Source organism: Trachemys scripta, chromosome 3, assembly GCF_013100865.1.
Source record: "Trachemys scripta elegans isolate TJP31775 chromosome 3, CAS_Tse_1.0, whole genome shotgun sequence".
Lineage (NCBI taxonomy): Eukaryota > Metazoa > Chordata > Testudines > Emydidae > Trachemys > Trachemys scripta.
In genome coordinates this window covers 92,090,116-92,160,891 of record NC_048300.1, presented here as the reverse complement: position 1 = coordinate 92,160,891, position 70,776 = coordinate 92,090,116, and the positions used below count along the sequence as shown (strand labels likewise).

At 41.5% G+C, this 70,776-nt stretch overlaps 2 protein-coding genes across 3 annotated transcripts; both read left to right on the top strand.

The window, feature by feature from the left end:
* The first annotated feature begins 11,675 nt into the window (after window positions 1-11,675).
* MYCT1 (MYC target 1) lies at window positions 11,676-36,909 on the top strand. The gene is made up of 2 exons (XM_034765381.1): window positions 11,676-11,865; window positions 34,616-36,909. Exons 1-2 carry the CDS (start codon window positions 11,691-11,693, stop codon window positions 35,146-35,148), a joined length of 708 nt encoding a protein of 235 aa, XP_034621272.1. The 5' UTR covers window positions 11,676-11,690; the 3' UTR covers window positions 35,149-36,909.
* Window positions 36,910-57,967: 21,058 nt separating this feature from the next.
* VIP (vasoactive intestinal peptide) lies at window positions 57,968-67,129 on the top strand. 2 transcript variants are annotated; one of them, XM_034765379.1, is made up of 7 exons: window positions 57,968-58,444; window positions 59,735-59,851; window positions 61,937-62,080; window positions 62,465-62,569; window positions 63,956-64,087; window positions 64,561-64,675; window positions 66,259-67,129. In XM_034765379.1, exons 1-7 carry the CDS (start codon window positions 58,188-58,190, stop codon window positions 66,265-66,267), a joined length of 879 nt encoding a protein of 292 aa, XP_034621270.1. In that variant the 5' UTR covers window positions 57,968-58,187; the 3' UTR covers window positions 66,268-67,129. The 2 variants fall into 2 exon arrangements, with proteins under 2 accessions (XP_034621270.1, XP_034621271.1); XM_034765380.1 differs by having other exon boundaries at window positions 57,985-58,444; window positions 61,940-62,080.
* The last annotated feature ends 3,647 nt before the right edge of the window (window positions 67,130-70,776 follow it).

The window sequence follows — 70,776 nt, the reverse complement described above, 5'->3', positions numbered from 1 at the left end:
CCTGGCGGGCCGGGCCAGTTTTATTTACCTGCTGACGCGGCAGGTTCAGCCGATCGCGGCCCCCACTGACCGCGGTTCGCCGTCCCGGGCCAATGGGGGTGGCGAGAAGCCGCGGCCAGCACATCGCTCGCCCGCGCCGCTTCTCGCCGCCCCCATTGGCCTGGGACGGCGAACCGCGGCCAGTGGGGACCGCGATCAGCCGAACCTGCCGCGTCAGCAGGTAAATAAAACTGGCCGGGCCCGCCAGGCTGCTTACCCTGGCGAGCTGCGTGCCGAACGTTGCCGACCCCTGCTCTAGACAACGCCTCCCAATGTGAAATGTCTGACAATTGTCTCTATCTAGATCAAACACAGGAATGACAGTATTGTTTAGCCATACTAAGTAAAATGCCCATAAATATCACCAAGCAGGGGCAGGATATGGAGCTGCACAGAATTTGGCAGCTGTGAAGATGTGGGCATGTGTCTAAAGATGCTAGGGTGAGAGGGGTTGGGGTACTGATCGGTTATGCTAGGAGGGACTTGGGTGCTTAGGTCAGTGGGTGCTGGAGGAGGTCGGAGGTAGCAGGGAGGACAGGGGCATGGCAGGGCATGCCTGGGGATAGCTGATGCTATTGGCAGTGGCCCTGGAGGGGTATGTAGGTAGGTCCTAGGGTGAGGGTGCTAAGGTTTGGTGGGTGCTGGGATGTCTGGGTTTACTGGGGTAGATAGGACAGGGCTGTCTGGGAGGAGAGCTGGGGTGTTTCTTGGGGGCTGGCAGCTGGGGAATTGGTGGCTGTGGTCTCTCAGGAGGGCAAAGGCCTGGGATATGCTTGTGGTCTCTTTCAGCAGCAGGAGTCTGACTGCCTACCTCCCAACATTTAAAGTGGTAAAAGGGGGATGGGTCCTGTCCCTGGGGTGGGAAGCCCAGGGGAGTTGCAGCACTGCTTGGTTTGGCCTGACTCTTTGATGGTGGGGCAGCCAGCCAAATCTGAGTGAGTGACATTGAAATCTTGTACTGCAGGGACCAGGTCACAGTGCCCAGAGCAGGGAGTTGAGCCCAGCCAGCCCTATGGGACAGGAGCCACTTCAACTGGGACAGAGGGCTTCGGGGGTGGGGGATGGGACAAAGCAGGACAGTCTCATGAAACCCAGGAGTAGTGGGAGGTCTGTCACTCAGGGGGTGGAGGAGAGTGGTAGTCTGGGTCTGGCTGAGAGAGGGAGTTGAGGACTAGCATGGAGCTCCTTCATCTTCTGTCACCACCCGCTGAGCAAACACCTGCTGCTGTTCTTTCCCTGCTTAGATCCAGCAGTGGGAGCAGCCAGAGGGAAGCGAGACATGGGGCTACTCCTGGGAGAATTCTGCTCCACTGTGCAATGCAGAATTTTGCAGAAATTAATGTTGTGCGTGCGGAATTTCTCCCGCTCCCCCGCCACCACAGAAATGGACTCCAGTGCTGCTAGCCACCACTAGGGCTACTGGACTCAGCAAAGCCCAGCTTGCACATAGAAGACACTGCTGGGAGAGTGAGCTAGAGGGTTCCTGGCAGCTGCAGTTCCCAGCATGCCCTAAGGGAAGGAGAGGGCAACACGCAGGAAACTCTATGCAAACCTGGGACTGAGCATCAGGCTGTTTCTCCCTCTGGATCCCTGGGCTTCGGGGGTGGGGAGGGAGATGGGTGTCTGGGCAAGAGGGGGCCATGGTTGGGCTCTGGAGGGGCGGGGTTATGGGGGTCTGGCCCCCTGGCTGCACTCTGGGGAGGGGGCAGAGAAACAGGAACTGGGTTGTCATAGGGGTTTCTTTAACTCTCTAATCCTAGGGGGACTTTTGTGTTTGTATGTATTGTTGCAAACATAATTGCTGACAGGTATTTTGAAATAAATTACCAAAATAATTGAAACTGGTGTGATTATGTAGTGTCATTTTGACAAATAAAATTTGCAGAATTTGGGAGAATTTTAAAATATTGTGCACATAATTTTTAATTTTTTGGTGCAGAATGTCCCCAGGAGTAATGGGGCCTGGCTTCAGGCAGCTGGGCCCCACAGCAGCCTCTAGAAGGCCTATAGGTGGAACTGCAGCTGAATGCATGACATACAGGCTAAGCTGTGGGCAGGAATGACAGGGCTGGCAACTGAGACTGTCGCATAAGATGTGTAACACTGGAAAGCCCTGCCTTGTAAACCTAGAATGCTCCTTCAGGAGGATGGGGAGGTAGAAGGGGGAGTGTTTGATAAGGGACTTTAAAAAAATAAAATAAAACAAATCCATAATATGATTTCCCCAGCACAACCAAGAAGGAAGTTACTTAGATGGCACAGAAGAAAAACAAAAATTCCTAAACTGCTTTTGTTAGTTGTTTGTACATTGCCTGGTACCATGGGGCCATAAGTCTTAGGGCAACTGCAATAGAAATAATAGAAAATAAGCTATACCTGGACATTATAATCCTGATGCAGCAAGGTACTAAGACACATGTCAAACTAAGCACATTGAAAGCAGGGGGGTTAACCGTATGCCTAATTTTAAGTATATGATTAAGTACCTTGCTGACTCAAACCTTCAGTGCATGGGGTCCAGACCTATATTCCTCACACTCTGTGCAAAACTTTGCAAGGATGCAAGTTCAGGCCCTTAAAATATTCTTGGTTATCATATCATACCCTTCTGTATTATATCATTTCCCATCAGATCACTGATAATATAGAACAGTGATACATACAGCAACAGAAATAAATTGTTTATCATTTATATTCCAGAATGGCTTGATTTAAGATAAAAATAGATATTCTGCAATTAGTGAGTGGTCAAAAAAAAAACCAAAAAAATACCCAAACCCTACGTAAATCAGTAAATGTGAGGCCCAAGAAAATTAAGCATTCAATGATCGCTGAAAGGCATTTCCTTCAATTGTTGGTCTTACCTCCACTCTTACCCTTTCCTCCGTGATTTCCTTTTGTTCTAAATTTCAGAAAGGCTTTATTTTTCCAGTAAACAATGTCTTCATAGTGTTAGTAAACCAATTTATCTCCTCTGATGTAAAAAGCCATCATGATCAAAAGTTTACCATTGTTTCCCTTAGCATTGTGTGCTTATAAATGGTCTGGCTCAGAAAACAGACTTTTACTATTGTAAGTCATTCAGGTAGTAAGATGAAAGAGGGATTTTCAGCCTAGATCGGCACCTAAAGAAAAGCAGTCCTGAAAAATTAAACAACTTTAACGCCTACATGAGACCCATTAATAAAAACCAAACCAGGGTATACTGCAGGTGTTGTGGCAGATCATCTCATGTGGGACGGTTTTGTGTCTCCACAAGCCAAATCCACCAGCTGGGGGGTTAATTGGACCCAGTATCTGACATTAGACTGGGAGCAAACCCATGTTAAATCAGTCTGAAAAAAGTGTTTGGAGGTAACTTATTAGTATTGGAAACAGTAATACTAGAAGCAGCAACAGCATGGTTTTGCTCATGGAATCCTCCCATTAGATCTCTGGGACAGATTTCAGATACACAGCAGCAATAAATATTAACATCACTACAGAAGTATTTATCTTTCCATTAGTATATGGAATTTTATCCAAAGCCCATTGATGTCTACGGAAGTCTTTTTATTAACTTTAGTGCCTCTTGAATTGGGCCCTTACATAATATGTGTACTGCATCCACAGCTGGGAAGCATTTCTGAAAAATGCAATGTCAAATTTGGTCCCAAAGAGGTTTTTTTATGCATCGCCCCATACATTCAGATTCTGCTCTCAGCACAGGTTAAAAAAAAAAATGAAGACTATATATTCCAGGCCATGGTAGAATATGGACAATAGATAGCAGGATCCACCTGTTCAACAACAAACCAGTTATGGAGCTATGTGTGATGATGATGATGTCCTTTGCGACCGAAGATGACACTGACAACAATTTTAAGTCTTGTGAGTATGGTTGTGGCTAAAACGGCTGATGTGAGCGGCAGTCCTTTCCACATGAAGAAGTGCATAGGTAGCTTGGAGCTGGGGAAGGGATTACAATCTGTGTCTCCTGAGTTCGCCACTGTTTGACATATCCTCTGTGCCTCAAGATCCATAGGGCAGTTAATCTGGGTAACCGCATCGTGGACTACTGCTTGCCAGAGTGATCTGTCTGTTGCTGATGACTCCCAGATGTCAGCCTCAATGTTGCACTGTTTCAAGTTGTGCTTTAGTGTCTCTTTGAAGTGTTTCTTCTGGCCTTATATGTGGTTGCCCACTTTCAGTTCACTGTACAGCAACTGCTTTGGCATTCTGGTGTCGTCCATCCTCAACACATGACCAGCCCAGCCTAACTATGATGCATTAAGTATGGCTTCAATCTCTGCGGAGTGACTATGTTCCAGAACCTCATTCCTGGTAACTTTATCCTGTCATACGATGTGACTATAGCACACTGATGTCATATATGGAACTTATCTAGCAGCTTTGTGATGCCTGTAGCAAGTCCAGGTCTCACACCCATACAAGTTGAGTAGCACAACCACTTTATAGACTTAACTTGGTTTGATGCGTAATACCATGTTGCTGCCAGACTGTGCCTGATAGTATCAACAAAGTTCATATTGGCAGACTATAGACCAGGAGCTGATAAGTCATAACAATACACTACCAAGAGAGCAGAAACCTGTAACAGCATTCAGCTGTGTGTTACTAAAGTTGACGTTTGGTTTTGTGTAGGTGTAGTGAGGCGGTGTGGCTCCTCGCCACCCTGAAGAGGGACGAGCCCTTCCGGACACCAGAGTGGGTGGAACTAGGGAGCTCTAAGCCCGCCCCTCAGAGGGTCAGGCGGCATCCTGGAAGTACAAAGGCTCAACCTCAGAACTCACTGGAGAGACAGCCGCTGGGGAGGCCAGATGCCTCCGGCCTGGCCCACGGCTGGGAAGCCCCTGTGGCCCTAGGTGCACTCAAGGGCTGGCCTGACCTGCCCCTCGCCCGCTACCTGGAGGAGTTGCCGGGCCTGCCCCGAGCCAGCTACCCAGAGGAGTTGCCAGATCTGCCTCTCACCAACTACCCTGAGGAACCCAGGGTGCTGGACCCTACAGAGACACCACCATGACCCAGGTACCACCAGAGGGGGAGTCTGGAAGTAGCACAGGGGCAGCCGACCCTAGTCTGTCTGCGACACTGCCAGAGCCTATGTCAGTGTGTTATTATTAGCCAAGATGGTCAGGGATGCAACCCCATCCTCAAAGTGTCCCTAAACCTTCAACCACCAGAAGCTGGGACTGGAGGACATGTGATAGATCACTTGAAATTGCCCTGTTCTGTTCATTTCTTCTGAAGAATGTGGCTCTGGCCACTATCAGCAAAAGGATACAGGGCTAGATGAACCATTGGTTTGACTCAATATGGTCATTCTTATGTTCACACATCAACTATTAGGCAAGTCCATGTGTAAACAACATTGCTCAGCAATATGTTTGTGGTTATGTAAGATGTCATATCCTTTAAAAACTGTTTGGCGACTTAGGACACATGTAATTCTGCTCTGATATATGTCATGTAGTTTAATAGGTAAAGTAGACTCCTTGTCTTTCAAAAAAAATTCATCTCTCTAGGTTAAGCAGCAGAAGCATCATACAACATGAATAAATTTAGGCAGATCTATGAAAGTTATTTTTCACTGTCCTTTGAAATTTCAGGCCTCCTTGCGGGTGAGCAAAATTGGTATGATTTTCTTTCATTGTTTTTAAAAAGAACAGAGGGTGTGTAAGAACCCAATAGCTCAAAAATGGCTTTGCCAAGATATAGTAGCTGGATGCACAATTTATGTCCCTCCTATATGTTGGTTTTAAAATGCTCATAGACTTTAAGGCCAGAAGGGACCATCATGATCAACTAATCTGACCTCCACACATTGCAGGCCAAGAACATTGCCCAACCACTCCTGTAATAGACCCATAACCTCTGGCTGAGTTACTGAAGTCCGCAAATCATGATGGCTACAGCAATGTTATTTTCTATTGAATGATTTTTCCACAAGGGAACATAATTTTTCCTTCTGTGTCGTAGGCTATGGTGGTGGGGAGTTATGCAGTATGGTAATACAAACAAATAGTTAATAAAAGGTTCAGCGAATTCATATGTACACACAGCAACATCAGATGGAAAGAGCTAATGGCCTCTCCCCACCAGTTTCTACATGTGGTTGTTAAAGCAGGCAACTGTAAGAGAAAGACATCAATCATACGGGCATGTAAGACGGCCAGATACAGATCAATGCAATATAAATGAAATACCAGAGAGAAGCTCAAGCTGAGTAATTAGTATCATACTGGAGTTGGCAGGTAGACCAGTGAACCTTCTTTCCCCCCTCTCTGTGTCTCATTCTTCAGCCCCACACTGAAGTCAGTGGGCTGCAGAGATTTGTTTTTCTAGAGAACAAGAACATCACTCTGCAGTTCTGGGCTGGCAGGAAGAGAGGGGACTCATCTTCTCTGCCTCCTCTCCTCATCCTCAGCTAAATTCCACATGGTTATCACATTCAGTGATATTCAAGATTCCAAGGTCTTGTGCTGAATGTTGGACCTAAAAAACCTTGAAAAAGTGCCTCTTTAAATTAGGCATATTCACATCCAGCAATGCTGCATTGTCCCATCACTAGTGTAGTGCTACAGAAATAGTCAAGAAGTTGCTTTCCTTCTAAGCTACACACACACAGAGAGAATTTTTCTGGTAAGTATGATGAAAAGCAGTTAAGTCTTTGCCTTTACTGGAAACCAAGAACCCTCTTCCCCTCTTGACATGCTGATGCCGTCTCTAAAAGCCATATTCTTTTAGCACTCCACTGAGCGGGAGGCAGGCTCAAAGAAGCAACATGCTAGAGACATCATTTTGAAGATAGGTTAAGTAGGCAATTTAATATTCTCAGTGAAGCTTACGCTCCACAGCAACTAAACTGCAAAATCCTGCATTGAGTCTATGGCTTTGTTCATGCACAAATGAATCATTATTGAGTGTAACTTTCAGCGATAATTTCTTTGTCATTTACCATATTATGACTATCCCTTTAAATAGATAGCCCACTATGAGATGGGAGCATTTTTCCATCGCTAGTTAAGGAAAAACAATTATTCCTCAGTTGTTCTTCATGCCTCTGGACAGCTGTAAATGAACCAAGGACAAATCTGAGATGGCTGAAAAGTGAAACAATTAAAGGAAATCCCAGTCTAAATCAGAGCCTTCAGATGGAAAGAGTAGAATAAATTACTGCACATACTCAAACTGTAGTGTGTCTCACTCTTTCCTTTCAGTGAGCTTTATAGGCTCTTGAATGGCAAACAAAGGATTTCAACTTCTCTCAAAAGAGTTCAACATAAATACATACAGTGCATTAAACCCTGAAAGGTGCTAATAAAATGGGGCCTAGTTTTCAAAAAACAATTAATATCTCAGGGCAGATGTACATTGCTAACTTATAAATGGAGATAATGTCAATTTCTGCTTCTAATTACTCTGGTGTGAATCAGAGTAACTCCTCTGACTTTGCTGACAATGTGTAAGCACAAAATTTAGTTCCCTTTTATTGAGGGGTGGATGATTTAATTCATTTCAGTGGAGTTATGTCCACATCTACCAGCAATGAATTTGACAACTTGTTGTCCACTTATCCACCATCTCGTGTCTGCCTGAAGTCAGTGGGCCAGATTTAACCCATCCTTACTCAAGGTTAGTAGTATTTTAGTACTCTGCAAATGGTATTATTGTAAACAAGACTAAGGTAGTTCTCAATATGAGAGAGTATGGCAGAATTTGCCCATTGAAGGAATGCAGCAACATTTCTAAAAACCTATAATCAGGACATTTAAAACTTTCACCACTGTCATATTTTTAGTAGTGTTTAACATATAGAGATAAAATAGGAATTGCCATACTGGTCAAATTACTGGTCTAAATAGTCTGGTATTCTATATGACTGTGGCCAATACATGATGCTTCAGAGGAAGGTGAAAGAACTCCAATGATGAAATAACCTGCCCATAGAGAAACTTTCTTCCTAGCCATCATCTGTTAGTGCTTAATTTACATCATGAAGCATGAAGGTTTATATTCTACAGTGGATGTTTGCATTATCCATATAGATGTCCAGTTCTTTCTGAATTTTGCTAAGCTCTATTTCTGAATGATACTTAGTAATAATAATTCCCATAGACTAATTACCCATTGTGTAAAAAAGATTTACTTCTATGATTTTAAAATGTGCTACATTACAATCTCATTGAATATCCTTTTGCTCTTATATTATGAAAGGGTAAGGCAGAACAGTGACCATATGACTCTCTATACCATTCACTAGTATATCTTTATCATGTGCCCTCTTATTTGTCTCCTCTCTAAAATAAACAGTCCTAATCTCTTCAAAGAAATGGATTTCATACTTCTAATCTGTTTCATCACCCATCTCTGTTACCTTTCTATTTATTAATAATTGGAAACTGGATAATGACTATAGTAGATTCATTCATTTTGGCAACATGGTGTAAGAGGCATCACTATAATGTTATTTCAACTAGATCTGCAGAACATTTCCAAAACCAGCAAATTTTCTTATGTTCTTTATATTGACCTTGATTGCCCTTCTGTTTACTCATCTCTGTATGTTTAACATCTCTGAAAAACAGGCCTCTTTTGATTAGGAGCCTAGAAATGGATGTAGGCACCAGGTTTGAAAGTTCTGGCCACTGTATTTTATGATCTCTTTTCAACATACTCCAAAAGGGATGATTTAGATCTTAGACTTGTTTAGGAGAGAGAAGACTTCTTCCCTATTAATGATTTTCAAAATAATTCATACTTCTGAAAGTCATGCCTGTTTCACTTAGGTGTCTAATACTTGGCCCCAGGTTTGAAAATTTTAGTCATTGTGTTTTCACTAGCAAGTCATGTTTCTTTCTTTAATACATTTTAGCTTGGTGTAACATCAGAGTTTAGAATCAGTAATATTGGTCCAGAACCAAATCCTCAGATCTAAATATGCCTGAACTTTAGGGGTTTGGAATTCAAAGCCAGACATGGATGATGTAACTGATCCCATTGTCTATGAAAGTCTGAACTACACCCCACAAAAACTCTGGAAGAGAAAAGAGGTTTGAAATCTGCACCAGAATTTTATAGATCAGGCTTATCACTAATTTGCAGGTGCATTTAAGAAGTAAGAGCTTTTGCGCTAGGATCTGCAATGTTTTCACAAGAATACATGGTCATCTGTATTCTACTGTTCCTTCTACATTTTCACTGAAATATAGCATATAACAATGTACATACCATTAAGTCTTTTGGTTATATTTTTGGGGCATAAAGGGTATATTATTATTACTATTTATTAGGGCTGTCAAGTGACTGAAAAAATTAATCACGATTAATCGCACTGTTAAACAATAATAGAATACCATTTATTTAAATATTTTTGGATGTTTTCTACATTTTCAAATATATTTATTTCAATTAAAACACAGAATAGAAAGTGTACAGTGTTCACTTCATATTTATTTTTGATTACAAGTACTTCTACTGTAAAAAACCCCAAAAGAAATAGTATTTTTTACATTCACCTAATACAAGTATTATAGTTCAATCTCTTTATAATGAAAGTTGGACTTACAAATGTAGAATTATGTACAAAAAACTTTCATTCAAAAATAAAACTAAGTAAAATTTTAGAGCCTGCAAATCCACTCAGTCCTACTTCTTGTTCACCCAATTGCTCAGACAAACAAGTTTGTTTACATTTGCAGGAGATAATGCTGTCCGCTTCTTGTTTACAATGTCACCTGAAAGTAGGGTGATCAGATAGCAAGTGCAAAAAATCGGGACAGGGGGTCGGGAGGTAATAGGTGCCTATATAAGAAAAAGCCTCCAAAATCAGGACTGTCCCTATAAAATTGGGACATCTGGTCACCCTACCTGAAAGTGATAGGCATTTGCATGGCACTGTTGTAGCCAGCGTCGCAAGATATTTACGTGCCAGATGCGCTAAAAATTCATATGTCCCTTCATGTTCAATCAGATTTCCAGGGGACATGCGTCCATGCTGATGACGGGTTCTGCTCGATAACAATCCAAAGCAGCGTGGACCAATGCATGTTCATTTTCATTACCTGAGTCAGATGCCACCATCAGAAGGTTGATTTTCTTTTTTGGTGGTTCGGGTTCTGTAGTTTCTGCATCGGAATGTTGCTCTTTTAAGACTTTGAAAGCATGCTTTGCATCTCATCCCTCTCAGATTTTGGAAGGCACTTCAGATTCTTAAACCTGGCATCGACTGGTGTAGCTATCTTTAGAAATCTCACATCGGTACCGTCTTTGCGTTTTGTGAAATCTGCAGTGAAACTGTTCTTAAAATGAACATGTGCTGGGTCATCATCCAAGGCTGCTATAACATGGCAGAATGTGGGTAAAACAGAGTAGGAGACATACTATTCTCCCCTCAGGAGTTCAGTCACAACTTTAATTAATGAATGCATTTTTTTTAACGAGTGTCATCAGCATGGAAGCATGTCCTCTGGAATGGTGGCTGAAGGGGCATATGAATGTTTAGCATATCTGACACATAGCATATCTGGCCAGCTACAAAAGTGCCATACAAATGCCTGTTCTCACTTTCTGTTGATATTGTAAATAAGAAGAGGGCAGCAGTATCTCCTATAAATGTAAACAAACTTCTTTGTCTTAGCAATTGGCTGAACAAGAAGTAGGACTGAGTGGACTTGTAGGTGCTGAAGTTTTATTTTTGAATGAAGGTTTTTTGTACATAATTCTATATTTGTAAGCTAAACTTTCATTATAGAGATTGTACTTGAATTAGATGAATTGAAAAATACTATTTCTTTTGTTTATCATTTTTACAGTGCAAATATTTGTAATAAAAAATAATATACAGTTTGATTTCAATTACAACACAAAATATATATGAAAATGTAGAAAAACATCCAAAGTATTTAATACATTTCAGTTGGTATTCTATTGTGTAACAGTGCAATTAAAACTGATTAATTGCGATTAATTTTTTCAATCACGATCATTTTTTGATTGTGTGAGTTAACTGTGATTAATCACCAGCCCTACTATTTATTACTTCTTTTGCAGTGGTAGGTACAAACTCCAAGCAGGGATTAGGGCCTCACAGAACTAGGCAGCATTCAAAACACAAAAATAGATTGTTTTCTGGAACATGGGCTCTTTCCTCCCCGCATACATCCTTAGATTAACAGAGGAACTGTGAAATATAGTAATTAAAAAAATATATTCATATGAGTGGTCAGACTATCAGGCCTAAGCTTTTGTGCTAGTTGAGGAATAATGGAGGGTAACAAATAAAAACATACTCTCATGAGACTCTTAAAGAAAGGATATTTAATAAGACACCAATCCTGCCTTCCTGGTATATCCAAAATTCCCCACTGAAGCCAATAGGTGTTTTGGAATGCTTAAAGCAGGCAGGATGAGGGGAATTGCTGTGGGGCAGAGGAAGGAACCCTCATCTCTCTCAGATGACTTTGGATGCAGTGGCAAGCTTCAGAAAAGGAGGAGATTTGGTATTGTTTTAAGTCAATTCACTCCTTAGCTGAGGAAATGACGAGAAGGAAATTGTCCCGTCTCAGGAACCATGTGGCACTCCAAGATAAGCCAAACAGTTGCTAATTTGAGTCTAAAAGCAGGAAATGTGATACTTTTTATTTCCTTCTATGCAAGCAAAACAATGTGACTGGCTGCGTGAACGCATTTCTTCTCCTGCTGAATCGCAGACATATCAAAATCTAGTGCTTCATCGTGGACATACCAGTTTCGCATTTATTATTTTGGTTGTTATGGATAAAAACAGTACTCATTCGGATAGTTCATGGCCGCCAAACTTTTGGGGTAAGATTTTTTTTTTTTAACTAGAGTATTATTAGTAGGAATTAGAACACCAATTACTTTGTAAAATGTCATGTTATCTCTGGGGCAGATTTCTAGAATTATTACCACTGAAACAATTAATGGATTACTTATTTTTGTGGTGCAAATATTTTCCAAATGCTCCTTAATGAAGTGTCAGGATAGTTTCTTAATGAATACAAACAGTTGAGATCTAGCAAGTGGGTTTTTGGGCCAGCTCTCACCCATGGTTTGATCCAAAGTCCATTATTGAAGTCAATGAGAGTTTGTCAATTGATTTCAATGGTTTGTTAAGCACCTAATCTCAGTAATTTAATGAAACTGCTCACATACGGAAAGCAAGCAGGATTTGGCCCATTTTCAGATGAAAGGGATGTAGCAAAAACTTAAGGAAGTGCAATCTTTGGAATAATCGGTTTGTCTTTCCAACCTGTGAAAGGTTTTGAATAAGCTGAGAGCCTCACAAAATCAACTCATCTTCACTGCCTCTCAGAATCTGACCTGTTCTTTGTCCATTAACTCTAATGTGCTATCGTTAAAAACTGGGAAGGGTTCCTTAACCAAAATATATTGGGTATGAGACAGGGGTATTAGTAATACCAAAATTGAGTAGGTAGATTCACAAAAAAAAAAAAAAAAAAAAAAAAAACCCAGCAGCAACCATGGAGATCTCTTCACTCCAAAAAGTCCTAAAACTCGCCCTGCTTTGCATTACATAAGTCACATATTGTATATTTGCCTATTTTATTTTTACCATCCCTTGTGATCTTTTCAGGAGATCTTGCAATATGTAAATCTACAAAATAATATACATTAAAAACAACAGAGGCCTCCTTTATTATGAGGATGCATTGGGAGTAAAGTGGGAGATAAGCTTATGGGACACTTTTGAGGGAGTTCCTATGTGTCACGTTGTGTGAATAACAGACCTTTGAGTGCCAGTCTCTGATTCCTGTATTGATAACGTGCATTTCATAGGATGTGCTCTCCTTGTTTGGGTACTGTCCTCTGGTATCTGAAGCAAAGATGACTGCCAATTTTAAGAGTGAAACTGCATATTTTTGTAAAGTAGCTATTTCAGAACAGGAGTGAAAGAGTGCTTTCATATAGCCAATACTTTGAGAATCCTTGAGTAGGAGGCACTACCTACTGCAAACCCCAGATTTTATTCCATTCTGAGCCAAGTATCCAGAGGGCTATATTTTCTCTCTAATGGAAAAATCCATCAGAAGGACAAAGTTGCATGAGACATTGTGATTCACAATCCAGAGTTTCTAACTCAACAGGTTCTGTGGTTTTCCAGCCAGAGGAGTCTGTGGACAAGGTCCTTCATCTGCACTGAGGACTGGGCATCTGCTCTACCCCTTGGGACTAGGGCTGGCACTATGGCCCCTTAGTAGTTGTATTGCCATTACTTTTCTGCTCACTTTTGGTGCCTCCCAGGGCTTGCCAAACCCCTAATTCTTCCATGCTCATGGCTGACTGTACAGAGGAGCACCTGCACAAGTTGCTATAAAGCTGAGAGAGTCAGCATTAACTTCCATAAAAAAATTCTTGTGTTGGTGCCAAGGAATTGATATTGCACAGCACCACAAATCCCTCCACTTGGTGGCACCCACACAGTAGATCAACTTCTCAGTGAACCATCCAGTGTTCCCGTGGAAGGATTTCCATGATTACAGAGAGAAGATAGAGATGCCTCTGGCTCAATGCTTCTCTCCCAAATAGTTTTGGGACATAGCAGTGGGATTGGCACTTCTTTCTTTCCCACCATATCATGTGGGAATGGGTGGAATAGGAAAGGAGATCAAATGGCACTGATTTTCAGGAGATGTCATCAGTTAAAATGAGGATATAGCATAGCTGCTTTCAACAAAGTCTGACTTTAAGAATACATTTTACACTCTTTTTAAAGAAGCATATAGTATTGTGAGCACTAACAAATTACTTAGACCAAATCCTGCAGTAGTTTACACACAGTCTTAAATTTACTCTTGAGAGTCATCCAGTTGGTTTCAATGGGATAATAAATGTATAGACTTAAGTGTGTGTGTAATTGTTTGCTGATCAGGGACTTACTAGAGGTGGACAAAATTAAATACTGTAAAAACTGTTAGAACAATTCACCATCATTATTAATCTATTGTCCAGTAGCTGGTATCATACTCTGGAAATTATCTACAGGAATCCTGTTTTCTGGAACTCTTGAAGTTTCCACTGTTAACTTGAGACTATAGCTCTTTTAGAAGTGATTTTAAGAATTTTAAAACAATGAACAAAAGTCAAGTCTCCACTGTGAGACTTACTGTTTGTTTATATTTGAGTACACATTATTCTTTCCCAAACCAGTCCATGCCACAGTATATTATTAAAGGCCCACATGTAATGGGGATCACTCGCCACAAGGGTGCCTCCTCCTGGCTATTCAGGGAATTAGCTCCATCTTGATCTGATGCCCCTTTCTGTCATTTGCTCTCACTGCAGCTCTTTTTGCTCTCTGGGACTCTCTCTTCATGACTTGGCCCTCCAGGCAGATCACTATCAGTGTTTCCCCTTTAAGGTATTAAAGTCCCACTAGATCAGCTAGCTTCATGCCGCTCCAGACAGTTTTCCAATCCAAGGCTAGGTCCTAGGCCTCTTCTCAGTGGCTGCAAGGGAAACTCAGGCCAACCCCGTACTCCGGGTTCCAGTCCAGGGACCCTATGTCTAGCAATTATGGTCTGCTTGCTCCCAGGACTCCTTTCTACCTCTCTGCTCTATTTCCCCCCCCCAGTTTTCCAGCCTAAACACTCTTCTTCCAGGAAGCAAGTGTACTATTTAACTGTATAGCCCCAAACATCCTCCCTTCTCCCAGGAACTAACTACAGACTAGTTCCCCTACAGACCCCTTCTGGTCTCAGCTTGCTGGCTTTGTACAGGCCCAGCCTATATCTGCTCAGCTGAGCTTCATCTTCTGCTAGGGTTTGCCTGTCCAGCCTAATTCTTCCCCAGGTGCAGCCTCTTAGCTTAATTAGCCAGTTCCCTTCTCCCCTTCAGGTGAGGTGAGGAGTGAGCACCCCATCACACCAGCTAAGCAAATGTGTAGATATATATGATAGGAGCAGCATATATGCACAGCTTGGTTTGAGTCATGTTATGTGAATTGTGTTAGTGGTCTCAGCCCACTTCCTATTAGACGGCTGTCCACATCATAAAAAAACACCTTGAGAAATGACTCCCCAAACCCAACATACAGCACAACTACATGAATAAACTGTAAACAGAATAATTTTGTGGGAATAAAAATCATGAGGTTTTTCTATTAGGTATAGAAAAATTTATTTTAACCTCCTTTCCCAGTGTACACTTCCATGAGTTTTGTAATAGATGTCATGGCCTTGTGACTAAACTTCTGTTTAATAGGGAAACCATAGCAAACATGTGATACCTTCTCTTTCTGTCACCTAGAGGTACTTAGCAAGGTTGCTGTAGCCTCTGGCAGCTCTGCTCCTTGCCTAGCCAATTAAAGCGATCTCAAGAGGTGCTTCCTGGTTGCAAGGAGGAATTTTTTTTTCCACTTGGAAAGCAAGCATATGCCTGTCTCAGACAACTTGGCTGGACTAATCTGGCAAGGAAGAAACTTCCCCCTGTAGCCACTTACCTCTTTTTGGATCCCATCTGTTTATGGAATCATAGAATCCTAGGGTTAGAAGGGACCGAAAGGGTCATGTAGTCTACCCCCTGCCAAGATGTTTTGTTGCCAATATACTTTCTCTGGGGGGAAATGGGCATTAGATGTGAAGATGCAGTAGTACCAGTTTGTGTAAACGAGGATCAGACTGCCGTCTCATCAGAATGGTGGCTACGGGCTCATAGATCTCACTGAAATACTACTGATGGAGAGAAATGCTGGCATGAAATGTTGTAGGATAATCTAATGTATTTGTGCATTTCTTGTGTACTCACTAAATATGGCATCTTGGGAACAGGGTCTGGGGCATCTTCCTCCAGAATTCTTTTAGAAACTCACTCTGAAAGTGAATAGTTGTGTGTCTCCCATTCCCCACTTTCTGAGTGAGTCTCCCACTCTTCCTACTGTGTCTATCACTTCTCTTTTCATTGTCACTTCCTTTTAGGCACACTTTCACTTCCCCCAGGCTCCTTCTACACTCTTTGCACTCCTTCATTTTATCCTTAGCAGTACAGCATAACAGTTCCAACAACTGCTGTGACAGTCTATATCCCTATGTCCACCCTTTTTACAAGACTATGATGGATTTTGTACAAAGTATGCCTTGTGAAGTATCATTTGAAAACTCATAATATGCGGATCATTTCTGTCCTAGTAAAATATGCGTGGCAACATATTATGTAAAGTTATAAGATTCTACTGTATGGCTTGACTAAGACAGGCTCCAAGTTTAGAAAAGCAGGCATAAACCAGTTCCTCAGAGACAAAAGGCAAATTGATGCCTCAGCCAGGTGTCAACAAAATCAAATGGACTATCACCTGGTAAGCAGCCATTCTTTGGCAGGAAGAAGGGTGTGAGCAATAATTTTACATCTTGGCAATGGAACAGATGGAGGTTCCTGTGCAAACAGACTGGCTGTCGCCTGAACCCCAGCTGGAGATGATTCACAAAGAACAGAATCGTTATAAAAAAGGGGAGCAAACTCCCCTGATTACCTCTTTCCCCTCCTCTCTACTCATGGCACCAACAATATTTGAAAGACAAAAGAAGCCTTATAGAGCTTGGGGAAGGGTTCTGGCTGAAAGGATTCCAGACAGACTGCTGTAAAGAGCCTTTGCTTTTAATTCACTTTAGCTTGTTCACTTAGCTATTAATTGTATTTTACCTTTAATTTTCTTAAAACCAAATTCTGACTTTTATGCATCATTACTTGTAATTTCTTAAAATCTTTCTGTAGTTATCTAAGTCAGTTTCATTGTTTTATCTAAGTCAGTGTGTTTGGATTGAAGTGTTTGGGAAACTCCACTTGAGTTAACAAGGTTTGTGCATATCATTTTCTATTAATGAAATGATGGACTTTATATGAACTTGTATTGTCCAGGAGGGTGCTGGGCAGTAAAAGACGCACATTTCTGGGGGAAAGTCTGGGACTGGGAATTTGCTGGTGTTGCTCTGCAGTATAATTCAAGGGTGGCAGGCTGGCTGGCTGAAGCACTCTTGCAGTATAGCTGGGGGTAATTTACCTGGTGGAGGCTGTGTATGAGCAGGCCAGGAGTGGTTGCTCTCACAGCGAAGCATTGTAAGTGGCACCCCAGGTTGGATAATTGAGGGCACACAGCTGTCCAACAGTCCAGATTGTACCCTGGAGAATGTCACAGCTGCCTGACTATCTTGCTATAGTTACGGACATTGAGAGCCAGAACCTTGAGTCCATGTGTGGTGCACATGGGGTGGGAGGGCAATGGTGGCTTTAACACATCATTTTCTTACCTAGTCCCAGGGCTGTTCTGTGCTGGGCCAGATCCCTGGCACAACCTAAGGGGCCATTGTTCTGGCAGCCAATGATCACTAGGGTGTATGATGGGCCAGACACAATTTCTGTGCCAGCAGATAGGAGGTGGGAGGACAAGGCACAAAAGCTCCACACCACCTGAAGTTCTGTTATGCAGGGGCACTCCCCAAGAGGCCAGCTAAGCCAGCTTTAGGGCAGCTTTGCATAGCTGGAGTGGAACAAAGCAGCTGGAACACACCCCACAATCAGGGCCTCAGCCTCCATGTGCTGCGTCACCCTTAGTAGCCTTGTTTCCTGAAACAATATTACTGGTTTTCTTTTTTAATCATTCCATGCTGTAACGGCTGTTTTTTAAACCGTGTTTTACTCAGTGGGGATGAGCCAAACCTGTCTCTGGGCAGGATGGCTTAATACCTCAATTGTAACTTTCCCTGCAATCGTTTTCTTTCTGTCACTTTTCTAGGACCCTTATGATGTGGAAAACCCAAAGATTAAAAGATGCCAACCCTCTGAAACATATCACCCCACTTACCACAGAGGGGCAACTTAACTCTAAGCACCATCTTTTCCCCCTGCAGTTGTGACCTCCTTCTGCAGAATCTTTGGGCTGGATTAAGACTGACCCCAGCCTAGATTTACAACTGATGTGGGGAAAGAGTGTAAGGAGCCTCTTCTGGCCTTGCACCTCCTGGGCAAGCATGAGACAATTGCAGTCTTTACAAACTCTTGTAGGTGGTAGCAATCCCATGGGACCAGAGTGGGGAGAAGAAGGGCTGTAGCCTTGCGGCAGAACTATCCAGCAATGCTGTATCATCCCAAAGTACAATCCCTTCCAGAGCTCTCCCTGGGGCAGTAGGGCTCTCCACCACTCCCATCATGAACTAGTAGCTAGGAGCCATGATGGAGCCTTTTGTATGCAACTAAAGATATTGTGATGGCACAAAATGCACATATGCAGTAATTCTGATGCCTGGGTAAGCAGGTTATCAATATATAGTACAGTATGTGCAATGTGGATGAATTGATGTTGCTCTCTTTGTCTTAAAATTATTTATTTTAATTGTTTTGCCATCTTTACCCCTAACTGTGGTTTTTTTTTAAATTAATTACCATATATAAAATATAGATTAACTCAGTAAAGTGTTTATGTAAATATCAAGCCAAATTTAGCAACAGGCTGTGGAGGAGTAAAGAGGGCAAAGCAAAGAGTAGTACTTTTAAGCAACATGGGGGGGGGAAGGGAAGGGAGGGTAGAGATTTAGTGAGCTGGTAATATCCCTAAATTCTTCCCAGAACAATGTGTCAGCATCTCCCATAAACTGCCAATTGGAGCATATAAACCCCCACACTGACCACACCCTCCCAACTGGCAGACCCTGCCCTTCTGGAGCTATGGATCACAAGCACGTGAGTTAGCCAGCCCCCCAGTTCTATCAAACAACAGATGGCTAAAAGTGTACCTTGTCTAGCTGCTATGTAGCTGTGCTTGGAGAGGGTGAAGAGGAGACACTCCTTCCCCAGCAGGGAACCTGTGCAATATAGGGCAGGATTTTACTCACTGATTGAATACTCTGAAATGTATTCAGATTCCTGGGTTAAGGAGCCCATTTTAGGGTGAAGTGTTAATTTTTTTCATACCCAATGAGAGATTAGAAGTGCTGTCTTCTCTTGGGAACAACCAGAACTTGGTTCTGTTTGGCTGCAGCAGGTAGAGACTTTCTATGGAAATAATTACACTGTCAGACAGTGTTTCATTAATAGCCATGGGTAGCATTTGGGGCACTGATAGCTGCGGCAATTCAGAGTGCTGTAGAACGAAGATGAAGAATGATCCCGTGGTTAGAACCTAGCCTGAGACTTGGGAGACTTCCTCTGGCACAGTCCTCCTGTGTGACCTTGGGCAAGTGACTTAGTCTCCCTGTGCCTCAGGTCTCTTTCTGTAAAATAGGGATAGTAGCAGTGCCCTACCACACAGGGGTGTTGTGTGGATAGATACATTACAGACTCTGAGATGATCAAATACTATGGTAATTGGTGATACCTACAACAGAACACAGAATCTGACAGACAAAGAGGCAGACTGATGTGTTTTTTGTGTAATCCCCTGGAAATTTACAAAAATTGTATAGTTGTTTAACAGTAAATCTATTTTAGGGACAGAAAGGAAACCTATTATCACCAAAACTGAAACACTTAAACAGCATTATGAAAGAAATGAAGTATCAGAGGGGTAGCCGTGTTAGTCTGAATCTGTAAAAAGCAACAGAGGGTCCTGTGTCACCTTTGAGACTAGAATCCTAGAGCATGATTAGATAACTCCTTTTTTTTTCTCCACCTTACGAGCAATCTCAGATACAATGTGCCTCCAAGACCTTCCTCCAATTCCACAGTGAGATGTTACACCGTGACATGAATTTGATAGTGATAAAATTTCTCCTTTGACTTATCAAAAGATTTCATTTGTATGAGTAATTCTGTTTTTCTTATTACTGGAGCATAGTGACAATGTGTTTACATGGTGCATTTGTGGCAATTGGGATGACTCCAATTGCAAACTCTGTTTTGATTGTAAGCCCTTTGGGTTAGGAAGTGTGCATACAGTACCAGCACAATGGGGCCGCCTTTGGGCCTCTCGGCACTACTGCAATATAAATGAATATAGTAATTGTAATCAATATAAACCTTGTCTAATGGAGACTGAAAGCACTGGAAAGGCTATTTTTTCTGAGGAGGGATCTAGAATGTGTGTATTACCAATGGTCTCAGTGTCACATTTGCTAGATGGCTTCTGGGGCAAGATGCATCTCTCTGGATGAAATGCCAATTTCCTGCTTTCTTTATTGGAGCTGATATAATTCAATGCAAACCCATCAAGTATTTAGGCCCTGATCCTCAGGTACAGCTCAGTGCACAGTATAGCTATTCACCATTGCACTCCCCTCAGTGCACAGTATAGCTATTCACCATTGCACTCCCCAAGTGCTGGGCTGGCTGGCTGCTGATCTGATCAGGCATAAGCTAACAGCCTGAGGGCTGCCTAATAATTCCGATAATGACCTCAAGGGGATGTTATGGCATCCCCTCATACACTGGCTACCTCTCTTACACTGGCTGAAGTGAGACGGGTTGGTGTTTTAGCTATTATACCAGCTCTACACCACTTGAGGGTCTTCCTTTTCCCATCTACATTGACTTTAGGGTGATCTGTACTGGTGGTATGGTGAGGTCAGTCTATCAGGATTGCACCAAAACATAGAAAGCAATCCAAATCACACAGATGGCAATACAACATTCAAAGACTTCAATCCTCAGTGCACCAAGAGAACTTCCAAACACACCTCAGTGAAAAACTGGCCATATGCACACCTGGAAATGACAACACAAGTGTTGAGGACTGGGAAGCCCTAAAACAGACCATCCATGTGGTTTGCGAGGAATCCATTGGCCTTGCTACCTGCCACCAACAGGACTGGTTTGACAACAACAACATTGATATTATAGCCCCTTTGGACCAGAAGAGAGAAGCTTTCTGCGACTGGCAAAACCAACCACTATCCAGTCAGAAGCAGAGCTCTTTCCATCAGCTCAAAGCTGAAGTTCAAAGGAGGATCTGAAAAATCAAAAACAAATGGTGGGAGGACAAAGCAAAAGAAATCCAAACATTCGCTGACAGACATGATATGTGGAGCTTTTTTTGTGAGACAAAGACCATGTACGGACCTAGCTCATGTTGCCTCACACCTCTGAGATCTGAAGATGTAGAACCCTTCTTAAAGATAACAAATCCATCAAAGAGCACTGGAAGGAACACTACCAAAAGCTTCTAAATCAAGAATCGACTGTGACTGACAACACCATGGACTCCATCCCTCAGCACCGAATCTGGGAAACTCTTGCTAACCCGCCAACACCAGAGGAGGTCTGCAAAGCAATTAAACAAATGAAGAAGAATAAAGCACCAGGTCCTGATGGCATACCAGCTGAAAGTGGGGGGAGAAGCACTGACTAACAAGCTTCACTTGCTGCTTCTCAAAATCTGGCGCACTGAAGAAATCCCTTCCGACTTACATAATGCTAACATGGTCACCATTTTCAAAAAGGGGGACAGGGCCAACTGTGGCAACAATTGAGGCATTGCCCTCTCTCCATTGCTGGGAAGATTGTTGCTAGAATCTGATTGAATCGCCTGCTCCCTCTTGCAGAGGAAGTACTTCCAGAGTCCCATCTTCAGACCATCACGAGGCACCACGGACATGATTTTTGCAGCCAGCTAGGGTGACCAGATGTCCCAATTTTATAGGGATAGTCCTGATTTTTGGGTCTTTTTCTTATATAGGCTTCTATTACCCCCCACCTCCTGTCCCGATTTTTCACACTTGCTGTCTGGTCACCCTACAGCCAGCAGATCCAGGAAAAATGTCAAGAACAACAACAGGAGCTGTATATGGCCTTTATCGATCTGACCAAAGCCTTCAACTCTGTCAACCATGAGGCTCTGTGGAAAATCATGTCAAAGTTTGTCTGTCCAAGCAAATTTATCATTATTGTAAGACTCCTCCATGACCAGATGACTGCCTCCATCCTGTGCAGTGGCTCTACCTCTGAGTCCTTTGTCATCCGAACTGGCGTAAAACAAGGTTGTGTACTGGCACCCATCCTTTTCTCCATTTTCTTAGCAGCTATGTAAACACTAACCCAAGACCGTCTACCACAGGGGATTGGCATCCAATATCGGACTGATGGAAACCTCTTCAACTTTTCTCATCTCTGTGCCAGAACTAAAGTAATATCAGCAACAATAACAGAACTCCAGTACGCACATGATTGTGCTGTAGTTGCGCACTCAAAGTAGGATCTTCAAACAGCCCTTAATTGCTTCTCTGAAGCTTACAAAAGCCTAGGGCTAACTCTGAACATCGGCAAAACAAAAATTCTCCATGAGCCAGTCCCCAGTCAATCACCAGACCCAGCAAGGAAGATCTACATTGACAAAGAAGAACTGGAAAATGTAGAATACTTTGCCTATCTTGGCAGCCATCTCTCACAGAGGGAAGACATAGATGTCGAGATTCAGTACAGAATTAGCTGTGCCAGCCTTGCCTTTGGCAGACTGTCTTGCCAGGTATTCATCAATCACAACATCAGAACACATAATAAACTGTTAGTTTACAAAGCGGTGGTAATCCAAACTCTCCTCTATTAGTGTGAGACTTGGGTGATCTACAGAAAACACCTGAGAAACCTGGAACGCCAGCACCAGCACTTTCTTCAGAAGATCCTAAACATAAAGTGGGAGGATCATCGCGCTAATGTCAGTGTCCTCACAAAGGCCAACATCTTGGTTAGGCTTGACAAAGCCCTGGCTGGGATGATTTAGTTGGGGATTGGTCCTGCTTTGAGCAGGGGGTTGGACTAGATGACCTCCTGAGGTCCCTTCCAACCCTGATATTCTACGATTCTATGATCTTCAGTGTTGAGGCCCTGATTATCCAGCACCAGCTGAGGTGGAGCGGGCACTGTGTGCGCATGCCTGATGTACGCTTACCACAACAACTGCTGTATGCCCAACTCAGCAAAGGAAAAAGGAAACGAGGAGGTCAAAAGAAACACTTTAAAGACACCCTCAAGATAAATATCAAGAGATGTGACATCGACACCACACACTGGGGGACAATAGCTAGGGTGACCAGATGTCCCAATTTTATAGAGACAGTCCCGATTTTTTGGGTCCTTTTCTTATATAGGCTCCTATTACCCCCCACCTCCATCCCGATTTTTCACATTTGCTGTCTGGTCACCCTAACAGTAGCCCAGGATAGGGATAACTGGAGAAGACTTGTCAGAGAGGGAACATCCACTTTTGAGGAAAATCGCCTTGTTCTGGTCGCAGGAAAATGCCAGAAAAGAAAGGAAAGATAACAGTCATGCAGCAATCGCGGCCCAACCTTGTCTTTCAACCATAGGCGCCGACTCCATGGATGCTCTGGGGCTCAAGCACCCACACAAAAAATATAATGGGTGCTCAGCGCCCAACAGTCAGAACTTGAGTGTGGAATGTGATGATTTCTGAGCTGCTAACAACTTCTGCCCTTGGGGCAGGGAGTTTGTTTATAAACAGAGACAGGGTGATTAAGATAACAAAAGGCTTGTCATTAAATTAAATTAAGGATCTTTAGATGATCCTGAAAGCATTCCCAGGCACTCCAGTTAAAAGATAGGAAACGAAGGGTAGGAATAAATGGTCCATGTTCAGAATGGAGAGAAGTAAATAGAGGTTTTCCCCTGAGGGGCTTGTACGGGTCTGGGCCCAGTGCTTTTCAACATATTCATAACAGGGTAAACAGTGAGGTGTCAAAGTTTGCAGATGATACAAAACTACTCAAGATAGTTAAGTCCAAAACAGGCTGTAAAGAATTACAAAGGGATCTCACAAAACTGGGTGACTTGGCAACAAAATGGCAGAAATTCAATGTTAAATGCAAAATAATACACATGGCAAAATATAATCCCAACTATACATACAAAGCGATGGTGCCTAAATTAGCTGTTACCCATCAATAAAGAGATCCTGGAGTCATTTGCAGTACTCTGGAAGCACTATGTTTCCAGAGTATTGCAAATTCATAAGAATCCTTCTCACTGTGCCTGTATCATCCTGAATTGTGGAATGCTCATTGTCCTGCTTCAGAAGACTTAAAAATTATCTCCAGTCATCAGTTGGATAGACACAACTGAATAATGTAGCGGTCCTTAACGTGCATCAAAATAATACCAGGGAACCTAGATGTAAATAAGATTGCTGACAGTGTCATCCAGAAAGCTACAGTGAGACATAATGTTTTTAACTGGGATGTTAGTAGCTTGTAGGTGATTGCAATGATCTTAATACACTGTAATTCATGATAATGTAATTTTGTAGTTCATAACAATTGAATCATTATTAAAGTAGTAAAGATACCAATGATAAACACATTCAATAACTAGAATATGAAAGAAGTGTATAAATATGCTGAAAATAGTCTCCCCGAAAACTGGCAGAATGCCTCCCCACCCACCCAAACACACACCTCTTCCAAAGCAACCACTGGCAAAAACAAAGGTAAGCACCTATGCTTCTAACACCACCCACAATGTCTGCCAGCAAGCCTCTTCAGTCACCAAAGGACCCATGAAAAATAAAACCTGTGAAGGAGATCATCCTCGACCTCGAGGGATCGCCGCCACCGCCAACAGGTGGTATGACAGAGTGGCTACAGGACAGGCTGGGCCAGGGGCCTTAGCTTTAAATCAGAGGGGATTAGGGCAATGACCATATTATAATGGAGTACAAGTGACACAAGGTATAGCACTGTTATAATTGCCCCACATTAAACTATTTGAGACACTGCTTTCATTTCAAACATTTGTTCTTGTTTAGGCTGACACTACCAGATGTAAATAAAAGGCAGTTGGAGAATGGAAATAGTACTCAGTCAGAGCTTGATCTGTGAAGGGATTTAGGTGCCTAACTGCCAGATTACTGCCCACATCCAAAATTTAGACCCTCATAAACCCTGCTCAGCTGCTGCCTAACCCTGTAGGTTCGTAAATTCCCTAGTAACCTACGTTTCTGCCTATAAAGTCCCATAGATGCCTACATTTCTGCCAGTGGGATGCACAAAGCCAACTAAGTTCTGTCACTACTGAGCGCTTAAGCCCTGGTGAGATCCTCAAACTAGGCATTCCCTTGCCAATCTCACCTATGGGGCTAATCCAGTAGGCATGCTCAGAGGCTGCCTAAAAGCAGGCTTATCAGATTGGGCTTTACACAAAATACACAAAAGCTGCCAGTGAGCATGCTTCTTCCTCTTTATAACCCAGGATGTGGGAGATGTGAGTTCAAGTCCCCACTTTGTGTGATTCAGTGCAGGGACTTGAACTTACGTTTCCCAGTTGAGTGCCCTACCTATTAGGATATTGGGCATTCAGGGGTGAGCCTTTTGTTGAAGCTGTTTCACTTTGTAGGAAATATTTAACTGTTCTTTGGAGCAGGGACTGGAATGAGTCTATAGCCCTAACCACTGGGCTATAGTCAGGGATGAAAGTAACTTAAAAAACTTACCAGTACACCGGACTCCTGAGCAGGGGGGTGGGGCCTTAACCGGAAGGGGCATGGACTCAACCAGAAGGGGTGGGGCCTTTAGAGCCCCGGGCCCTTTAAATTGAGATTTAAACAGCCCCAGGCTCCCGCTGCAGTAGTGGCAGCTGGGAGCCCTGGGCCCTTTAAATCACTGCTGGAGCTACCAGCTGCAGAGGCGGCTTGGAGCCCCGGCACTTGGGGGCCATTTAAAGGGCCCGGGGCTCCACCTGCCGCTAACATAGAGGAGCCTCTGGCCCTTTAAATTGCTGCCTGAGCCCTGCTGCCAGAACCCCAGGGGTCCCGGCCACCTCCACTACCCATGGGCTCTGTCGGAAATTTAAAGAGACCAGGGCTCCAGTCGCTGCTCCAAATCAGGTAGAGTGGGGACTTGAACCTAGGTCAGACACATCAGAGGCGAGGGCCCTGACCAGCAAGGTATAGGTGGGGCAACAGCAGCTCACCTCCTCCAACTTTTTTGCAAGAAAGGACTGACTTAGCTTAGGTACTTAGCTCCAGGCATGGGTTCATAGCTGTGAATTCCAAGTAAAGATAGGTGCCTCCCTCTGGCCTCGACTTCCTGTCCCCTTGGCATTTCCAACTGTCCAGATTAGATGCCTCCCAATTTATCACAGTAGCTTTTGTGAATCCCTTGCTTAGCCACCTAACTGTTCCTATGCATTATATATAGGGAGCAAGGATGCCTAACTCAGGGCTGAGGGTTCCTCTGGTGGCAAGGGGCCTACAGTTAGGCATTGCAGTGCTGAACCTTAGTCTCCTTTGGTCATCTATTCCTATGATAGTCGTGATGATGGCAGCTATATGTAGTGCCATTCCTTTGGCAAACCAACAGCCGTGATTCTCATCGCTCTGTAATTCCTGAGAATTCCTAATTCTCCCCCGCCACAAATCTATTAGAAATATTCATGTACCTGAAGAAGAAAAGACAGGATTTATTTGTATGATGTATTTAAAAAGAGAGCCATTGTTCATCTTCCCAGCCACTTTTCCAGCATGTCAAGTCTCTGTACTCACCAGTAATATTTGAGAATGAGGGATTTGTAAGCAGTTTGTCAGTCAAATTTCTTATGTCTTTGGCAGCATTGCTGCAGGATGTCTCTCTGGCTGCTGCTTTTGTTGTCTTTCTATGTTACTAAGGAGCACCTGAAGCAACTTGGTATTCACCCATGCACTGTGCCTGCCAATTTTGCAACCCACCCAACAACTGCAGGAAGCTGAAACTTCCTCCCAATTTGATCATGAGTATGAGTAGAGGTCATAATTTGAAAGGAGGCACCATTTCCTTGGGAGGGACAGTGGTGTGTCAGCTATGTTATTGTGTTTTGTTTTCTAGCTAGCCCCTTTATTACTGTATGTCAAATATTGACTATTATCCTTTATATAAACTTCAGTAAATATAAAACTAAAACACTCATGCACCCTCTTCCAATGAGTCTTATTTAGACCAGTTTTAGACTGGTGTAACTGCACTGATGTCACTATCAGGGGACTGCTGAGGATGGAGATTTGGCAGAGAAGACACCAAATGTATCCTTGGTATAATTCAGATGAAGTCATTGATGAATTTTGGGATCCACACAGGCAAGCAGATAAAACAAATCACAAGCTACATAGGTGCAGACCCACCGGAGAGAGAAACTGTGTGCATTGTACTGGGAATTTAGTTTTCCTTTGCCATTCTTCTGCTAAACCTGAAGTAAACATTACAGTGGCTGTAGCCTGTAATGGTAAGGGGGCATGATCTTATGCTTGTGTGCTGTCCCTGCAGGCTATGTATGTTGCCTTCTGCTAACTACTACCTTCCTGATCCTTTTGCTCATACAATCCCTGCTTTCTCAGGGCTCAACCATTCCACTGGAGGAACACAGACCAAGCGTAGTGGTAAGGGGGAGAAAGGCCAAGAAAATGTTGCTTAATAGTATTACTTGGTTAAGTTAATCAAATATATTTTACACTATATTTGCCAAAAAAAATGTGTGCAACAGTTACTATGCTGCTTAGCTGAGGGCTGCTGTTTATTCCCACAGCTGATAGCTCCCCAAAGTGTCATGGATTTTTCTCATTTGAGAAAATATTCCAAACCCTGGAAGTAGTTTTAGGAGGAGGTCAAGGGTATTTCTTCTGCCAAGGACTCAGTCAGTGTTTGAATGTGTCTGCACCAGTAGCAACCCAAGGAAACAAGCTTTCTTTGTGCTCTCTCTTCTCTGGAGGATAAGCTACATGCAGGTGAATTCTAGATTTAGGGATCACACATGTCAAAATCTAGCAGGACCCAGTATCCGATCTGACCAGCATGTCATGGGGCCAAGCTCTGTTCTTCAGCTAGTCTTGTTACTGAGCCCTCATTTTAAAGCCTTTTGAAGAATAATACTTTGTTGTTACCAAGTGGCTTCCATCCGATTACCTCGGGGTACTTTAACATTAAAGTGCATGAAACAAAGTATTCTTCCTACGTTCATAAATGTAGCTTCAGTCTTCCTGTGAGCTATGTATTATTATTACAAGTGTTATTGTCCTCATTTTCCAGATGAGTAAGCTGCAGCATGGAGAGGCAGGGTGACTTGCCCACAATCACAAAAGAAATATGTGTAAGAGCACTAAATAGAACTAAGATACCCAGGTCACAGTCTTGTGCTTTACAAGACTATCCTTACACACATAACCCAATCTTATGGCCCGTAACTGGGGGTGGAGGGAGGAAGTGAAAGAAGTTCAGCATCATACGGAACAAGGTTTAGTACTGACTCATATTTTCCTCACTCTTTATAGCAGAATTTTAACTTACTGCATGAGTCTAATTTAAACTGTTGACTATAGAGATTCTGGTAGCCATATTATAGCTAAGGTTGCAACCAGTGCTCCATTATAAGATCCACAATCAGCCCTTTATTGACTCTTCAAAAACAAACAACCACCTTTACCATTTCTAAATGCAAAAAGCTAACTCTTACGGTGCAGCAGACTTTCTTCTGAAAATCTGAGAAGATGCTTTGCCAATTACTACTGGATGAGAACTTAGCATTGTATTCTAAGTTCTCATCCACCTATCCAGGGGAGGGATAGCTCAGTGGTTTGAGCATTCGCCTGCTAAACCCTGGGTTGTGAGTTTAATCCTTAAGGGTGCCATGTAGGGATCTGGCAAAATCAAAATTGGTCCTGCTAGTAAAGGCAGGGGGCTGCACTTGATGACCTTTCAAGGTCCCTTCCAGTTCTAGGAGATGGGATATCTCCATTAATTTATTTTTTTATTTATTTTCTTTTATTCTCAAAATGGCATTCACAAAAAAAGAAGATGCAATTTTTAATTTCCCTGCTACACTAAATTTAACATTAGTGGATATTATGGTGATGAGAATGTTATAAGAATCTATATAGATTAGACTCGGGTTCCCTCCATGTTACCAGCCTGAAGTCAATATTCAACAAAATGCACTAACTGCTAAAAAAATGAGACAATCTCCAAGTGAAAACAAGAAATACAGAGAGAGGAAAGAATTGGGGGAAATGGGACAATCTGAACAAGTAATGGAGAATATAAGTTGATTCATTAAGGAAACACATGGGATATTTTTGAACTGATGATGCAGAAGTTAAATCCATCAGCAGAATTCTCTCCACTGACCTTGGCAGCATTTCAGATTTCTACTTAATGAGGGACTGTTTTTGAGAAATTTTTCTAATGCTTTAGGTTTCAGCAGGATGTCCTTCAGCATCAGGCAGCCAACAAAAATATTATAGAATTGCATGTGTTAATATTGAGGACCTTTTAAAAGTATCACATACTCTCAAGTCCTTACATCAAGCTGAAGATCTGTATCTTTGATCCAATACTGTACATTTTCTTTATTGTACTGTGCTGCTAACTACCATGTATCCCATTAAAGAAATCCCTCTTCATTTGTGGAATCTCCATTTTAACCACAATGTTAAATATCAAAATTGTAAACGATTTTACTGTCAGGTTTTATAGGATATTCTTATTAGCTAAGTAATTACTACAATAAAAGGTTATGCAATATTGCACTGTGGAATTATGTTCACTGTATCAGTACATTCAATTGGTTTAAGTTCTTTAAAAGTGCATGCTACTCCAACTGTTTGTACGAGATAGACAGTAATGCTGTGCTAGAGGCTCGTGCGCTGCATGTGTGAGCAGATGAAAAACGTATGTTGCTATTTCAGTAGCGTTTAGGAAAATAGGCTGAAGCCCTGAAGTAACAGTTTCTACAACTGCCTTCACACAGGATTTTTTAGAAGAGCCAGTTACTGCTTTGCTTAGTTCTTTACATGACTGTGCTGATGTCAGGAAATTAAACACGTTCAGGTCTTGATCTTAGATGTTTCCTTTTGGTCATTAGAATTACTCTGTCTTTATTACCCCTTTCAATGCTGGTCACTAGGGAAATCAAGTGAGCTTGACTTGGTTTTTATGATTTTCATATGACATCTTAAACTTTTCTTTTCAGCTTTTTATCAACGACAAAGGCTGGTAATGTAGACATAAAGCAAGTTTACTGCTCCAACCCTAAGATAGATAGAGTTTAGTGCAAACATTCACAAATCCCTTGTAAACAGTACTTCACAAAGTTTGTTTGAACATTCCCCTTCAGGTGAGTGTTCCAAACTCTGAGCAGGATACTAACCCAAGAGTCTACACCAGAGAGGTCAGAATCCTCCTGAGTTTCTGGTAGTTACCAAATAGAGCATTGGTCATGGTGCTCTCCATCTCCTGAATGTTTGCTGCGTGTACTTCTAGCACAACAACATCTAAACTTTTATCTTTTGCTCTATTTTCATCAGTGTAGATTGCCAGCAGAGGGCAATCTTGTTACTAGGTAGATGGCTTGGTTATGAAATTTAAACCTCTGTACTTTCTGTTCATGAGCATTGTTCTCCTGATGGCAAACATAATAACAACACCTCAGGGATTCATGATTTTCCTATTATTGACTCAGTTTGGCTAATGATTTATTTCCAGAAGCTTCTAGAAACTCTTCAGGTAGAAGAGTGTTAGATAGCTGCCTACTTAACCCACCACCATCAGGCCTGCTGTTTTCCCAATGTCCCAATTACCTGAATCAGTCTGTGCTGCAGACAATCACTTCTGTTCTTTTCACCATCACCACACTGTGACCTTTCCCAACATTTGCCATGACAAAGATCATAGCTGGTTCATTCTGCCAACCCACTGATTCACCCAGCCTACTGAATCAGGAATTTGTTACAAACAATCAGAGGGTTGTTTGGACGTGGCAATTAGTGATAAAGATCAGGGAATAGAATAATTCTAAACACTTGTCAGTTGTAGGGATGTTGTTTTGGCAAACTACACACAACAATAATGCTGTATGCCACATGGGTTGGCTTATTGATCTGAGCCTCAAGTACCTTGCTGGGCTTTTTAGAAGCAATGTCCAAACCCTAGCAGGTTCAACTCCTTATCTCATAAGTGCTAGGAAAATGTATTTAGTTTGTTTGCTTGTGATCTTGCATGAATCAGATTGCAGAATGAACTATGGCTGACAACTTGAGAAGAGATTGCTTTATAATAGCAGAATAATCACAACACTCAGTTTCTCTATTCCAATTATTTAAGAGTTTGCTGATTGGATGCAGGTGCAATTCATCTTTTGTCCACTAGTCAGTGTTCTACATTACATTTCAATCACCTGCTCAAATATGGCTTTCCATATCACAGATTATTTCATTAGCATTAAGGCAAAATTGTGATGAAGAAGACCATTTGGCTGGCTTGCAGTCTGGAAGTCTGCATGCCTGAGATGGAAAATACCTGATCGAGCATTGTTTCCAGCTTCAAAACACTGTATTTTGTGGATTGGGCAGTAGGGAAAAAATGAGTCTCCAAATAGCATGCATGCTTTGGGTTGAATCAAGTTTTGTCTCATCAGCATGTGCTGATCTACTGTCCCAGCACAAGGGAAGAAATGCTATCAAGAACATGAGAGGGAGAGCAGTTAAAAAGGGAAGGGACAAAAATAATCCTTCTTCATTGTACAACAGACACTTTCTGATGTATCCTCCTTCAACCCAACCAAAGTCAAGCAGCTTGAATATGACATGTTCTGTGCATGAATCTGCTAGAATCCCCAGACAGTAGAATTTGCTTGTCTGATACATAGCACTTCATTTATTTGTTTTATGTTCTATTCAGCTGCTGTGAGATTTCAGTGGGAGAGGGAATCACTCCCAATTATTGTGGAGAAATAGAGGCTTGCCCTAGCATGAATAAATCCTTCTCTACAGGAGGCTGTGCACTTGAATTCAGAGCAAGGACTCTCCTGCCTGACGCTAAGTTAATATTCCCAAACAAAAACCTTTGTTAAATTTCAGATAAGGTTACTAAATTATTCTCCTTTTTAACAAAACAGTAATAAAAGGATGTGGTGGCCCAAAATCTTAGGGCTGGTCTACACTGGGGGGGAGAGGGGGATCGATCCAAGAGAATAGCGTAGCTGAAGTCGAAGTATCTTGGATCGAATTACCTGGGGTCCGCACGGCGTGGGATCGACAGCGACGGCTCCCCCGTCGACTGCGCTACTGCCGCTCGCTCTGGTGGAGTACCGGAGTCGATGGTGAGCGCTTTCGGGGATTGATATATCGCGTCTTAACGAGACGCGATATATCGATCCCGGATAAATCAATTGCTACCCGCCGATATGGCAGGTAGTGAAGACGTACCCTTAGAGTAGATTGCAGTATCTGGGACTGATCCAAACGCCATTGAAATCAGTAGGGATCTTTCAACTGACTTCAATGGTCTTTAATTAGGTGCTTTAGTCATAGTCCACAGTAAGGAGTTGTCTCATCCCAGGGCGAGTTCTGGATGTTTCACGTGCCAGGTAATAATGTGCGTGGACTCCAAGTTTGAAAAAGCTAATCTGTCTCTTTATTCACAGGTGCTGGAACATAGGGTGTGTGTGGGTGGGGGTTAGGGGAGAGGGGGCTGGCTGGCTTGAAGAGGCTTTCATTATATACAGGGTTAAGTCGGTTATTTTTGTCAAGGTCCAGATTTCTTGATCAAGGTATAGTTAAGGTCCAGACTCCAGAGAAAATAATAAAATTATAATAATGCTAATAAATACATAAAAATATTATGGGACCCATTCAAAAACATCTGGCGGACCAGATTTGGCCCACAATCTGCCTATTGACTACCCTGGATTTACAGTTTGGTTCAATGGCTCTCAGCACGCTCACTATACAAAGTGTTCTAGCACCCCATCTTTATTAAAGCTACTGTTTACAAAGGTGCTGCAACTTCAGCTAGTATTTGCAGCATGTGCACACTGACTGATTAATTTGTTCCTTTCCAAACGCTTTCCTCCTGCAGCCCATTCTCCAACTTCCAAGTTCCCTGCAGGTTGCTACACTGAGAAGCATCTTGCACACCTGCTACTACATCTTTTTGTAGGGCACTACTTATCCCCCCATTTAGAGGGTCAGTTCAACTTGCTAGTGGAGTGGGGTTAGTCGTGGGTGGAGCTCTACTGTGCCACCCTTGGCAGAGCAGTGTTCTACCTGGGAGTATAGGGAAGGAGCAAATCCCATAGTCCTCTGAGCCCAGGGAATGGAATTCTGCCTTGGACCTTGAATGAGACATAAAGCAGAGGGTGGGGGTTGAGAGGCGGCTCCCTAGGGATAATCTCTAGCCCTTAATTGGAGAAAAGTTTGGAAATTCACTGTCAAGGCTACCCATGTATGTCAATCACCAATAACTTAGAGTTACTTTTAAAATTTACTATTTGAAACTAAAGCCTTTCAAATGAAACCTTTGTTCACCCTCTTGGTGTGGTACATGTTATGTTTATGGCATGCACATAGAAAGGTTAGATAAAAACATATTTTTGAAAGGTTGCACTGTAAAGCTATTTTATTTCTTAAAATCTAGAGCCTTATCAACACAAGAACCAAAAACACAGCGAGACAAAACAAACTGTTCCCTAAACAGAGAAGCACAACTCACCCCATCTTAATGTAAGCTGTCTGTCTGTTGCAATCTGACTGCTACTAGGCCCAGATTGCTCACGGAGCCCCCTACCATGCATGGAGAACCAGGAAAACCCACTGAGCATTTAAAAAGTGACAAAGAGTCCTGTGGCGCCTTATAGACTAACAGACGTATTGGAGCATAAGCTTTCGTGGGTGAATACCCACTTCGTCAGACACATGTGGTGGAAATTTCCAGAGGCAGGTATAAATATGCAGGCAAGAATCAGTCTAGAGATAACAAGGTTAGTTCAATCAGGGAGAATGAGGCCCTCTTCAAGCAGTTGAGGTGTGAACACCAAGGGAGGAGAAACTGCTTTTGTAGTTGGCTAGCCATTCACAGTCTTTGTTTAATCCTGAGCTGATGGTGTCAAATTTGCAGATGAACTGAAGCTCAGCAGTTTCTCTTTGAAGTCTGGTCCTGAAGTTTTTTTGCTGCAGGATGGCTACCTTTAAATCTGCTATTGTGTGTCCAGGGAGGTTGAAGTGTTCTCCTACAGGTTTTTGTATATTGCCATTCCTAATATCTAATAAAAAAACCTGATCACGTGGGGAAGAAAATTATCTTAGCTAGAATCCTTTTCCAGAGCCTCTCAATGCTGATTATTAGAGTGCAGGCAAGTGTAAGAGGGCTAGGAATTTATGCTTTGTGCAATGACAGCTGGACATATGTATGTCCCCAAAACTGGGGGTCAGGAGGAGGAAAACGTCCATTAGCTTTTTGTGTTTCAGTGGCCACCTCTGACCAAAGTCATCCCAGTGCTTTTCCGGTAGAGCTGTACATCTGGTCTGCATCTGATTGTAATAGGTATTAACAGCCTCCTGCAAGGTCATGAGTACCTTCCACTTCCAGTCTTCTCTCGCTCTTATTGATATCAAACAGGAATTACTGATTGGAGTCACACTGTTAAACGCTAGTGTAAGTGAGATCAGCATCCAACCCTGTATTTCTGTTGCAGCGTAATTACAAGTTGCATGTGCCCTCTATAATGTCACTAAATGAATATCTTTAATCCTTATTGTTTGGGCACGTTTTAAGAAGCCTGCCATATCAAATTCATTTTCTAGACTGAATAGTCTGTATGGTAAATAAAGCAACCTTGCTGTTTATTTTCTGTGTTTTAGGTCAGATGATAATAGCCTTCTCAGTGTCCATGGTGATTGGATTGGTGATTGGAGGGATAATCTGGGCTTTGTTTACTTGCCTGTCCCGTCGCAGAGCCAGTGCACACATTTCACAGTGGAGCTCGTCAATCTCTAGCCGCCGTTCCAGACCTTCTTCTCAGGGCCATGCTGCCAACAGGACTGGATTCTACCGTAACAACAGCTGCGAACGCCGTAGCAATCTCAGCCTGGCCAGCCTCACCTTCCAGCGGCAAGCCTCCCTGGAGCAAGCCAACTCCTTCCCAAGAAAGTCAAGTTTCCGAGCCTCCACTTTCCACCCCTTTTTGCAATGCCCTCCGCTCCCTGTGGAAACTAACAGTCAGCTGGTTACTCTGTCTCCCACCAGCACCACCACTACCCTTGTGGGGAACACCACCAACAGCTTAACTCGTCCTGAATTCCACTGGTCCAACAACAGCCTCCGCATCTGTCATTCAACACAAACACCTCCTCCTGCCTATGAGACCATCATTAAAGCTTTTCCAGACTCTTGAACTGGAGTCTTCCTTTATTTCTTTAAATGGAGGACTCTCTGTCGTCTGACGCAGATTTTCTGTATGCTCTGAAGGCCTCTGGGAAGCTCCCTGGTGCTGCGGCATGCCGCAGGCAAACAGAAGGGACATGCGCAGATGACATTGATTTGCTAGGGCAAGGTGTGGTATCCTGCAGCCACAAGGACCTTGCACCCCCCAACTTAACTGGTCTGCAGTGTAATTCTGTATTTATATTATACCTTTAATTTGTAATCGTTGTAAGGCTTTTAGTTTAGAAGAAAGAAACTTCTGCAGTCTACAAAACTGGCAACTTAAATGAAGAAACAAGCCACATTAGGAACCATTTGTTGATAATCGCTTATTAATTTCCTGCAAAGTTCACTCATTCATTGTGTTTGTTAGACATCCTGGTTTTGTACACTTGCCTGTGAGTCTTACATTTTCATTAGATACTTTCCTTCATCTCTTACATCCTGGGCTGCTTCTATGCCTCCTGAACCACAGGGTTCCGTATAGCTCAGGAATCCCTTGGCAGAAGTAGAGTTTAAAGTGATTTTAGTATCACAGTCTTGTGGCAGGTACTAGGGCCCCTGTTTTGACAATTGTAGGGGGCCAAATGACCACTGGCCAGTCCTGTTTACAACAAATTCCCACAAATATGGCAAAAAAGATGGAGTATCCCAAAATATGTGCAATGGGAGAAATTTCTAACCAACTGAAAAAAGAATAACTCTATAAAAGGACTTCATCCTGCAACCTAACAGGGATCACATTTTATTACCCTATAAGGTTACAAGGATACTGGTCTTGGTCCCCAAGATAAACAACATGAATGGCAACTGTTTTTTATTTGTGCTTCCTGTTTCTCTATGGGAATACTCATTTCCTTTCTTTAAATTGTTTCTCTATTTGTATCAGTGGTTCATCCTTCCTGGTGTGTAATACAGTGAAATCCTGCATTTTGCTAAAAGAAAATTTCTTAGATGTCTAGGGTGAAATCCTGGCGTGACCAAATTCAATGTCACAACTCCCATTGACTCCAGAATTTCAACCCTTCAGGCTATAATTATGAAACTGCTTTAGAGTATGAAGATGCTTAGGACAGATTAATGCCCATTTTTGACTATCAGACCTGTAGAGCTATTATAACATACTGGCCCACTGGCTCAGAGATGACTGATTGCACTCACATGTGAGAAGTCCAGGCTTGGAAGCAACGGAGATAGCACAGACACATGGAGCCTGATCCAACTCCGATTGACTGCAATGGGAGCTGGATCATTTCTAAGGTGGAGCATTTGAACACAGAGAAGGGCATTTCAGTTTAGAAAGTACCACCTGCTGTGCAGGACTGGATTAACGCTCCTGTGGGCTATTAGATTTTGTGGGGCCCCTGTATAGAAGTCTTTTTCCTGGAAAGGAGTTTGGTGAAGGAGGGGGCTTGGTCAGCGGATTGGGGTGCCAGAGGAGGTGTGGGGTCTGAGAGGGAGTTTGGGTACAGGAGGGGGATTCTGATCTGGGGCGAGGGGATGGGGTGGAGGAGGAGGTGCGAAGTACAGGTTCCAGCCGGAAGGCGTTTGCCACAGGCAGCTCCCGGCCGGCGGTGCAGCAGGGCTCAGGCTGCCTGCCATAGCCCCACACCACTCCCGGAAGGGGCTGGCTGCTAGCATGTCTCTGCGCACCCGTTAGGGGGAAGGGGCAGCGGGTCTCCATACACTGCCTGTGCCCACAAGCACCGCCCCGTAGCTCCCATTGTCTGGGAACCAGCCAGTGGACAGTGCTGGGGGCAGGGGCAGTGCATGGAGCCGCCTCCCCCCAACCCCAGGGGCCACAGAGACATGCCAGCAGCCAGCCGCTTCCGGGAGTGGCGTGGGGGTATGACAGGCAGCAGCCTGCCTGAGCGCCCCTTTTAGTGGCCCGGAGATTGCTTCCTGTGATTTATTTTTGCGGATCCCCCTCGAGCCAGGGCCTTGGGCTGCACCCCCTAGAGCCCCTGCCTTAATCTGGCCCTGCTGCTGTGCAACACTATCATTCCTGGCTTATTAAGAACTCTTTGGCTCTTACGGAGGGTTAGGGGAAGAGGTATTAGTTACAGTGGGCCTGATCCGTAGAAGGCCTGATCCTGTGCATCTACTGAGGACCTGCAATCACAGTTAATGGGGGTAGTTAATGGGAGCAGCTCTCAGGAACAGACAAAGAGGATAACACCTTAAACTTCCTCCATGGTCAGCGGCAGCTGAGGGAATGCATTGCATTGCATTGCAGTGCTCAGCACCTCTCATGAACCATAAGTTCAGAGTAACCATAATTGCTCTTATCGCTGCAGTCTCTAACCCTGCTATTTTCTCTTTGCAACCATTACTACTAATGCTAAACAACCTGTCCAGCTCTCTAACTTTAAAGGCAAACTCATTTGAATGTATCAGACTGATTGGCTTTTGTTCTTTTTATGAGCAATTTTTTTCATTTTAAGAAGTTAAACTTGATTGCTAGAGATGCACTTTGTCCATACAGATTGCATACAGCATTTTATTGCAGAAAGTATGGTTTATAGTAAACTAAGAACACTACTATGTCTGAAAATGCTATCTGACACCAGTGATGCCAGGATATGGCCCTAAAATAGTGAATACAGATGTGTTGTTTACCCTTTCCCATAATACAGCAATCAGAACTCACCCAATGAAATTAATAGGCAACAGGTTTAATGAAACAAGAGGAAGTCCTTTTTCACACAATGTTCAGTTAACTTGTGGAACTCATTGCTATGGATGTTGTGAAGCCAAAAGTATTACTGGGTTCAGAAAAGAATTACCTTAATTCATGGTCAACTGGTCCATCAATTGCTATTTGCCAAGATGGTCACGGATGCAACACCATGCTTAGGGCCACCCTAAATGTTTGACTGCCAGAAACTAGGAGGGGAAGACAGGGGTGGATTGCTCTAAAGTCCCCTGTTCTGTCCATACTCCCTGAAGCTCTGATACTACTGGATACTGTTGGAGTCAAAATACTGGGCCAGATGGACCGTTGATCTGATCCAGTATGGCTGCTCTTATGTTCCTATGTAAAATGATACTCTTTTATGAGAGGAGGCGTCTATTATTGTATTAGATCTCTTATTGTTTTTATTTAGATTTTCAGTAGGCTTCACTGTACTCTAAAGGCTTACACAGTTCTAAGCTCTGTCTTGCAGACAACGTCATCTGTTGCAACATGCCCATGAAAAATTGCATCTAATCCTGCCCTCCTTGCCCATTGACTTTAGAGGTCTACTTGAATGAGAACAACAAGGAGGATTTGGTCCATAGTGTGTAACCAAGGTGTTGGAAACGATCATTCCTTCACAGACAAATTATTTTAAAATAACTGAATATGTACTTATGGGTTATAAATGCAGGATTTGCAATAGAGCTTTACATGATATATTATTCCTTGTATTACACTATATTTAGTAAGTAATATAGGAAGAAAAGCTATAATGTACTGTATTTTTTTCTCTCTTGAAAACTGCATTGGACACAAAAACTGTTTTACATTCCCTGGATTAGGGAAGTTAAAAATATGAAATATTTTGTGCATAACCAATTTGGAGGTGAGTTGCTTAACTAACAGCTTAAACAATAATGGATATGAATATTTTGTAAGCATTGTGGAGACTTTGAAATGTGAAATAAAGGTAGAAATTATAATCTGTACTGCATGATTTTCCTTAAACTACATTTTACATGTGAAAGAACTAATTTATATGTAAAACCCTTGCTGTAGAAAGCAGACAAAGAGCTGGAAAATTATATAAATAATGTCTAGTCCAGCATTTATTCTATGATAATAAGATCTAATGGCTAGAAGCTGATACTAGAAAAATTCTAATAGGAAACAAGGCTCAAATGTTTAACAGTGAGAGTATTTAACAACTGGAACCACAGGATGTGGTAGATTCTCTGTCACCTTAAGTCTTTAAATCAGGATTGGATATCTTTCTAAGAAATATGCTCAAAGGGGTTCAAACTGGCAGGGTTTTGAGCAGTATGTCCTTGATCCAGGAAAGTGGGTAAGCATACAGTTAAGCACGAGTAGTCTCTATCAAGTCAATGTTTAATGAGGTGTTTTATGATTTAAAAAAATGCATTATATTTGTTTAGCAGGTGAAATTATTAGTGCTTTTCACCTTCTGTCATGCTGCAGGAAGGCTTTTTGAGGGGGTCATTCTTTTCAGAGATATTGTACTGACCTTATACAACAGCATTTTCCACAGGGAGATCTCAATGCACCCTCAAATAATGAATTAATAAGCCTCATAACAATTCTGGACAGTAGGTACTCATTACTTACACCAAGTGAAGCACAGAGAGATTAAGAGACTTGCCCACAGTCACACAAGAAGTCATTGGCAGAGCTATGACCAGAAGAACTCAGCTATCTTGACCACCCAGTCCTGCACTTTTTGAGCTCTAAACAATGTTTCCTCTTCTCTTCTTAAAATGAAACATTGTCCATACCTTAAATCACACACATAAGCTATTGCCCATGTTTCACGCAGAGAACAGATTAATGCCATTCCAAGGTATTAACACAAGTGGTTTCCACTATATTCCTTGACTTTTCTTTACTGAAGAATTTCTGATTGCTTATTCAGACATCTACTGGATTATAATACTACTTCTCTGAACATGGCATGTCTTTGCCAAATCAAATTTTTAAAGTTCACTTACAATTTATCATGAAGTTTTTTAGTCATCTTGACATCTCATCTTAAGTGTAAACTGAAAACTACATTTACTGGAAATGTCCACTCAGAAACGAAATGACAGATGCCAGATCCCTGACCTATAGGTACTTTATAAAATTAGACCATGTCTGTGATGCACTGCAGCTTCTGGGGAAAAGAAAGAAAACACTAATAGGAAATGTACCTCTACCATGCCCAAAACAGATTAAAGAAAAGAGTGTTGATGTACTTTACAGACAGCAGGACCATAAATCAACTTTGTCCAACCTTTTCAAATGTAGGTGCCTAATATTAGGCACCCAAATCTTTTTTTTTTTTTTGGCACCTTGACAAAAGTGACCTGATTTGCAGAGGGGCTGACTTCCGTGCCTATTTACCTTTTTAAAAAATGGTGATAAGGACAAAATCCTAATTACATGTGGGCTACAATTCGGTGTAATAACAACATAGACTTGTATTTCTGTAGCACTTTTCATCCAGCAGGATGATTAAACCTCAGGACTGGAAGGGGCTGCCAGCAGCTTTTCTTGAACCTCAGAGAGCAACAGGAGGGGGAAAGTTTTCCACAGCACACTGAGAATCATTCCCCCATCCCATCCTCATTCCATCATCCCCTCAGTATTCTCTCCCTCATCTACTGTCTCCCTAGTCTCTCTAAAATCTAGGAATTATTACTTCAGCCGTTGACTATTTATAATACCACCAGCAGTGATAGTCAAGGATGGTGGCCCCATTGTGCTAGGTGTTATACACACACAGAAGGAAAAGATCTAGGGTAACCAGATAGCAAGTGTGAAAAATCGGGACGGGAGGTGTGGGGGGGTAATAGGCATCTATGTAAGAAAAAGCCCCAAATATCGGGACTGTCCCTATAAAATTGGGACAGCTGGTCACGCTAATTAAAGACCATCCCTGCCCCAAAAAGCATATAGTCTAAGTAAACAGCTTGAATGAGAGCTCACAATGTTCTATGGGCCACTAACCAGTCCAGTGCAAGCAGAAATTAAGGAATAGTAACAAATCGCTTACAAAGGTTCAGCAGGTTCACTGAGCACACTCCTCCTTGTACCTCATCTGGAAAGGTTCGATGCTGGTTACATTGCCACTTGCTGCTATATGATTGTGGCAGACGCATGACAAGCATGAAACAGACTCTGCTGAGGCACTGCTGTAAGCCAGTTTTATGTCTTCTGTTTGTACAGACATGATGAAATGGCAACAGGCACTGAAAACAGGATTTTCTTTGTTCAGCAGCAAAAACAGTCCGATTTTGCCCTTATGGACACTAAACAATAGAAATACTGGTGCTAAGTAGCCATTTGGTTTAATGACAGGTTTCAGAGTAGCAGCCGTGTTAGTCTGTATCCGCAAAAAGAACAGGAGTACTTGTGGCACCTTAGAGACTAACAAATTTATTGGAGCATAAGCTTTCGTGGACTACAGCCCACTTCTTCGGATGCATATAGAGTGGAATAAATATTGAGGAGATATATATCTCCCTGATATATATATATATATCAGGGAGATATCAGGGAGATATATATCTCCTCAATATTTATTCCACTCTATATGCATCCGAAGAAGTGGGCTGTAGTCCACGAAAGCTTATGCTCCAATAAATTTGTTAGTCTCTAAGGTGCCACAAGTACTCCTGTTCTTTTTTCATTTGGTTTAAGTAAGGCTTGGCTGGGGGGTGGGGGGGCGGAGGGGGTGGGTAGGATGGCTCAGACTATTGGCAGTTAGACAAACCTTTCACATCTAGACCACTAGGTCAAATCCACTGGGGGGGGAGAGATAGCTCAGTGGTTTGAGCATTGGCCTCCTAAATCCAGGGATTGTAAATTCAATCCTTGAGGGGGCCACTTAGGGATCTGGGGCAAAATCAGTACTTGGTCCTGCTAGTGAAGGCAGGGAGCTGGACTCAATGACCTTTCAAGGTCCCTTCCAGTTCTAGGAGATAGGATATCTCCATTTATTTATCCAGACTCAGGTCTGTAGTTACCCAAAGTTATTGCCAGATGGCACCACTTTGGTGATTTATGTGGAAAAAAGGGAATGATACCCAATCTGTTCCTGGTGGATAGGTGTGAAAATCACAGTTGGCAATAATGTACAGCCTTTTGGATAAGATCAGTGAAGCCATCAATGATTAGAGGCACCTTAAGACTACGTTACTCCCTTAACTCTGCATATGGTCCTTCTAGAACTGGGCTAAGGCACACTGGTGAGTCAGAGTGAGGAAGTTTTCTCTCCCCATGCTACATGTGTTCTGTGGACTTCTATTGTCAGTGTTCTCAAAAGCACAGAATTCACTGGAAACTAAATATTATCATCCATAACATATGCTATTTTCATTGTGGGCAAAAGGAAAGAATTTCAAGTATACCGTTTAATAGAGACTATTTTTAGAGTGATTTAAAAACTGATATTTCTCATGACACCAGGCAGTTCAGTAAGGAACTTCTATCCCTCCTTCTGTGGATTCTGTCAAAATGTTGGTAAAAATCCAGAGGTCTTCCTCAGACCTAATTCTTTTGTTGCTTTGGCAAGCAATAGAAAAGGTGACACCAAAGAATCAGTTTGTGAAATGTATTGGCTTGCATTATTTGATAAACCCTTATGAATTAGTTTGCCAATATTGAAGCACTGTATTTTTTTTTCTGTAAGATTTTAGGCGCATGTCATAAAATGGTATGGATAGTCATTTTGTAAAGCTTTGAATTGCCTTGCAAAATCCTGGTAAATCCATATTATAATAATTCATCATTCAGATATTTATGAGCATCCTGAATAAAACAAGATGTCTCCTGCAGAAATCCCTGTGCACTGACCAAACATAGTTTTGCATATTTTACATATATATTGGGTAAACTTTTCAAAAAGTGCCCAAGTGGCTTAGGATCCTAAGTCCCATTGACTTTCTCTGGGAATTTGGCTTCTGTCACTTTTGAAGATAGAACTTAGGCTCCTTAGTAATGTAGACACTCTTGTAAATTTTACAAATGCCTTTTTAAAAAAAGCTTAAAATGTTGAAGGTTGAAAAGTTAAGCACTCAAAAATTAAGAAATGGCAGGATGTCAGGGCAAGCATTCATTTTACAGCCTTTAATAACATGATCACAAACTATTTTGAAACAGGACTCCTCAAGCTCTCTACAGAAACAGTAGTATGCCTACACACAGTGAATTGTGGGTTCAGGGCCTTTGATTGGACCACTCTACTGGTTTAACTGGAATTAAAAAGGTCTCATGTTGCAATATCTTCACAGAACATGAATAAAAAAAACCAATTAGTAAAAATATTGATAATTTGTATTAAATTCATAATATTTTAGTAATGCTTCTTGTTATGCATTAAATTCACATATTCCTTGATTCTACTAACATCACACAACCATCTTCCTTTACGATTCTCTTTTTGTAATTTTAACTTATTTGCACCAAATCCTAAAGACCATTAAGGCCTCCTAGTCCCATGGGTATGCCTGCACAGCCCTCAGCAGCAAGCCTCTAAGCTTGGGTTGACAGAGTCAAGCTAGCAGGGCTTGCTCTACTGGACTAAAAATAGCTGTGTAGATATTGTAACTTGGTCTCTGTGATAAATGAAGAGAGGGAGGGAGGGGTAGCTCCCTTTTATGGACACCCAGCCAGCCAGTTAGCTACAAAATCCCTGTTAGTAGCTGTTCTTTACTTGCTTTACCTGTAAAGGGTTAAAAAAGCCCAGAGGTAAAAGGAAGGGAGTGGGCACCTGCTTGTAAGAGCCAATGGGAGGGCTTGAACTTTTTAAAATTGGGAAAAAACTTTCCCTTTGTCTGGTTGCTGTTGTTTTCTCCAGAGAGGAGACACAGAGCAGCAATGCTTTAAGAAGCTTACGCCAGATATGAAAAATCATCAAATCATACCTAGAAACTACTTATTTGAAACCCCAGATATGTAAGTAGCTCAGGAAATGTCTAGGAAGATATGATTAGGTTTATCTCTTTTATTTCTGTAAGGCTTGTGGATTCCTCTGTGCTAACCCCAGGTGCTTTTGTTTGCTTGTAACCTTTAAGCTGGACCACAAGAAAGTTATTTTAATGCTTAATCCTTATAAGTGGTTCTTTTTAAAATCTAGCAATAGTCTGAGTTTTTAGATGTATTTTCTTTCTTTTTGTTTTTAATAAAATTTACCTTTTTTAAGAACAGGAATGGGTTTTTGTGTCCTAAAAGGTTTGTACATATGTAGTTTAATTAGCTGGTGGCAACAGCTGATTTCCTTTGATTTCCTCAGCTCTTCCCTGGTGCAGGGGTGAAAGGGCTTGAGGGTACCCCACAGGGAGGAATTCCTAAGTGTGCCTTCCTGGGTTCAAAGGGGATTTTTGCATTTGGGTGGTGGCAGCATCTACCCATCCAAGGTCAGAGAGAAGCTATAACCTTGGGATTTTAATACAAGCCTGGAGTGGCCCAGTATTAATTTTTAGAATCCTTGAGGGACCCCACCTTCTACACAAAGTGCCAGAGTGGGGAATCAGCCTTGACAGGCTCGGAAGCCCACCCCACTCCCTGCCGCTCACTGTGTAGATGTACCCACTGAGGGTAGCTGCATGTGAACCTGACTGATTTGAAAATGGTCAAGCTAGTACAATAGGGGTACTGAAAATTTACTCTACCATTCTACAATCCGAATCCACAGAGATCCAGAAGGAGGTAAGAGGATTTTCACTTGGCATCTGAAGATCCTGATCTCCATGGAATCACAGTCAGGGAGGGAGGCAGGGAGTAAGGGTAGGCAGTCATCAAGCTTCAAATAAGCTGTGTGCTATCCTTCCAGAGTTTGTTCACTGCTCTGCATCCTTGCAGCTTGGGAGCATCATTATTAGTTCAGGCAGTCAGTGAATTTGAACTGGCAGAGCCACTTGCAGTTTAAGAAGTAGGCTTAAGAAGGCATAAGTCTGTGAGTGATATGAGGAGTATGGTACATCTCTTGTTAACTGCAAATGAACTCAGTTCTGGTCTGTGACTAGTGCATAAAATGCGCTCATTTTATTTTCTTCCATAAAGGGTTAAACAGCATTTCCACTCACACGGCCTACTAAATATTTTCTCTCTCTCAATCTGTGTTTTTCGGTCTACAGGTATTTGTGTGAAGTCTTAAAGTACAGTGACAGGGATGTCAATCACCAGGGCAATAACAAATCCATGTCTGAAAACAATTCACAAGGGCCACATATTGCTTGATAAATTTACTGGTGAAGTGAGGATGTCACACAACTCATAGTCCTTGATGTCATCGAGTGCATTTAGATGAATTTACTGGGATCACAAGAGATATAAATAGGTGCTCTTGCTTCCTCCAGAGCTCCTGGATAACATTGAACTGCCAGTTGATTTAAATGCTACTGTCCGCATTTACAAAAGATTTACAAAAGAAACGGAGTGTAGATATTACATATCTATACGTATATTCATTTATTTTATTTTATTTCTTGACAGTGAACTCAGACTAAATCTGGAGGAAACTTTTCAGGCTAGCTGTTTAGCCATGGTTAATTTACATCTGGATGGCAAATCCATTCTTCTTTCAGGGTCAGCTATAGCATAGATACCAAAAGAAAAGAAAAGTAATATGGTTCTTTAAATATTACTGCACTGGGGATAGATTTGCAAATAGTGCATGTTAACCGCATGGTTGATGACTAAGGTGTGGAAAATTGTGTATCCAGCAGAGCATTTAGGCACATGCTTAACTGTAATCCTGTGAATAGTCACATTGATGGTTGACTGGATTAGGATTTGCTCTATTATTGACTTCTGTGGGACTACTCATGGGCTAAAGTCCTTTGCTGACTCAGAGCCTAATTTCTTAAACCATGTAATTCCAGTGACTAAGTTTAGGAGCATAATTTGTGCCCTAACTACTGAATGTTGCTTGTTAAAATGCTTCTTGCTGTGATGGGTTGGATCACAGAAACCCCCTTGGGCTGCCAACTGATGTGCCAAGACTACTTCTGCCCCTGCTTTCCCTGCCAGCTTGGGACTCCAGCACCCTGTCTTGTTGAGCCAGACATGCCAGTCTGGTCCAACACAGACCCAGGGTCTGAACCACGTGCCCCAAAACTGCAGACCTAACTGAAAGCAACTTAAGAAGTGTTCCTGTCTTTAACACTCAAGATGCCCAACTCCCAATGGGGTCCAAACCCCAAATAAGTCAGTTTTACCCTGTATAAAGCTTATACAGGGTAAACTCATAAATTGTTCGCCCTCTATAACACTGATAAAGAGATATGCACAGCTGCCCCACACCCCCAAGGTATTAATACATACTCTGGATTAATTAATAAGTAAAAAGTGATTTTATTAAATACAGAAAGTAGGATTTAAGTGGTTCCAAGTAGTAACAGACAGAACAAAGTGAATTACCAAGTAAAATAAAATAAACCACACAAATCTAAGCCTAACACATAATAAAACTGAATGCAGATAAAATATCACCCTCAGAGATGTTTCAATAAGTTTCTTTCACAGACTGGACGCCTTCCTAGTCTGGGCACAATCCTTTCCCCTGGTACAGCCCTTGTTCCAGCTCAGGTGGTAGCTAGGAGATTTCTCATGATGGCTCCCCCATTGTTCTGTTCCACCCACTTATATATCTTTTGCATAAGGTGGGAATCCTTTGTCCCTCTGGGTTCCCACCCCTCCTTCTCAGTGGAAAAGCACCAGGTTAAAGACGGATTCCAGTTCAGGTGACATGATCACATGTCACTGTAAGACTTCATTATCCAGCACACACGTATACAGGAAGACTTACAAGTAAAACAGAGCCATCTACAGACAATTGTCCTGGTTAATGGGAGCCATCAAGATTCCAAACCACCATTAATGGCCCACACTTTGCATAATTACAATAGGCCCTCAGAGTTATATTTTATATTTCTAGTTTCAGATACAAGAGTGGTATATTTATACAAATAGGATGACCACACTCAGTAGATTATAAGCTTTGTAAAGATACCTTACAAGAGACCTTTTGCATGAAGCATATTCCAGTTACATTATATTCATACTCATCAGCATACTTTCATAAAATCATATAGAATGCAATGTCACACTTGAGTGTTAAATTAAATGGCTACACTACCAGGCCTCTCTACTCATCTTTTGTTCTTGTTTAGGTATGAAAGAAGCATGGTACCTCCACCATGGATTGCCTGTTGATGGACATAAAGGGGCTCCTTACACCCACTGTGTAGGCATGTAAGAGGGCTCACGAATGAGCTCTTAGTGACTAATCAATAATCGATGTCCTGCTTGACCTTGAAGAGGACCTTTTCTTCACCGCAGTATTTGTAAGGCATTTAGTGTGATATAAGATCAAAGAGGAGAACTCCTGAATCAGAACCTCGTCAGAGGCAATGTAGGTTCAGTTGTTTATTTAAACCTGGTTTCCTCTGAATGCCACATCATCTCAAACCTCTGGATGGCACCTATATGTATCAGTGACATGGGGACTGACAGCAATAATGGCTCTCTGGAACTTTTTTAGGGTCATTGCCTCTCACTGCTAGAGGCCTCTACCAGGGGAAGGCACGGCATCAGGGGGGGGAACAAGGTCATTCCTGGGTGTCCATTTGGGAGAGACGCTTCTCAGCTGGGCATCCTGAAGTTACTGAGGGAAGTTGGAGAGCAAAGCTGCACAATGCCAGTTCCAGCACAAACAGGCCACTTTCACCACCTGATCTTCTACAGAGACTGCACAGCACAGCGCTGAACTGACTCTAGCAACGTGAGGCCTCAGCAGTGACTAACAGCACCAGAAAACCTGGACACCAGAGGGGTGTTGTCACGGGTCGCTGGCCCCTTTAAAGGGAGTCCAAGTCCAGGCTATGATTGATGAGCTAATTTAAAGGGAACATGCCCATCTAGATAGTTAATTAAACAGTGGGGATTCATGGGGGGTGGGTAGGGTCGACCCTCCCCCTCCTTCCCCTCCTCCTCTCCCTGATTTGCAGCTTGGCTTGAACTGAGCATGCTTACATGGACTGAGCATGCTCAGTAACACTGCTGAAGAGGGCTGCCCTCGCTCGCCCCCCCTTCCACTATCGGCAGGCATGGGTCAGCTCTGTAATTAAATAATGAGCACCTCGACCAATTAAAAGGCCATCAGGGCTCAGTTACAGGGAGGTGGGCACAGACAGAGAAGCTCTCCTAAGGGAGTGGAGCGCTCAGAGGAACACAGGCCCTAAGCAGAAGGGCTGTGCAACCTCTGATACCAAGGGGAGAGACTTTATTTCAAGTGTATTTGTATTTAATAAAGTAGAACCCCCGACAGCAGAATTTTGTCTTATGCCCTTTTGGATTGTGCTGAGTGGGTCTTGAGAAAAGAGAAACAGATGCAGAGAGTGTCTGCAGTGCCACATTAGGTTAGGAGGGGGTACTACAAAGCAGCCATGCCCTGCAACAGACATGTTCCTATGAATTGTGCAAAAGGCGGAAAAGCCAGTTATAACTGAGCATGAGAAACCCCCACTAAACTCATCTCCTTCATTTTGTTGCATTATAACAACCTGAGGAATCCAACAGCATAACCAGCAAACACAGTGTAGGTTACTCTGTTATTCACCATCACTAGTGTGCAGAAGTATCTGTGATTATAGCTTGTGGGAGGGACAAATGGAGTGCATTTATTGTAGTTTATTTCTATTTCACTTGCTATAATCCTATCTAACCACTGACCCAAGTTCCTTGTCCTCCTCACCCTTATCTAATGAATAGGCAACCTTGTGTCTAAATCTCAATCTGGTTGCCTACAGTGTTTTGCTACTTCTGCAGAAGCTCTGCATTAAGTAATATTTGTTTGTTTCCTGGAGATTGCCAGGTGAAGGTACCAGGTGTTAATTTAGATTGAATCCAGAGGTAATTTATACTCTTGCCACAATTTTAGCACATATTCTATAATCCCTTAGGTGTAAGAATGGCTACATTTACACTTGTGTAATTTCTGGGTCTGAGTCCTCTGTGCCTAGTGTTCTTATTGAAGGATAGACAGCCAGAATTTCGATGCAGTGTAGAGCTGCTACATTGAATTCCCCATCAACCGGTTTCAAGTTTGACAGCTAATAATCTTTTCCCTGCCTTTTGAACTTTCCTCTCCTTTTCAACAAGAAACTGTAATGCATGATCTCTGAGTTTGCACATGCTCCTACGTGTAGAGCTTCCCAAATGTCATAATACTTTGATTTGCCAAATAACTTATCTATTGACATGGTAACATACAAAAGTTGCTGATAATAATAGTTTCTCACTCTGGTGCCAACTTACCTTTCTCCTACAGGAAGCCACCAGGGTCTGCCTTATAATTTACAAGATTCCAAATTGCAAGCAGTTGTAGATCAGGTCATGAGTTTTCTCCTTTTCAGGTCCCACTTCTGGCAAGATTGGACAATTAGAATCATCTGCCTGTGGCCCTGCTGCTGGATTGGGGTGTTCAGGTCTGCTACTGAGTTGCATAGGGTCCTTCTAATCATGGATCCCCTTGCAGTTGCTTCTATTTCTTGTGCTTAGCTATGGCCCTGGGATCGATCCAGTGCCTTAAAAATATCTTAGCTACATTCTGGAAGAAGGGAATAGCATGAGTACAGCTATTGATGTAGCTGGATCATTCATCTGGATCCCTAAGATCAGATCTGGATCAATGAAATTTGAAATCAAGCTTCAGTGCAATTACAACCTGGACCTTCCTAAGTTTGAAGGTATCCAAAATCTAAGGCTTGCTGTTCAGCTCATGTCTAAAGAGTAGTTAACAAAATTTTAGAATGTTCCTCCCTCAGAAGAGGAAACACTGCATTTAATGTGTATCCCTTCTGTACTGAATGTTTCATTAGTGTCTGTTAAAGACCCTTTAATTCTTTTGCACTTCCTCACTTAAGAAACCAGGGCGTACAATGATGTACATGTGATAGTTGTCATAATTATTGCTGTGTCAATTAATCTCTCTTTTTGTCTGTTGCAACTGAGTCTATCTTTTACTTCTCTCATCCTCCTTCCAAAATTGTTAGGAATCCAATTAGGCGTAAGTTTATTTATGTGGAGTTAATAACGTGGAATACATTGATTGCAGTGCCATGTTCACTGGAACATTTTTTAATGCTTTATGTGGGGAAAAAAAGGATAATGAGCCATTGATTTATCAGCCAAGAAGCAAATTAAACTAGATGTAGGGTTTTATTGTTTGTTTGTTCCAGTGACTTGTGGAGTTGAACTAACACTGTATTAGAACTGTATCTCTCTTGTTCATGATCACTGTAGAAATGGTTTCACAATTAATTTTAAAAATAAGATCAAAACTGAAATTTATTAAAGAAGAAACTAACAGATTGATGATTTCTTCTCTGTAGTTTATTTAAGTGAATTAATTATGTTGATTGTTTTTTTCTCAGCCAGAGTAGTGTACAATAGGGGTAGTTTAAGGTACATAGAAAGCTTCATCAGCATATCATACTATGTCCTCTGCACTCTTTATACATGCATGCAATTTTAGAAAACATCTTTAGGCTGATTTAAAATGAAAACAATAGGAGTAATTTGCTTGAGACTGAAGCATCTTTTAGTTAATTTCCACAATCACTTTGAAATTGTTACCTTGTGGAGTTTAGTCAACAGGAAATGTGGGATGGAGGGGTAGCTGGGCCAAAGGGTGTTATGACCTGGCACATGGGGAGTCTGTTTTTGTACGGCAGAGCACAGGGGAGTCCACCAGGAGTTGAGTTCTCAGTGGCACCAGCTCATGCATTGTGTGGGTAAGAGAGAAGGTTGATTGTCAGGGGGAAAGACGAGCCAGTGCTGGAATGGGGTCTCTACCCATGGGAATCCAGAATCCCTTCCCCCAAGAAACATCTGAATTGGTACCACTGCTAGATTCCAACCAGCGCCATAGCAGAGGTACTCCTTAGGGTGTATAGAAAGACCTTGGCCACATGTACAGTGGACGGTGGCTGGCGGTTCTGTATGCCCTGAAGATAGTACAAGATAAACACCCAGTTTTCTCACAGAAATACAGTTTGTGCACCCACATCCAAAATTCTGTGCATGCAAAAGCGAATGAGCCAATGGGGCAATTTCTCAGCTATGCCTTTCCTGCAATGGGTACAGGAAGAAGGGAGAAGGGTAAAAGTGTCCTCAAGCCACTTTTGTGCATTCCAAAATCTGTACCTGGACAGAAGCCATCATGGCCCTTAGCGCTCCTTGAATTTGCTCTGGATTGTAGCAGCCATCCATGGGCCTTGAGGTCAATGTTGAATAACTGGAGCCCAGTGTGCTCCAGCCATGTCATCTCTGACCCCTTCCGTCTACTATCCCCATACAACCCCTGGGTTTGCAGCTGGGAGGGGCCCAGTGTAGAGCTGCTACATTGATTTTACTCTGAGCAGGGAAACCTACATAACAGTTCTGTCCCCTTTGTGTCCCTTTTATACAACCAGAGTCCTGCAAAAGGGCCACAGCCTAGGGCAGAATCTGTCCTGAGGGACTACAGAGAAAGCATGGGAAAATGGAGACATGAAAATTTGAAAGCCACTTCTGAATATCTGGTTCAAAACATATGCTTGTTTATATGGTTTCTTCAAAGTCCCAAAGCATCTTCCCACAAGAGCTTGAATATATGATAGTCATACAGCTTAACTTGCTTTGAATACTTTAAAAGTGCAAGAAGAAAACAAGACTGTGTTTTGTTTTCACAGAAAAATAAACAGGTAACTGAGATTACATGCTGTAGCATGTTAAAGGCACATGCTATTGATCTAACCAGAAGAATGAAAGCACCAGGGCAACTGCAGGAGGAAGCAACACATACTTCTACTGATGAAATTATCACTTCTTTGCTGGGGGCTGAAGATTATAAACCTCAAGTTGGGAGAAATATGACCTTTATCAGTGTGGCCATCATACTTAGCTCTGTGTTAGCACTGCCTCCCTTTCCAGTTATCGAGACAAATGGAATCAAGTTAGGCTAAAGTAGTTAGCAGAAGAGATAGTTCTGAAAGAAAAGTAGAAGCATTAAAGCCAGTATGTTTGTGATATGTTTTCAAAAGGTTATCTGGTTGCCCATCTCCACGTGGGGTTCAAGCAGTGTGTGAGTGCGTGTACATATGATATTCAAAGGGGGAGTGGTGGTGAACAATGTGTTCATCAAAACATGGGCATGAGCAAATAGTTGTGGTAGTGACTGTGGTCTCAGGAACAAGCACGTCCCACCTAATCACACTGTTGTACAGGGTATGTTTAGGTCAAAGTAAAGGAGGCGTTCAAACAGGTGCAAGCCAGGAGAAACAGCTAGAGAAGAAATTCTCCAAAAGTGACACAGAGTTTTGGAGCAGTAGTGGGAGGGAGGGAGAGAGAGGACGTTGGGGTGAGGAGTGGTGGGGTGGCCAGTGGGAACAAGGTGCTGAGGTACAAGCAGTGATGGTTTGCTTTGAGGGGGATGATAGCAAGAAATTAGGGGGAGAGCACTGGGGACACCACTGGAAGCAGCCACTCATCTGCATTTACACGCCTTTTACCTGGAATATTATACACTGACAGATTAGGTATGCACCAGCAATTGCGACACATTAATGGTGCAGTAGCATAAGTTAACAGCACATCAGCCTTTCTTAATGTGGGAGCATGACTGGGAACTCTTGGGCATATAACCTGAGTTCTGCACAGATTTTGAAAACTGTCCTAGTGTGAATACACACAAAGCCACTGTGCAAAGGTCTCAGCAGTGGGAGCAGAGGCTTTTATAGCATTGTCACTTCAAGATCCCTTATTCTCCTCCCTAACCCATCTTACGTACACACACACACACACACACACACACTTGTACTACCACATGTGTGGAAAGAGGGATGGGGGCACCTGCAGGGTCCTACTCCCTCCTCACTATCTCAACACCCATGTCTGGAATTCATGTTAATTATGTCGATGGATGGTTTGGGGGAGGTTAGCATGTGCCTGCTTGTATTTTTACTGGTATTTTATAAGTCATTAATATCTTTTCTGGTGCTTCTCTTGTAGAGATACAGTATGCTGAAAATGCTGCTCTAGCTGCTGCTGGAAAGTGACACCCATGAACCAGCTCAAATGGACAAGTTCCTAGAAGCTCCTGGAACAAAAAGCAAGGGCACAGTATGAAGAGTGGAGATTCTAAACAGGTCCATTGGAACACAACCTATAACATGCAAGAGATGACAGCACAGCACAGTACTTCCTGAGGCAGGGCTTGTGATGTGCTAGCCCAGGGGTAGGCAACCTATGGCACAGGTGCCGAAGGCGGCACGTGAGCTGATTTTCACTGGCACTCACACTGCCTGGGTCCTGGCCACCGGTCCAGGAGGGCTCTGCATTTTAATTTAATTTTAAATGAAGCTTCTTAAACATTTTAAAAACCTTATTTACTTTACACACAACAATAGTTTAGTAATATATAATAGACTTATAGAAAGAGACCTTCTAAAAATGTTAAAATGTATTATTGGCACGCGAAACCTTAAATTAGAGTGAATAAATGAAGACTCGGCACACCACTTCTGAAAGGTTGCCGACCCCTGTGCTAGACATTTTACTTTTCTTTCAGAGCATGCAAGCCACTGAAACCATTGTCTTTTTATACAGTTGTTTAAAAAAACCAAGACTATGATAAAGTCATTTGTCATTTCTGCCAATTTAATTTCACTTACTTGATATGAAGAGGTGATAAACCTGGTAAGCACTGGTGGTGACTTCAATGAAACCATACTGATTTTCAGCAGCTGAAGAGTCTTGACCTAAGAATTTTTTTTAATACATCAGTTTCAGCACATTTCAGACATAATAAATAGCCTTATACACAAAAGTTATGTTAGCCAGAAATTCATAGCCAGCCAACAAATATCCAGCTCTCCTCCAGAAAGTGTGTGGCCATTTTAGTTCACAGTATATGGTTGAGTATGCTATGTGTACGTAAACACCTATGTATACGAACACATACCCCACTTTTCCTGCAAATTTTTCCAAATTCTGCAGTCTTTCCTGCAATATCTCAAATGACAGTGTTTCTGCCATTATTCAGTGTTCTACAATTCCATTTTTGAGAAACTTTTTCTGATATTCAAACTAAACTTTCCTTAATTTAATTTCATCTCACTACTAGTTACACCACACTCTAGAACCCAAAATAAATCTTTGAATTCTTTGGTGATTACACCCTTCAAATACTTTTCGACAGCTATATTCTTATTCTTTTGCTTGCCTAAAAGAAGGTAAGATGTAGTTAGGTAAGAGGAATAAAAATAAACCAAAGGACCCCAGTTAATGTGGGCTCTTTGTTGAGTGAACGTAGAAGTGGAGTACTATGCAGAGATATTCCTGTTGAAAACTCTGACATTTCATGGGATGTCAGCTGCAAAATATTATCTTGGGTGGCAGGGGATGGATCATTTGATGATTCCTGTTCTGTTCATTCCCTCTGAAGCACCTGGCATTGGCCACTATCAGAAGACAGGATACTGGGCTAGATGGACCATTGGTCTGACACAGTATGTCCATTCTTATGTTCTTCTTATCTTCCTGAAAATTATCTGTGCCCAGTTCTTAGTGGAAACTCCACAAGTGTTATCTCATATTGTTTCCTGGTGGGAAAGGGTTTTCTTTTCCCATCAGTGGAAAATGTCCCAAGCCTCTGGATCCACCTAGATCTCAGGGGATCAGCAAGCGGCAACCAGCATTCGTGTAGGGACTGCTTGTCTCTCCTATGTCTCCTTAGGCAGTCATGTTTTCTTGTATGCATGGCTTGTGCCCACCCAAGTGTTGGCAATATGGAAATACAACACAATAATATTATTATTATTATTCCAAGAGGAGATTCCAAAACACAGAAGAAGAAGTAGTCATTTGTGGTGGCTTCCCCAGCAGATTTTGAAGGAGAGGAGTCTGGTAGGGAACTCGACTTGCCACCCCAGCCTCCTCCTTGCTCATCCTGAAGATATCTACACTACAGAGAGACCTCTGTGGCAGGGGGAGAGAGGGCCAAGAGAAAAAGAGGAAGCATGCTATGGAAGTGACATAATCCCCTTCTGCACCACTTAGCCTGGTTTCACAGGAGGAAATAGAGGGTGGCATGGGGTCATCTTTGGAGAGGAAAGATAATCCAATCTGGAAAGAGGGTGTTGGCATGTCTTTACTTGCCTAAGCAGTGCCTCACCATCTACACTGCTACTTATACCTATTCTACTGGTGTGCACAGAGTATGTATTCTGCATGTTGCCATAAGGAGTCTGCAGTGTAAGGGTACATCTACACTACAATCGAACACCCACGGCTGGCCCATGTCAACTGACTCGGGCTTGTGGGGCTGTTTAATTGCAGTATAGATGTTGAGACTTGGGCTAGAGCCAGGGTTCTGGGACGCCCTGAGTGGGGATGGTCCCAGAGCTCAGGCTCCAATGAGGCCAAATGTCTACACTGCAGTTAAACAGTACCTTAGCCCAGGCCCCATGAGCCAGAGTCGCTGTGTGTGTTTAATTACAGATTAGACATACCTTAAGAAAGGTAGGTTCAGTTCCCAGATCTGCCATTGACTTCATCTATAACATTGGGCAAGTCACTTAGCTGAGTGTATCATGAAATATCAGGACTAATTGCTTCCTGACCAAAGATTTTATCGGGACCTCTGGTCACCCTAGTCTATGGGAGCTATATAAGATAGACAGCTCTTTCAGGAACGGTTTCACATCTAGACAGGGCCTGCTGTGTAACCTCATCCACACAGCGCAGAATTGAGCTCCATAAAACATTTGTCCAGTCTAATTCTCTACTAGCCACATACATGCCTTGTGAGATTAGCAACAAGGTCGTAGCAAAACAGGGAGTTCTGCATGCTTCTTATATCAGGAGGTACCTGATTTTTCCCAACATAGACCAAGAATATCCATGTTTGACATTCATTCCTGTACTCGGTTTATTAAGCTAAACGCAGGGGAACTCCTTTTATATCAAGCCATCACAAGCCAAGAATGTCAGCGCTTTAGCGTGTAGGTGGCGCTCTCGCCACATGTACATCTTGAGGTTTCACGTTTTCTTGAAACACACAACTGCATGCTTTTTGCCAGCTGATTGTTGTAAAACTTTTCCAGGGAATTGGCTGGACAAAGAACCTGCTTATGAATAACCTTTGCAAGTGCAGCTTCAGTTCTACGTGTGCGTTTACAAAATAAACGAATAGTCTAACGTTGCCAAAGTCACAAGCTACCACACAGATAACTCCTCTTTCAAAGTTAGGAGTATCCTCCCTTAAACTTCTACCCTGTGTTCTTCCACAGACCCCTTCCTTTACCCGAACTTACAAAAATGCCATTTACCAATCGTTTGAAGCACTTTATTTAAGCCTCGGTTTATCATCACTAGCCTACAGTGCGACACCTTGTAAACTCCAAGTAGAGCATTTAAGAGGAAAAACTTCACGAGGAGTTAGGTGAAGAGCTATTAATGCTCATCATGCCATTCCAGAACAGAACTGCTTCTTCGACCTCCAGTTATGTAGTAACAAGGGAAAATTTCCTGGAATTAGGCCATTGCAGGAACTCTGGTTTGAGTCACAACTGACATCCGAGAAACAAATTTCCAGGCATTTTTGAGTTTAATTCACTTAATTGTTATGTAACCGAATTAGAGAATGCGATTAAGGCTCGCAGAATATTCACCGTCGAGCCTGTCTAACCTTACGAATACATGAAACACAGAAGCACGGAAAAAACTTATTATAAGTCAGAGGAAATGGTGAAATCGTCTGCACTGGTTTTGTACATCGGGTATCTTCGGTTAGGAGGACTAGGTGTACATCACATAGGCAAAAAAGCTAAAGCAGAACTGGATAATGACCCTTTACTGGAATGATTACTTGACGGGGCTCTTTTGGTGTATGAGTTTTAGATACAAAAAGTAAATTCGGCAAACAAAAGAGGAACGTGCGAAAACTTCCTAGGCTGTAGAAATCAGACTAGCGCTAGGCAGGATACCGTGTCTAACCACCACGTGCCTTCCAATCTGCTTCCCCGCAAAACAACTTCTCAGGCAAAAATTGGGGGCTGTATTAAAACTAAAGGACTTGCCACATGCCGTGGTACTGATTCCACCTCTGGTGCTCGGGGCATGATTCAAATTCGGAACAAGAGTGGGCTCTCCTTGCAAGCGCAGGTCCCCCTGCCATTCAACTGCCCAATGTCAGGGCTTCACCTATTCTCTATTCTGGAAGCCCAGTGTCTTCCAGTCTTTGGTTTAGTTTCCAAGCACCTACTACTGCTTTATTTCCCCCGAATAATCTGAGTGAGCAAATACTTTTTAAACGAGAAAACAAAGAATAGTAACTTAATTCATAAAAATCATATCTGTCGGCAAATAGAGAGTTAAAAAATGACACCCCTTCTAATCCAACTATACTGCCCCAAATCTCTGCTTTAAAGGTTACACGGGAAAGCTCTCTCGCGGTATAAAGCTTTCTAACTGTGTCAAGTATGGTGATATTTCATCGCTGTTCCCCGAGGACGGCAGATAACACTGACGGAACAGCTATCTGCAGAGAGCGGGAGCTCTCGGAAAGCGGAGCTTGGCAGAATCCTTATACTTCATAAGTAAACCGTGACTAGAGAATTGTAACATACACCCCAAAAAACAAATATTTTTCTCTCTATATATCTATATCAAAGAGTGGAAGCAGCCCCCCCCCCCCCCCCGAATGCTGTGTACTGTGATAGCGAAAAAGAGCTTTAACAAACTCCTCCTTCGACACAACCTCAGCGGTACACTTAACAGTTTACAAGACACCAAAACTTTCCTGGGAGTGGATGTGAGGCTGCTAAGGTTGTTGCGACTGTTCTAGACAGAAGCTCTGCTCAGAACTCATGCTTGGCCATACGTTCAGCTGCTGCCCACATGTTTTCTCTCTCTCCCCCATCCCTCATTGTCTTTAATGTACAGAAGGAGAACCAGGCTGCTAACAGTTCCCGGTTAATCATATACAGGCTAAACATACAACGGGGCTCCCGGTTGCAGCACAAAGTGGCAGGACCTGCCCAACTATCATCTGTTGTTTTAAGCTGAATTATGTTGTCAGCCAAGTCTTACTCACTGGATAAGCCATTCATTAATATAAATCAATAAAAATAGGGTACGCAGGCTGCTCATGAATTAAATATGAACTTCTTCCCCGGCTCAGAGCATCCTGAACAAAGCGATCACGGACTTCCATTCATCCCCTTGGGAATAGTGACGTCTCCCAAGTAACGTGATTGCTTTTTCTGAAGCAGAAACGTGGTCCTATGTATAAACCCTATAAAACGAGGCGGTTTGGAGGGCTGGGCAGAGTGCTACTGAAGGGGAGAGACGGCATCAGCCTAAGGAGGAGGGCTGGGGAACACCACCGAAACAGCAGCCCCGGCCACACGGACCCAGCCCCTACACATTCCCCTTCAGTACCCGGGACAGAGTGCGGATCGAGCAGCCGAGGAATTCAGCACCTAGGAGACCTCCCAGCGCCGGGCGGACTTCCCAGGAGAAAGGACCCTCTCCCTGCCTCGTGAGTACCGCCAGCTAGCCCTGGTCTCAATAAGCCCACTGGAACTTCCTAGCGAGTAGAGAGAAGAAAGGACCCCCCGATTATAAGAGCAATGCAAACAGTCTTAACGCTAAAAAGTTGCTGACCAACCAGCAAATGGGAATGTATAGAACAGTCTTGCCTTCTCTGACGCTACCTTCTCCTTCTTAATCCTTGATCAATTCCTATGGATTTTAGCTCAGATTAACCAGTTTAGGGTGTTTTTGCTTTGCTCGGTGAGGGAGCGCCTTCCCTTTTACTTCTCCTTACTGCTGCATGTTAGCTGCCCCTCCTTGAGTGCCGATTTCTCCCTTATGGATAGTTATCACGCATTGGTTACTTGTGCTTCCTCTTAGCGCTTTTATTATTTTACATCCTCAATTTAAATTCACTGAATTAACCAAATCAAGCCGATCTTTGTTTTCTCGCTTTACCTGCACTTTTCTTTCCTGCCTGGGGTGTGTGGGGTGTGTGTGTGGGGGGGAACTAGAAGAGGTGTTGGTACTCTACAAAAAGTTTCCACTTGAAGTCTCTGTTTCGAGCTCAAAGGGATGCAGGCTGGTTTTGAGTGAACATGAACATTCATGTTTAGAATGTTCAACTCAAATTCCTCACTGCTGCTCCTGCCTTTTGGTTGCTTGAAACAAGGTGCTGTTCCGCTTTCTACGGCAGTATTGTACAGTGCAGCATGAGAACCATCATTCTTTATTTAATCAGATTTAAGTTATTAAACTACTGAAGAGAAGTAAGTGTACGTGGCTTCCCCAGCGGAGCACAACATAGAGGATGCACAATGTTAATTCACATTATTTCTTCATTCTTCAAATTCAAACGGGTTTATTTTTCACTAATGTCTGAGTTTCAAGGAGGTTTACGTTTTGGACAGAACTTCTCCCTTTCACCTTCTCCCTACCTTCGGCCTTCATCAGATACTAGGAATTACAAAGCAGAAGCAATAGTTTCCTTCCAGGTGATTTAGAAAAAATAGTTTATTGTCAACCAGATCTGTATTACCGAGCGAGTGCCCCCCGACTTCTAAAGCAAAAGCAAAAGATACAGCTCGCAGCAAATTTTAACAGCAGTACCTGGGCATGCCATATTTGAGGGATGAGGTGTAGCCCGCAGCAGGGATCCTTACTTTTCCACGTGGGATCCAAAACCTTCCGCCCCCTTTCCTTCAGACAGCGACAAAAGCATCAATGGCCCTCTGTCTATGCAGTCGTAAACCCGTGCCGATAGGAGGTAATTATTGTCTCCTATTCATTAACTCAGGTCCAGCATGATGGAACATAGAAGCAGCTCCCAGCTTCTTCTGTCCTTCACACTCTTCAGTGTTCTCTGCTCGCCAGCACTGGCATTACCTCCTTTGGGGACATATTCAGCTATGAGGTAAGTGCTGTTCCGACTCATGAGACCTCGAGCTAAAGCACCCGGCTGCTCGCTAATGACACAACACGATCTGCGAAAGGCGATATTGCAGCAAACGGTCTACTTAAGTTAGCATCAGCAGCGTCCTAGTGTACTTGTTATCTTGGAAACTCCAATCCAAGGCTTGAATACATGCCTCTTTAGCAAACTTAGCTGAAAGGCTCATCTATTACATTCTCACATCAACATTACAGGAAGGGACTAATAATGATTGGTTACGCTGGTAATCTTTGCAATAGCGTCAGTTAAGATTTCCCCTTTTGGCAGTAGCATGGATGGTATGGGCTGGTCTACCTCCCCTCTCTGTAAATAACGTAAACCGTTAAAAGGGTTTTAAGAAGTGGCGATCCCTTCTCCATCTGTTCCCCAAGAACACCAGGAAGTGACGTGATCCTTTCATTCAGCCAGTGCCAACACCACTGGTGGATAGCAATTAAATGACTTCTTATTTTAAAGGTTCTAAGTACCATTTCCACTCTAATAGCCCTTTAGTAATTATTACTATTTACATGAAGAATATGACAAATAGTAAAGTAAACATGCTGAATTGTGTTTCTGGGGTTGCATTGGCCTATCACAAATAGTAAGTATCAGCTCTTCTTATGGCAAAACCTACATTTCACCTCAACCCTAGCATTATAGCTGGACTGGTATCCTGTAATTCTTTTCAAATATATAGCATGCTTAAGAGAAGAAACAGATTCAATGTGCCTCAAATTATGGCTGCAGACTGTATTACAGTAGATTGTGAGAAAGTGATTTGCCTACATCTATTCATAGCTTTGGCATAAAGAACACATTGAAGTTTGATATTTTGAATTTTTGTTGTTGTTGTTGTTGTTTAGATAAGGTAGAGTCAAATGTTACAATGTCTTTTTCAGTATTAAATTGAAACAAATGTACATGCTGAAAAGAACAAATTAATATAACTATAGTTATGTAATTTTAAAATTATCCACTTGGGTTGGTTTATTTCACACAACAGTAATTGTACTCGGTTCATAAAATATCTGTAGCTGAATGAATACTTATAAGAGCTAAATCCTGCATGTCTTACTCCAATAGGTATAATTTGTCCACAGGGAGTGTATGCCTACAATGTTAGCATGAAATCTCTTCCCAACCTCAGTGTGTGATTTGCTACATCATCACATGCTGCATCTACCACTCTGACAGGAAGCTATCATTTTCCATAGAATACAAGAGTGACCAGAAGGAATGTCTGCTGCCATACCATTGCAACATCGTCATGCTATCCTTAATAATTCATGAGATCATGCATCAAACTGTGGGAGTGGGCAACATAAACATTTTGTTAGTTTATTTGTTGATCGGTCAATGTTTGGGATATTAACACTACTTTAACAGAATTATGGTTATGATGAAAAACACATTAATTATTAGCAGTGAGATATTCTGATGAATTACTAGCAAATCAGTCTTAAAAGACAATAAAAATCAGTATATAGCTACATGTTTATATCTTATATGGTAAAATTCATCCCTCTTCAGAGAACCTGAACAAAGGCCTAAGAACCATTTAGTTCCACTTACGCACCATTTTAAGGTCTTGACTGGAACTTAAATGGCACATAGATCTTCTGGCCCTTTACACAGAAGTTAATTTAATCTGTAGTTTATATCCTATACATATTCCTGTATATTGCAATGGTTGCCATTAAAAATTTTACAATTGCCATTTGCAAGTAATTATAATGACCATGGATTGCATGGTATTCCCTTAAGTCAATTATTTGTAATGATAAAATTATAAAAATGTGAATGCTGACCCAATATGTAGATTCATATAAATATATGGTTAAAGATGGAGAAAATCTATTACACCAGGTACTCTATCATCTTGCCAATGAAGGATTATTACTTGCAGAGTATTTTCTTGTGCTTTATCCAGTTTGCTTTAAAATGTCTTGGGCATTAGATACATGTATATTGTTTGACACATATGAGGCTGCATGCAAATTGTATTGAAAGAGACAGTATTAAATATCCTCATTTTGCAATACTTTACGAGATTTTCTTCTTCAGTAGGTTGGGAAACAGAATGTCATTTGATGGAGCAAGTGAACCTGATCAAGCCCAAGGTTCATTGAAACCTGAAACTGACATTTTGCAAAATGCACTACCAGAAAATGACAAATTCTATCTTGACATGTCCAGAGCTATGGATAGGTGAGAATTTTTGTTGCCATAAATATAAATTTTGATGCATTGCTCAAATGATACCAAGGTAAAAAGTGCTTTTCCTGCATTTATTTAAATGAACTTTTCAAACTGCTTAAGACATTTGAAAGAAAAAATTGAGTATTAAAAGGGAGCATAGAATGCATGTTTGTTTGCAAAGTTTTCTGGAGTTCATTGTCATTATAGCACTGAAAGGGCTGGAAAGTAGTACTAAATCATTTGGAAATTAAAAAAAATGTTTTATTTAATAAATCAAAGCAATGATAATGATTTTCAAAAGAAGTGCTTATGAAATTGAAAATAAAAACTGTATTTACTTGTAATATAGGGAGCCCAGATTTTATTATGGAGTTATTTTTTCATCTATATTAGGAATGCAAGACATGCTGATGGACTTTTCACCAGTGGCTACAGCAAACTTTTGGGTCAACTTTCTGCAAGGAGATATCTGGAATCACTTATTGGAAAACGGGTTAGGTGAGGTTACACTTAAATAGAGCTTTTATTCTGCTTGCTTCACTTACCATTTCGTGCACAAGTTTCCCAATCTGTAAATTGGGGCAATGATATTTACCATCTTTTTAAATTTTTTTGAGATCTTCAGATATAAGAGCTAAGTAATTAAATATAATTCATTAACATTAATACAGTATTATTTATTTGTATTATATGTATTGTATTTTTTGTTCAAAAGTGACTTTTTGAATTATATTGTAATGCCTGAGAGGAGTCACATCACACATTAAACACACTTCTGAAAAAATCAGACTGTATGCTGTTCAGACTAATGATAAATGCTGTCAGTAATATGACAACTATTGGGCTAATTTTTTAATATTTTTCCCTTTGCAGGCCATGCAAATCCTACACTTTGACATTCAAACTTACACTTAGGTGCATAAATGCCTATTTTACATGCCCAGTAGGTGATTAGAAATTGGGCACTGAATTTGCACTTATTTCTACCCAGGCTACTTTGTCCCTAAATACAAAGGACTGGATTCTCAGCTGGTGTAAAACCGTGTAGTTCCTTCAGTAGAGTTATGGCAGATTACACCATGTGAAGATCTGCCTCTAAACTATGAGGCAGGAAACTTCTGACTTCAACTTTGGCTTTCCCAAAGTGCTATTTTTCCTTTGAAATTTACTTAAAGCCAGTGGTTAAAAAAAAAAGAAAAAAAAAAGAAGTGGGTAAACTAACCTAAACTCCTTATTCCTCAAATGAGAAGTGGGTAAACTCCATATACCTATGTTTACTCTTGACTACACTACTGCCCAAAGCAAACATTTTAAAGCTATATATAAACATACTGTAATACTTGGAGCCTGCTCCTGTTGAAGTCATAAGCAAAATTACCACTGACTTTAATGGGAACAAGACTAGGCCCTTTAAGAGGTTCCTTATATTTCGGACAGCCTATATAATTTGATAATTTACTAAAATATATTTCTAGTGTAAATCAGGATGATTTCAGTTTGTTTAAAAGGGTTTCTTAAGTTACAAGAATTGGCACATAAGGGTTTGTGATTTTAATGATTAGAAAACAGAATGGGCCAAATCCTAAAAAGTCTGTGCTCAACACTTGCTCATACAAAACTTCCAGAGACATCAATGTGAATTCTAATTACACTGAGATGGGAGGAAGTCAACAGATTTGCCTAAGTGAAGACTGAATAAAAATTTCAGGATATTACCCATATGATCAGAGTGACTTTTGAAGTAGTAAAAGAAAATTGGAATGGAAATGAATGTTTTACTCAGCTAGTCAGCAATTGAAAGACTTACTGCATATAGTTCAAAGTCTTTATCTTTTCTAGTTGAATGTATTTGTGATAATTTCCACTGTTTTTGTTTTTACATAGCAACAACCTCATGGACGAACAGATGCCCGTCAAACGTCACTCTGATGCCGTCTTCACTGACAACTACAGCCGATTTAGAAAGCAAATGGCCGTGAAGAAATATTTAAACTCAGTTTTAACTGGAAAAAGAAGGTATTAATAAAATAAAATACAATGAACATTAATGATCTTGGAATGTAATCTTAATATATAGACAAGTATTAGTAACATTTTCTCCTAGTGATTTATTTACAGCACACTTCACAGTCAAATTAGAATGAAAGAACAAGAATAACACAGAGAATTTGGGAGTCTTAAAATAAAGGAAAATGCTATTGAAATATTCTTAAAGTGCTTTTATTTAGAACAAACATCCTAGTAAAGGAAGAACTAAAGAGCTAGGGCTTATGCACAGGACTTGCTATCCTGTGGTATTGCTAGGTAACAATTTTACAATGAAAATGCACAATGTTTGAAATTTGCTGTTATCTAAGGAAGTGCTAGACACGCTACTTCACTGAATTAAAAAATTGTTTAATAAAGTTTAATGAAACAGAAAGTTACTATGATTAGTTCTGTCTTATTTTTCTGAGTGCAACAAAATCCATGTTTCTCATCTGCAACAGCCAAGAAGAGCTAAACCCTGCCAGCCTTCGAGATGAAGCAGAATTGCTTGAACCCTCCTTTTCCGAAACCTCTGATGATGTTACAGTAGATGAGCTGCTGAACCGCCTCCCATTGGTAGGTCCAAATTTACTTTTACCCTTCCAGTTCAGCAGTAGTCACCCCACCCTTAAGATAGTAATCCTACACAAAAGATGGCCTCTCTGTAAAGTGCACCCCTCTGGCATGAGCCACGTTCCATTATATATTTTATATGTCTACAGGGAATGTGTCTCAGTGTAATGACCTCTTTAATAAGATTAATTAAATGATCCCCATGATTACTTTCACTCTAACTTCCTAATTAAATGAACAGTCTGACACTGTTGGTAATGCACCTAGCTCACTTGGGTGTTTCAAACCACATGCACTGAGGAAAAAAAGCATAATTGACTTATTTTTAATTAGGAAGAATATTCTAGCTTCTGAGAATAAATTCACTGGTTTTCTTTAATTAAAAAATAAAGTTCCATCCCCACTTTCTGCCTTACATCATTCTTTCTAATTGAAATCCAAGCTCCCCCTAAAACTGTAGAATGAGAATCATGTGCACCACCACCCTCAACCTATGTGACAGCTGATTCCTATCTGAAACTGTGTATCAAGTGGGGAAGATCCTTTTTTCCTCTGTTCTGATATGCTTAATATCTGTGTTACTACTTAATATCTGTGTTACTACTTCCTATTTAGCTGTGTCAGAATCTTTGGAGACAATGCACCTCATTCACAACTGTGTTACTCTACTTCATAGATTTCAATGTATTACACGGACCTTACATTGGAGTGCTAACAGTGGTGAATCAGGCCTGATATTCTTGAAAATATATTAAGCTCTGTTAGAGGATTTTTCATATCAGTGGTGCTGTTGATGCAGTTGGGCAAAAAATGGACTACAAATAAACAAAAAGTAATTATTTAACCTATCCTAGCATTTGATGAATGCTCTAGCCTTATACGAGTAAGAAAATGTTTTTCTTCAGTTTTTCATTTCCTTCAGATAATAGAAGAAAATGCATTTTTCCAAACATAAGCAAAAATCCAAAAGATCACACTTCAGGGTATAAGACAACTTCTAAATGATGGGTTTAGGAAGAAATGTTCCTTGTGGGAAGGTTATTCCATCATTTCCTCCTGCAAGGTTTCTTACACCTTCTTCTATAATATCTGGTGCTGGCCACAGTCAGAGACAGGATATTGGACTAGACCATTGATCTGATCCTGGCAATTCTTAAATTTGTTCCTTCCTTCCCTCCTCCCAGATTAGGGGACTACAGATTTCCCTGAAGAGGGAGAATCTGGTCAGTGTTGTCCATTATTCTATCAGTATCCATTGGTGCCATGTCAGCTTGGTAATCTGCACTTATTCACTCCAAGGATACAACTGCTTTCAGTATCATCCCTCTTGCCTTGTATGATGCTATTCAACAACATTCTTGTTAGTTGGGCTTGATTCTACAAACACTTCCTACCAGGCAGAGTGCTTATTGCCATGAATAGGAGTTCCATAGATATCAAAGTTGCTACTCCCAGTAGGGACACTTGCACCCAGTAGTTGGTGTTTGAAGGATTTGGGTAGGTTGTATACACTTTAGATAAAGTTATCTGATATTGCAGTCACTTGTAACATTGATTTTGAAACACACATTCTTCTTGTTTTTCAGAGTCTCTGAAGGAGAGCTGGTAAAATCTATGACAAGAACAAACTATTTTTTGAGTTCCACATAGTATTTCAAAGAAATGACTTCAGTATTCAAACCAAAACAAATATGTTGTGAAGTGACAGTTGTGATATATTTGTTTCTGATATAATAAAAGTTGATGTTTACACTGTAAATATTACTTTAGCGATCTCTACCTAAAGCTGTACATATGTATGCTAGTCTAACTCATGAAAACCCTGTGATTTCATATGATGTAAATCCTTTACTTCAATAAATGCATTTGAAAAAGAGGAATGCACACCAGAAGACAGCACCAAATTACTGATTAACTGGCTTATTTTAACTATGGTAACACTTCAGGTAAAATTGCATGATGCAATGGATACATTTGCAGACAACTTAATAAATAAATACAAAAGACCATAGAAAGGAACTGTATTCAGTATGTTCAAACTGTGTTGGGGGTAGGATCTGTACAAAAATATATGCTTTTCTAACAATTCACCAACTTAAATAAATAAAAAGGCATTTAAAATTATTGGATCTTTCATAGAACCTTATTTTTGTCCTCCTCCATTTTGAATGTTTTCATTAAGTTAAAGCCAGTAATATTGACTTTATTTTTAATGGTGAACACTTTTGAATCCGAAGTTGCCAAAGCACACAGAAGGAGAAGGGAAAAAAAGCTACCCCTTAATGTTTGATGTGCTAAAGTCATAGCAGTAAGTTTATTCTACATTTGGTTGTGTATAACTTTGCTGATGAGCGCATTCCTTATATATAAAGTAGATCTGAAGACAGTTTACTATTTTTTCAAAATGAATGTAACTTACGAAATACGCAGACAATAAAAAACATTTTATTATCACTGCAACTATTATTGGTTTGCTTCAATGCTAATTGCCTGAACAGACAAGACCCCTATTAATAACAGAGACAAAATAAACACATTCTTCTTCTGGGATATACTATATATCTCTCTGATTGTATTAAAAGACACAATGGGCCTGATTCCTGATAGTGTTATTCCAGTTTAATGTCAGTGTAACTCTGATGTAAAATTGGAAGAATGTTGCTGTGAATCAGGCCCACTGTGTATTTTAATATAAGCTACATAATCATTTGCTCAAGAAGGACCTTTTCAGAGGTTGCTTATAGGGCTTGGTAATTCTAGTACAATGAAAATGATCTACTGTATGTACTAGCTATGTAGCATAGACACCTCAGTACAAACTTGTATGGAATACCAGGCCTAAAGCTAAGAAAACCCATTCATAAATTTAAAATATTTTCAAGTTTGGAAAAGGTGAAGAAAGCATGTAGAGGCTGCTTAGCAATATGCATCTTTCCATTTGGAATTTTACTTACATTTATGTATTACCGACTTAATCTTGCTTCCATTGATGTTAGCAGCAAAACTTTATTGACTTCTATGAGTATGGGACTGGTCCTTAAATTACTGTTGAGTTAAGTGTGCACACATAAAAGCTTTTCTTTTATTCATGCTGGAAAATGTCAATGTGTTTCAAAAGAAAATGTCTCAAAGTTGCTCACGCATGCTAAGCCTAAGGGCTTGTCAACACTTGAAACGCAACATAGGTGCTGCTGTAGTGGTTCAGTGTAGACACTACCTACAGTGAGGGGAGGGGTTATCCCATTGGTATAGTTAATCTACCTTCCTGAGAGGAGGTAACTAGGTCCACGGAAGAATTCTTCTGTCAACCTAGTGCTGTCTACACTATAGATTAGGCTGGCTTCCCTATATTGCTCAGGGGATGTGGATTTTTCACACTCCTGAGCAACATACTGGGTGAACATAACTTTTGAGTGTAGCTTGACCTGAGACTTACATGGAAAAAGGTTCATACAACATGCAGGCTGCCAGTTTTTTTCTGAATACATACATTTATGTACCCAAATGGAAATCAGCTTCCATAAATCAAGTAACTGATTATCTAGTTACCTGTCTTGGATTTTTAATATTTTTTTGGCATAAGCCAGTGCATGTATGTGCAAAAATTACACACATAATTTCAGTTTTGCAATTGGACACACAGTGAATATTGTGTTCCATTGGCAATTCCTGCCTAAACTAATTATGAGAATATGAGTGAACAAACAGCTGTTGAACATTGCTGACACATAATAACTTTTTACTTTGTGATGTTTTATCCAATGTAGTTGAATTCACTCAGCATTTCCATGACAAAACCTTTTTTTAAAAGATTATAGATTGGAAAAATACTCCTTCAGAAATAAAAATTGATATACATGTGGTCTCAACACACCATATTTTTTGTTTTAAAATAGGAAAAGTTCATTCAATCATTTTAAAGTACACAAAATAGGAAAATAATGTATAGGACAGACGTTTCCAAGTGTTTTTAACTCTTAAAAAATTAAGCAGATTTTGAGTAATTAAAATTGTATAGTTCTAACAGGCCAAATTATCTTTACATATCTGCAGTTTGGATCTCATAATCTGGAATGATTTATTTGATTTAAAGTCACAAAAACTAAACAACAACTTTTTTTCAGTACATCAGAAGCAGGAAACCTGCCAAACAGTCAGTGGGGCCACTGAACAATTGAAGTGTTAAAGGAGCACTCAAGGAAGACAAAGCCATTGTGGAGAATATACATGAATTTTTTGTATCAGTCTTCACTGCAGAAGATGTGAGGGAGATTCCCACACCTGAGCCATTCTTTTTAGGGGACAAATCTGAGGAACAATCCCAGATTGAGGTGTCAATAGAGGAGGTTTTGGAACAAACTGATAAATTAAACAGTAATAAGTCACAAGGACTAGATGGTATTCACTCCAGAGTTCTGGAGGAACTGAAATATGAAATTGCAGAACTACTAACTGAGGTATGTAACCTATTGCTTAAGTCACTCTCTGTGCCAGATGACTGGAGGATAGCTAATATAATGTCTATTTTTTAAAAGGCTTCTGAGGTGATTCTGGTAATAAATCAGAAAACCTGTTTGTTGCTAGGAAAATTGGCTGAAACTATAGTAAAGAACAGAATTATCAAATATACAGATAAACATAATATATTGGAAGAGTCAACACGGCTTTTGTAAAGGGAAATCATGCCTCTCCAATCTATTAGAGTCCTTTGAGCGTCTCAGTAAGCATGTGGACACGGGTGACTCAGTCGAAGTAGTGTACTTGGACGTTCAGAAAGCCTTTGACAAGGTCCCACACCAAAGAGCAGTCATTGGATAAGAGGGAAGGTCCTCTCATGGATCAGTAACTGGTTAAAAGACCGAAAACAAAGGGTAGGAATAAATGATCAGTTTTCACAGTGGAGAGGTAAATAGAGTGGTTTCTCAAGGATCTGTACTGAGACCAGTGTGGTTCAACATATTAATAAATGATCTGGAAAAGATGGCAAACAGTGAGGTGGCAAACTTTGTAAATGATACAAAACTACTCAAGAGATTTAAGTCAAAATCTGACTGTGAGGAGTTAAAAGGGATCTCACAATGCGTGATTAGGCAACATAATGGCAGATGAAATTCAATGTGATAAGTACAAAGTAATGCACATTGGAAAGAATAATCCTAACTATACTTACAAAATGATGGGGTCTAAATTAGCTGTTATCACTCAAGAAAGAGATCTTGGAGTCATTGTGAATAGTTCTCTGAAAACAGTGACACTCAAAAAAGTTGACAATGTTAGGAACTGGGAGACTTCCTCTGAAACTTCAAGCTGCCTGAGTTTGAGTGGCTGCAAATGTTTGCTATAACTGGATAGTTTGAGATACTATTCTTATATTTTTAAACAGAAATACTAGGACAGATTCACATAATAGATTAATATCAGTTAAGGATCTGACTCACTTTATTTAGAGGGCGACCAGATTTTCAAGGTGAAAAAACTTTATGGGAGGAGGCTATTACTTAGCAGGGTCAGTGAGATGTGCATAGGAGGGTTCTGGTTACTTGAGCAGGGGCTAGAGAAGGTAAGAGAAAAGGCTGCCCAGTCCTCCCTCTGATATTTCCTATGCTTTCCTTTATCTTTCCCCCACCCTTTCCCTCACCCCCCTCCTTGATTTCTTCACTTTCCCCTTGCTTCAAACGGTCTCCCCTTTTCCTCCTCCCTCCCTAGCTCGGTCACCATTGTATCCATAGCAAAAAGCTATTTGTTTATTCTGTTTGGCATGTCTCTGTCTTTCAAAGCCTGACCTTTCTGTGACCTTTCTCTGTGTCTTGCTCAAGTTGGGAGAGAATAGAGGCAGCCATGTGCTAGGCTGGGAGGCCTGTCCTCGGTGCACAATCATTCTCTCTATCACATCTACTTTCAGTCCTCTAAGTTCCCCCTTCTTCCCTTCTGTTGTCCCCTTCACTCAATACTCTGCCTGAGCATGGTGTTTACTTGTGGTGCAGGGACGAAGAGCAGCAGCACGGATGCCTTATCCCAGCTAGTGTCCCAAGCCACCATGAATACAGTGATGGCCCAGGGGCATGGTCTATAATCTCATCGATTGCAAGCAGATGCTTAAGTGC

Excerpts from the sequence above, each read along its gene's own strand:
- VIP (XM_034765379.1), top strand. The coding sequence starts at position 58,188 with ATGTATAAACCCTATAAAACGAGGCGGTTTGGAGGGCTGGGCAGAGTG. Across the intron at positions 59,852-61,936 it reads GGGACATATTCAGCTATGAG|TAGGTTGGGAAACAGAATGT; the intron begins GTAAGTGCTGTT and ends TTTCTTCTTCAG. Across the intron at positions 62,081-62,464 it reads ATGTCCAGAGCTATGGATAG|GAATGCAAGACATGCTGATG; the intron begins GTGAGAATTTTT and ends CATCTATATTAG.
- MYCT1 (XM_034765381.1), top strand. The coding sequence starts at position 11,691 with ATGCAAGCAAAACAATGTGACTGGCTGCGTGAACGCATTTCTTCTCCT. Across the intron at positions 11,866-34,615 it reads ATGGCCGCCAAACTTTTGGG|GTCAGATGATAATAGCCTTC; the intron begins GTAAGATTTTTT and ends TCTGTGTTTTAG.